We start from the raw sequence: 72,089 nt of genomic DNA, 5'->3' as shown, positions 1-72,089 counted from the left end.
TCTTTCCATCACCGGCTCTGTCTTCATGTGTATATTTTGTCCGCCGCATTTCTCAAAGGTCACCTGGAACGAATACACCTTAAATCAATGAAACCGAAAACGAATTGAATGCAGGTTACTGAGGACATGGCTTTCAGGAGCAGAAAATATCTGTAAGATTGGACAAAGATTTGTTTATAGCGGTGACAAACAACAATTGCATTTCTTGGAAACGCTTTTCAGTCTTAGGAACACAGCACAGACAAATAAAACATCTGAACACTATCTTTTTGTTCTTCTTAAAGACAATTTGAGAAACCACAACATTTGCATTCAAAGACGGGTGGATGCAAAAATCTCAATTCATGACAATCAGCATCCTGTATTTGCAGTTGGGACCTAGAGGGCGCATATGCAGGGATTTATTCTGTCTACACTGCCCGAGGCACAGATCAAACACACAATAAAGCCACTGTAAGAAAGCAGCAGAAAACATTCTAGGAAGGTATTAGAAATAGTCTTAACCCTGCTTTTGTTTTTCTGGCTCCACCTGTAAGAATCCTTAAAATTAAATTAAACTTTAAAAGTGTACTACAGAGACACTGACAACAATGATATGGAAATAATCATGCATTTGATTCAGTTCAGTACGAATAAATGAAATAAGAAGGTTTAAAGGTGTGCCAGAGAGATATTGTCAATAAAGATGTCTGAAAATAAACATACATTTGTTTCAGTTACATTCAGAAATAAATAAAATAAAGATACTTTTTTTTGTTTCAGTTCAGTCAAGATCAGTAAAAATATAATAACAACAATAAAAATACATAAACAAATACAAATAAAATAAAACCTTTAAAGGAGAGCCAGAAAGAAATTATTAATAAAGATGGTTGTGGCAAATATATTTTATATTCATTTCAGTTCAGTTCAATAAAATTGTGGTGTTTGGTAAAGCAATCATCACTAGTAATATTGCATTTAGTTAGTACTAATGACATGAACAGACACACTAAATTGTGAGTCATTGTTTCAGTTAAACCAGCAAGCAACCATAGCAACGAACTACAAACACTTTAAGCATTTTAGCAACTGTTTTTCTATGATGCTTTGATATGGGGGTTGAGGATAAAAGCTGTCTTGGCATGCATGTCATCTCTGGCTCTGAGGGTCAACAACTGCACTCAAAGCAAACATCTGGAGACATCTGCTTCCCTCAACTTTTTCATCATTCAAAATAAAATGGAAATCAGTGCCTTTAATGATGCCAACATGGACACAAAAAAAATAAAAAAATAAGACAGCTTATTGAACACTATGTATTTGCACATCTTCAGGCGCTTCGGCAGCAACAATCCTGTTTGCATTTCAGCTCCCAGAAGGAATATGTTTACATGTCTAAACCATTCATGACTGCATAATTGATAATGGAGCATCATCTCCTAAGGTCATCTACAGAAAAACGCAACATTCTCGCTCCACTCCTGATTCTTTATTATGGATATTCCCTGATTCCACCATTACCACAAATCAATGCTTTCTAACTCGCTTGTGTTCCTATGGCTGGAACAATGCGGCCATCCTAGACTCAATCTGAGCCAAGGAAACTGTATGTCCATCCATCATCTGATCTGGCAGTGTGAACGCAGCCTGATTTCCATAAACACACACAGACAGCTTCCATCTGGAGCCCTCGACTGGACGCCAAACCTTACGCTGCATAATTAATCTCAGGCCAAGTAAGGAGCCATTAGCAAACACATTGTATTTGCAGTGCAAAAACAACAGAAGAGAATGGATGTCTTAAGAGACTTTTTTTTTTATGTCTTCACAACCTGATGGAGAATCACTTGGCCAGTGTCCAGAACCCATCCTCCCCAGCGGTTCTCTTATCCATTGAGGCTCCATTAAAACCCCAGAGTGAGATAATCAAACCCCTGCCAGACACCAATTAACATGCATTCAGCCCTGTGGCGCTGGGTGTCCAAACAAACTCTCACATTTGACTAGAAGTTAATAGTCTCATTAAATAAGCCCAACTCCCCATCGGTTCTGAGACACTTGAGCTGTGGAAAATAATGCAATCAGCTTAATGCAATAATATGACTATTTACAAAGGCATTCTTCTAAGTTGCAAATAATTATTCCAGCAATTGACACTAAATAGTTGTGGTAAAACTTTACAAAGAGGCTTGAATCATCAACTTAAATTTCAGAGAATCGTTGAAGTAGGTCAATAGTAGGGGGAGTGAATGTACAGCGCTCTCTATCACATTCAGTACCATGACTGAGGTGAGATCCTTGAGCAAGGGACCGATCACCCAACTGCTCCCCGGGTGCACTTGGATGGGTTTCATGCAGAGCACAAATTCTGAGCATTAGACAGAATACTTGGCCACATGTTACTTAACCCACTCATTAAAATACATATAAATTAACATTTATATCATAAACGAACATGGAAATTACAAATGAAAAACATTATCTATTTATAAATTAAAATTAACCTAGATTAAGAAATACCATAACAAATGTCCACTGAGAGTTTTTGATACGAAATGCATTAATCTGCGAAATTATGAAATGCATTAAATGCATTAAGCTTCACCGTTAAAACATGTTACGTTTTCACACTTTGTTAAAAAAATACATGATACTAGACTAAACTAAAATTTAGACTTAAAAAAAAAAAAACAATTATGAGTAATTTAGAGTTCTTAACAAAAAACTAAAATACAAATCCTAAAATAAAATACCAAGACATAACCAATAGCAGTTCATTTCCACAAGTCAATACATAAAATAAAATATGACGAAATATAATAAAATGCAATTAAATACATAATATATTGCAGTTAAATCCCACAAGTAAAATTAGATCGAGCTCATATTAATACTGAAACATATTGCACTCTAAATAGAGGTTATTTATTTACATCTATGAAGTGGAACCAGTTTGTAGGTGCACACTGAATTCTGAATTCCAACCAAACAAGCCAAACTCTGCCATCAAACAGATGACTATTGTGACGTGATTCTTTATAGAGTAGCCAATTTAAAAATATTAGGAACAAGAAAGAGGTGGACATGACAGGGAGTGTCTCAGCAGGTGGAGGCTTGGAGGTCAGACGTGAAGGAGTGATCTGTATGGCAGGTGTTCAGTACCGAGGGTCACTGGGGTACAATCCCCACCATCCTGAAGCTTAACAGCAGTAATTCATCACCAGAGGGACCGCAACAAAGCTGTGACACACTCAACTGACCTAAATCTTCCAAGTAATTTATCTTTTAAAACTCCCTGGTCTGAGAGGGCAAGGAGGTTCTTTGTGCTTCTTATCATGACCCCAAACATCATTACTCAAAGCTACATTGCTCTCATAGTGGAACAAAGCAGGACATTTTTACCAAAGCTGGTCAATGTCACTGATCGCCGATGTCACTGTCACCTACTTTCATCCAGATATGTATCGTTCCACTTTTCATTCTACAACTTTAAAGCATCTGTGCTAATGTAACATTCAAATGCTGAGGACTTCAGCTCATTTAAGTCTAGCTTTGAGGCCATATGCATGCTAACGCACTTCTAAAAGGTGAACTTTTACAGCAGTTTCTTTTCCAGCAAATATATTGATAACTCTACCCATTAAAATACTCTGAATGAGAACATTGCCAGTAAACATTATCAATCCATTGTACACTTTGTCATCTGAGGTTAGTGATAATAATAATGATAAAAAATAAAAAAAAATAAAAAACTGACAAGTTTTTCAATATGTGCACTCACTAGATCCTGTTAAGGTTGCATACATCAACATATGGAGGAAACATGTCTCAAAGTAAAATATAAAAATAAAATGAAATAAAATTCATATGAGTGTCTAAGTGGTATCTCAGAATCAATTAGCTATTCATTTCCCCCACACATAAAACACATGCATTAGGAGCTCAACATGGAATAAAGAGCCTTGATATATGTGCATAACTAATTTATTTTATTATCCCACCCTCAAAATTTCCCAATAAATGCTTTGGAGAACCACACTGCAGCTCTGCATCCTTAATGTGCTCAATAAACTGCTCTTTGAAGGAAAGCGATTACATCTGAAACTGTATCAGGAGCTGGATCACATGAGCTTCACTTCCTGCACTCATACTGGTAATCGTCAAATCTAATTACTGTGCATTAGTATAAAGTTTATCTCTTACTTTAGTCACCTCAATCATAACCTCACTGGTGCTTTGTCGCTGCAAATCACTGTCAGTATGAACAACCCTTTAATAGTTTTGACTTTCTTCCTCAGGATATCCTTTACTTCCAAGTGGAATAGTTCGGAAAAATGCAAACAATTCCCGAAAGCATCATCCATCTAAACCCACCATGAATAAATGCACAAAGTGTCACACAAAGCTACTGCATCCAATCACAACTCACAACAGAACCAGCTATTGACATTCCAAACAAATCAGACACTTCGACGTGTGCCGATTTCCACGAGGTTTAAGCATTAGTCTCTGATGGAAATGGTCACCTGATAGATGTAGAGGTGAGGGAAGGAATTTACATGAGTTTTCTCTGTGCTACAGGACATTTCAAGAGGAGAGCGGACAAGGCCATGGTTAATTTCCAGTGGCTTCCTGCCCAACACATCTGGCTTTGATAAACAGCTGGCTAATGGGGGCTTAAAGAGGATTTTTTTGGGGTGGGAGATGTGGGGGTCGGGACTGATATGAGCTGACTGCAAAGTTTGGCCCACAAACCTAATCTTTAGAAATCGCTGGTTTCTGAGGCCTTTACCTCTTTTCTGTGCAACTGGGTCCAGTTGAGCTGGCGGTTCTCTAGTGTATTCATTATAATGCTATTAAACTGACCTCAGCTCTCGGATGCATTAGAATGAGGTCGATCATTTAGTGTTTGGACACACACAGCTGCTTATTTAGTTAGTACAGAAGCTACATATCATTAGCTCAACTGAAAGATTAAATCACAAGAGCAATAATATACATGTAATAATGTTTTATACAGTGCCAACCACTAATATTGGCAGTGATATATTTACAGTGATTGTACTGCGCTTGCTGTTTCTTTAGTATCAAAAATAAAATGTATGTTCAAGAAATCTTGGTAACGTTTTTTTTCATTAACTTCGTTTATTAATTCAAAGTCAAGTCAAGTCAAATTTTAAGTCAGTTTAATATAATTTAATTTTTAATTATGAGTTTAGCCAATTTGATTATTCTTAAAAATTTAAGGCAGAAACTGAACTTTTTTAAGCTGAAGTAGTTGATTTTTTTAGTTCATGCAAATGAGCACAAAAGAGCACATTCCACTTAATACTCTATTTCATAAATAATTTTTTTTACCTTTTCATTTTACCATCAGCCATTTAAAAAAAAAGTAACTAAAAACGAACAATCTGCCATCATAACTAGATGCCAATTACATGCAATCTGATGAGATAATTTTGCATAATAATGCTTGAAAAACTAATTATTGAATATATGCTATTTAAAAAAAAAAAAGACTTCATAGTACAGTGTATACTTATATTTAATAATAAGCTAGTATTCTATTCTGACAATGCCAATTTCAGCAAATACCTTCTGCAAAAGTTACACAAATATATGATTCAGATAATTAATTTAAAGAATTACATTTTTTAATAATTATAATAATAATACATTTTAAATTAAATGATTTATACCTATTTTAACTGTAATGGACAGCATGCCACAAATGCATATACAGTATACATGAATTGCAACTAACCACGAGTAACTGAAAAACTACTTATCGTCTCTGGTCAGCATCACATCTCACCACTAGCTTCTTCTTTCCAGCCCTGCTCTGGCTGCTCTTATCATCTGCACATATCACTCCATTAGCTGCTCTAAAGCTAACATTTTCCCAGATGAGCTCTTTATATATAGATTCCAGTCCTTCTTACAAGGTTCCTCTTCTTATACCTGCAGAAAAACCAGAGAAAAGTGGATTATTTGGTACCTTAGTGCTCAGACACGAGCCTGAAAACAATATTTTCAATTATCTTTTTTTTCTTGCACACAATCTGTTGGGAGTTCTTCCACCAAGGTCAAGCTGGATCAAGATTCATCCATTAAAATCTCAGATTGTATGCTGGCAGACCACATACAGTCTGTCTGATGCATACTGTAGACAAAACTGAAACGGTTTTGTAAAATTTCTCATCTTCAATCCGATTGGCTGGATTTATGCAATTTTGCAGGATTTTATTGAACTGTTGGGAAACAAAATGACATTTACAAGTTACCAGGCTGCTGCATGGAATACATCTTATGATTATTATTAAGTCACTTATGATTATCATAGAAAATAAATCATCTCTACATTGGTAAAAACAATATAATTACAGTACTTTCAATGGTAGTCTATGGAGTACTGAACCAGAATAAACATTAAACAGCAGCAAGATGTAAACATTATTATAAGTGTTAACATGAGACAAGTATAAGAAAATGGCTTACTTACCTTGTCTGTGCAAAAATTATATCCACATTTTCAACTCAGGATCATGGAAAGCTGATAAACCCTGTAACATTCACACAATACACAAATAAACCAGAGAGACAGTGTGCATGGAGCAAACTATAGGAATTAAAGCTGCAAGTCAGCAATGTACAATGTATGTTTATTTTATTTTTATATTTGAATATTGGCCTGTTGTTAACCAAAACTGTAGGTGACTCTAGACCAGAATGAGCTGTTAAATGGACCAGACTTTATGGCAATAGAAGTCTAGTTCTGCAAGACTGCCTTGATTCATTCTCTCAGACTTTATCATGTCTTGAGAACTGAAAAGGAAACAGGATGCTTATTAGACAGGCATCATCAGTGCAAAGCAGCATCTGATAGCGGCTATCTCTCTCTATCTCCCCCTGTAATGGGAGAAACAGCAGTCTGAGACTAATGATGTGAAAACCCTCTCTTCATGAAGTAATGCACTGCGCTGCCATTACCATGACAGAGAACAGCCCCGTTTGGACAGAAAGAACCCGACAAACGAAAACTGATGAAAAATTGAAATGTTTAAAATTATGGAAAGGTGTAAAAACAAAGAAAGATATTTATATTTATATTTTATTTATTTGTATAAAAATGTACCATTGTAGTCGCACAGCATACAACAGCACATATGGATTTAATTAACAGCAATGCAAGAAACATTAGAGAGAGTTCATTATATATCTTACACTGACTGTCATCCAAAAATGTAGTTTCTGTGATGTGAATAATTTAAGGCTGAGAACATCTCCTTCCTTTCGGGCACTTAGCAGTTTCCTGTCAGAGGTTTCACAGGGTCATCACTGTTAAAACACTTCATTAGCAGAAGACTCTGTATCTCCTTCAACAGAGCTCAGGCTGACAGACTCTTGATCTTGTTTGACAGAGGGCAGCCTCGCTGACATCACTCTGACATCACTTCCTACTCCTTCTGTGTGCAGAAAAACATCTTCAACTGTGGGAAAACAGATGAGTCAACATTTGAATAGTGGCAGGTGAAACAACAGGTTTATAACAATGCAAAAACATGTACAATATATGGATTATATAACTTATTTGGGGTAAAGTTTAGGGCGTTTTTGAATGAAATAAATATTTATATATAATATATATGTGTGTGTATGTGTGTGTCATATGTATGAATATATGTCAGATGTAAACAGTATATATATTGTGTAAATATACATTAATTTATACATTTTATATATCTATTAAAAAAATTATACTTGCATATTAAGTTCTTTAGTAAATATAAGTCATATTTTGGAAAGAACACATTCCAAATGCTGCATTTGCAAAAAAATATAAAAAAATAATAATGTGACACTTCAATGCAGTTAAGTCCTATTAAGCCCAAATAATGAAGGCTTTGAATTGGACCGTGAACTCATCATTAGAACACACTGGCATCAGCTGCTTATTAGGATGTTTTTTTATAACGGTCACACTGGCCTGGCGGTGACACACTTACACACACACAAACAAACATTCATCAGTCATTTCCTCTGCAGGCAGAATGCAGAGGCTGGGTGGGCATTTACCCAGATCAATGGGGCGTGTAGGGGAGGAAGTGTGAGTGAACAGAGACCCTCTAGGGACCACCAGGCACACACTGATGGAGATCAGTAGGGAGCTGCGATTCAGGCTCACACACACATACAAAAGAGGAAGATGCTCTTTCCTGTGTGTTTTCTCAAGCTGTTCGACAATTGTCACTGGGGAGGAAAATCAAGCATGGCATAAGGGGATATGTTCTACACAACAGAGTTTCTTACTTTCTTAGTCAAGCTTTCTTGCTCTGTTGTACCTTTAAAACAAATGTGTTAACATATTATATATGGACTATATTAATATATTTGTTATTATTTAAAATTACGTTTCCTAATACTACTTTCACATACTCTTGTTTCACATTTTCACAATTATCTGTCAAGAATGAGAATTTAAGACATGTTTTAGTAGCATATATATGTGTGTGTTTACATGTCATATGTCAAATGTGTTATTCTAAACAATATATATTTATATTATTATATTCATATTTAAATTATATGTATTTTATCTTTGTCATTTTTTTTAATTTTTTTTTTACAATTTTATCTTTAATAAATCATTGCATTTTAATTTATCTACATACCGAAAATATTTTTTAAGCCTTTTGCATACTTTTGGCTACAGACAAGAGGCTGAAATAAAAAAAGATTTTAAAATATATTTAAAATGTCTAATACATTTTTATGACACACAAACATGCATCCTACATACAAATGAACAAAAACATTTTTATTGTGGTTCATAATATCATTACCTTTTTGTTGTTATGACCAGATTGCATGAAGGCCGTTTTTATAGCTTAGTATATATAAACATTGTGGAGGAAGCATGCTGAAGTACATCTATATAGTAAAAAAAAGGAAAAGAAAGAAAAGATTACGATGTTTTCCATGGAATGTCTCCTTTAAAAATTCCTTCCAGTATGCTTTGATCCACAAGACATCAATTTGAACTGCAAAACATTAGGAGACCTAAAGAGATTTTCTTTTTACATGAACCTCTCCCAAAATTTCCCTCCTAAATGTTGAGCTTCATTGGCTTGGACAGACTTAACAGCCTGCACATGGTTTTACTGGAGTTTGTTCAAAGCAAACTGACACAATCCGATTCATTCAATAGATTAATAAAAGCCACTTCGCGCCCAACACCCAATCACATACAACATGAATATAAAACCCCTTCAGATCTAAACTTTTGATATGGATCAAGTATAATGACAAGACCATGTGGTGATGCACTTTCACATGGAAAATATGGATTCATAATTTGGAGTATGAATTGTATATTGTTTATTTCTAGGACTGGCAAAATAACCTGAACAAGACAATAAAAAGTCAACAAGCATATATATATATATATATAAAACACAATATAGACTTTTTAAAGAACGTTCATCATATTTAAATTCTTTTGAAGCCATACAACAGCTTTGTGTAAGGAAAAGACTAAAATGTAATTTGTTATTTACAGATAACCTTGCTCAACAAACATGGCCAGCATTCACTGCGCGGCAAAAAGCAGCTTGGACATTTTGATATGAACATCCAACGCTATCTCACGACCAATTTGTACGTATTTTACGAGGTGGCTTATTCGTACGAATTTGTAAGACCTCACTCGTACGATTTTATACGATTTGTCTAAACCCCAGTGATGGTTAGGTTTAGGGGCGGGGTTAGGTGTAGGTCATTCGTACAAATTCATAGGAATTGTGCAACTCGTAAAATACGTACGATTTGGCAACAATCGTATGAATTTGTACGAGTGTGGTCATACGAATTTGTACGAATAAGTCACCTTGTGATAAATGTACGAATTGCGTGAGATCGGGTTGGAACATCTATTTTTGTGTTTAGAAATTTTGAAAAACATGACGGACTGCTTTATTTTTGGATGAACTGTCCCTTTAAGATGTTGTGAAGTGTCTGAAACTCATTCACATTTGATGTGATGACCTTCATCTTGTACTGTAATGAGAAAGAGGACTGAATAAGTAATGTTATTTCACACAAATATTCAAAGGTTTGCATGCTGTAGTGTGTCTTTATGGCCGTCTGCAGTGAACACAGCCTCTGTGGAGCAGATGGGCCAGGTTTGGCACAGATTCTAGTTGGAAAACCCTGTGGCCTACAAACACTACAGACTGACAACAACACCCCAGGGTGGAGGAAAAGAGAAAATAAAGGCAGTGAAAGGGAAAGAATGAAAACAGAGGAATTGATAGATGAAGAGAGTGGGAGTTTATCCGCCAACATAAACAAAAACTAAGTACATGTAAGCCACTCAGAGCTATTCAGACCCAAGTGAGCGCGATAGTGGATGTCATGAATCAGTAAATAGCATTCAATGAACACCTACTTTTTTTTATAAGCCCTCAAAGAAAATCTAAAAGACTACAGAGACATCAGCGTATTGGGAAAGTCTCGGATTGGTACAATATCGTTGAACAGATATCTTTACAAATCTTCACAAACAACTATGTTCTTTAAACACATAACCTCAAGAAGATAAAAATGTCTTCTAGCGACATTTACATAACTGTTCTCTGTGGCTGGGAGTTTAAAATGGTTTGAGACCAAGCAAATCAAATAATACATTTGCCTAAAATGTTTGCATATCCTTTGAGAATTTAGGGTTGGAACAAAAATCAAACCATCACAACAATGGGATAATTGTCTTACTTCAACGCTGACTTTTTGAATGGTGCTGTTGGTCACTGGGATGTCTTTTTGAAATATTTTCTAAGATCTGGGTGTTCCAAGGGTCATATGGGGACATGATTAAAAAAAGAGAAGTTTTTAAAGGAGAAGTTCACCCAAAAATGAAAGCTGAAAGTAAAGGTTCTTTATTGACATCTACAGTTCCATGGAGAACATTGAGCATCCATGGATCCTTTCCATTCTACAAAATGTTCTTTATAGTGAAAAAGGTCCTTTAGATTATTAAAATGTTCTTCACACTAAGAAAAAATTTTATTTTAAGAAATGTTCACTGAAAAGTACACTGAGGACCAAATAAAAAAGATGAAACCTGGAAGACACAAAAAAGTTTAAACTCAAAATCTGTCTCTTTGGTTTCAGTAAGATAAAGAGCCGATACTTAACTCCATTAAGGCTGGTGTTTCCTTTCAAAATACAAACACCATAATTTCACCAAATTTTGATACTTGCTCAAGACATCTCAGTATGCCATGTCTCTTCAAGGATCTAATTACTCCTCGCATGTTAATGACAGGAAAAAGATGACAAACCTTTTACAAACTGGGCATCTTATTCAAGAAAAAAAAAACATGCAGTCAAGCAGGTTTGAAATGACATGGGGTGAGTAAATGACAACAGAACATACATTTTTGGGTGAACTCTCCCTTTAAATCTCAAGGGAGTGCCAGAACTCACAGAGGAGAGATTGGTATCTGTTTTTGCAGAGGACCAGGTGGTAAGGTCAAACCTTCTCCGTCAGTGCTGCTTTAAAATATCACACTATAGACAATGAAAACTCATCTGAAAGAAAAGAACTACTGCATGAGCTTCAGAGATAGTGAAAGTAGCCAGGTGCTGCAGCAGAGATCCAGAGAAGAGCAAAACAGACAGATAGAGGTGATAAAAGGGGCAAAATCTGAAGCAGTCTTTCTGCAGGAATGGAGTATTGGGAAAAAATGACTCATAAGTGTACAGTATGTTCAATGTCTGAATGTATTAAAGTTTCAAACCTCCTCTAAGAAGACACCTGCAAACACTTAACAGCATTCTCACCCCCATTTGAAGCTCTCGGGATGGACAGATAAGTCAAACTCCTCCCTCTCCTGACCTCTTAAATCTACTCTACTTTACTTTGTCTCTCCACTGCTCTCCTCTGACTGCTCGGACGTTTGGGAGTGTCAAGAATGAAGCCGTCTGGCAGTGTTTTATAAAGCCTCTGGAAAGGTTTCTGTGCTGTACTGTGTGCATAACTCAACAATTACAACAAGAAAATAATTTAAATAAGAGCCAATGTGATAAAATGAAACAAATTACAATAATACATATGAAAGCAGTCAAGACATACCAAACTATTTACACTACCTTTCTTGTTGTCTACACCAGCAATGATTCATGTGTCACATGGAAGTCTCCTCAGCTGTGGTAACTCTGGGGAAGAAAATGAAATCGCAAAGCTGGCACAAAAGCTGCAGGGGCAGAGTTTTCTCTGGCAAAGCTCTTGTATGGTTTTAGATTAATAAATTCTGAATATTATAATGAATAGTCATTTGTATTATAATTATGTTATAATAGAATGTATTACATTTGAATGAAAGATTATGACATGTCTTCTTTTAAGAAATACATATATACAGATAACTGTAGTTTGAAAGTAAATGGTCAATTTTGATTGCAATAACTGCACCAAAGAGGGGCTCCTCGGCAAATGTCTTCATTTGCATAATAAAATTGAATGTGTTTTTGTGTTTTGGGTAGAAAACTCAAACCCACTGGCTCTCCTTCAGCATGAGGGGAGAACATCACATGAGCACAGTTGGGCTAGTGCTACAAAATCACACACAAGACTACACTCATACCCTCCACTCAGTTCCCCTAAAGGCATAACAAGTTTAATAACTAAACATGTTTTAAAACCCAAACTTACAGGACTGCACTGTAAAGCATAAAACAAGAAGACAGTGCATGGGGATATTTTAGGAAAATGCTGTGTGAAATGTTTTTTATCCTCAAGCAAGGAACACAATGATCTTGTGAATTAAAATCACAACCTATTTCATCCATGAAAATGGCAGAACAGCATAACACAAACAAATAACTTCAAAATGGTTTCTTTTTTTAAATCAAAACAGAGCAGAAATAGCATTAAAAGAGGTACAAACAAATTACTATATACTATATATTTCCAACTGAATTGACGTCTAACTGAACTGGAACTTAATCTGGAAATCCAAGATTAATGACGGGACATGACAAAGAATAAATACAAAGATAAGGCTGTTCATGACCCGACTGGGGTCGAACCAAATGAGACAGATGATGTTCTTTAATGTAAAGGAAGTGCTGACTACAGTGCTACAGTGTTAACAGCACTTAGCATTCCTTTAGCTTTATGTGTTTTCTTAGAGTGACATCACAGTATCGTTCCCATGCTTTAAGATCAATCATTTTAAGGTATGCAGGTTTAAAACAAGATAAATATCATACAAGGCTAAGAAACAGGGTGCGTGTTTAAAGAGTCGGCTATGTGTTCTTTCATCAAACGCACACACATGAATCACTGTGTCAAAGCCAGACAAATGGTCCATAAATTAATTATACTTAATCTTCCCTGCCTCATTTCTGTGGAATATAGCCAAAGGGTTGATCCTTGGGATAAATGTCAGGTCAGATTTGATTTATAGGGATATTTTCCACAGGTGGAGACCTCCTGACATATCCCCGCTGAGCTGCAAGCCTCCGTTCATGAGGCCAGGTGGAGCTGGGGTCGTCCTCGGAGCATTTAAAATCCCATCAAACTTCCTATCCCCTAAAGACAGATTAAGTCAATCAAAGCCTTCAATGGCTCTTAACTAATCCTTTTCTTTGAGCTTGTTGAAGCATTGTGTTGCAAAGTGCCGCCCACCACCCATCTCCACTTTTCCATCAGTCCCGACCTCAGAAACAAGAACAGCGTTGAATACAGAGAGTGCTAATTGAGTGTCAAGAGGTTATGACCTTTGAATAGGTGTCCACGTGACCCCACCCCACACCCCAGAGAGGGTACTATGGCCTGGATTGGGATGGGCTTCGGGTATAGTTGGAAACTGGGGTCCTCTTGGCAGATCTCTTGATAAAGAGTTCTAGCAGCAGGGTTCGGTTGAGTTTGGGGGGAATCTGCATTCGGCCAGAGGAGCTTTCATCCCCCTCAATTGGTTCATCCATTGAGGGTGGCTTGGGGTGATGGGAGGGCCATTCAATGCTCCTTTCTTCTGGATCTGCTGGAGAGGTTGGAGCACAGAGCTGGGCTTAGATAGCAGGCAGGACTCCCATGTGGAGAAGCCTGGCCGTAACCTCACACACAGGGGTCAAGGAGCCGAGAGGAGATAGGGTCAGATGGGCCAATGCTCAGAGTCGAAGATAGAGAGAGAGAGAGAGAGAGAGTGAAAGAGAAAGAGAATAGAGAAAGATCTTATCCATCTTCATTCTGAGAAACCTCCCCCGTTTTCCCTCCAAGGCTTCTTTAAAAGCATTGTACACTGTATCAGAGCATCACAAAGACAAGGCCAGTGTTTAAAACAACTGTAGGTCATCAAAATCCTTTAAATGTCACGTTGGCCTATGGGTGAATTTCATGAAACCTTGTCAGTAGCATAAATGGATCGTATTTCTCCCAAAAAAAAAAAAAAAAAAAATCCTAAAAATACAATGAAGATTGCAGAAAATGTGTCAGGTGATCATAGAAGTTTCTAATGGGTGCAATGGCAAAAATAAATGATTTTGTGTTGTGAAATTATTTTCATGATGATTAAAATCATTTCCTCTTAAGATTGCATTACGATCCTGTAAAACAAAAACAAACAAAAAAACAAAACAAAAAAACATATCGCATTACTGTGATAAAAAAAAAACATAAAATATAAATTAGAGAAAATAAATTCACAGTAATCACAGTAATGAAAATAGCTAAAAGTAACAGATATAAAACTAAGGTAAATAAATAAAATAAAAGCGGCAAACGGCATTTACCTGAACTTGTAATCTGACTATATTACATTGTGCTTAACGATCTTTAGAAGATTTAATATAATACTTGCCACCATCTGCTGGATCGATTATATTAGCCCAGCGTAACTGTAGGGGATAAAGAACTGTAACATAAATCTTCTCAAATACTCTACACCACAGAAGGACAACTAAACTTGGCTAGATAGAGATTTGAGTCAGCTTTCTGGCAACACTGCATTATAATATATTAACACAACTTTTTCTACCAGAAATTATGCATTTCACAATCTTTCAAAAGCATGCCTTATTAAAGCTATAGACAGTGAACTGATGTGGACACTCATTTGGACTGATGGTTATTTTTATATTAGTAGGTTATTTGTCCCAAGAGAATCCCAGGTACCTTCAGAGACCCAGTCTTAAAAAATGACTGAGAATAAAACAAGACCTCATATGGACCAGTTTCAAAGCAGGTCAAACAGCAAGGTAAAATAACTAAGAAATCATCTCTGCTCCCAAAAGAGCTTGGCCAGGTTTGCCTTTCTCTCGCCAAACTCTGATTTAATGAGGTTTCCTTTAACACAAAAGAAAACAACAGATGCTTTTTTTTTCACTCAGTCTATCAATGGTTACGTCTAGAATACTAAATTAAGCCCTATTTTTAAACAACTCTGACAATACTACAATTGGCTAAAGAAAATATGCAACAAACAGCCTTTATATATTGAACTAAAAATTATTTCATAATTTAGCAAAGTGGCTGTAATGGTATAATAGCATGTTTAAATAGTATAATGATAGTAATTTGAATGTATAATGACAAATTAAGTTTGGTGGTAAGCTTTATTTCTCATCATGAGCTATTCTTAAAATGTTCCTAACTATAGTCCTATTTCCACAAACACACATGCGATATAACTCAGCACTCAGGTTAAAAAGGGTCAGATAATTTTTTTTTCCTGCACTAAGGTCCATGTGTGCTATTCAAATTCTTTTCTCTTTTTCTTCACCAAAAACAGTCATAATTCATTTTTACGTTTTCATACATTTCATGGTGGTATGTGCTGTATTGCCTTAATTAAAAACGATCATTATATTGTTATTTAAACCATTATATTCTTAAAGTCCCCATGAAATCAAGATGAAAGTTTTTTGGGGTGTTAGTCAGTATGTTAATCTTAAGGTTATCTATACGCCAGTGAGCTTTAAAACAGTGACAAAATTTGGAATTAGAAGATTTAATAATTCAAAGCTTGCAGTTCGTCACTTCCACCAAAACGGATCAATTACTTTTTTGACATCACGTCCTACTTCAGCTTTTTAACAAATTTCTGACCAATCAAATGCTCTCTAGAATCTTAAGCTCCCGCCCCTGCACTATAAACAGACACTGAAGCTGCGGCTGAGATCAGTCACTTGTTCACAGTGTAGTATTTCCTGTACAGTGAATGGTATACTATGTAGGCGACAGGGAATGCTTCAGAGAGTGTAAATATGCTTTCTATTGCGGCAAATGAGGTCTGGTTTCACATTGTGTCATGCAAACTGCATCTGATCTGGATTTTGTCTCTGGTCCAGAGACGTGATCGCAAGGCACTTCATGGGACCTTCAAGTTCAATTTAGTTTCAAATTAAATTTTACAGGATCTTGTAAAAAGTATAAATCTGATGCACCAATGAAAATAAAGTTACTTTTGAATTAACAAAAAATAAAAATTTAAACCAAGGAGCAAAAATTGTCCATTTGAAAATTACACTGAATGGTGTAGGATTTATTGGAAAAAAATAATTTTCTACTGTTAAATTAAAATTTTCGTGACCATATTCCCACCTCTTCCTAGCCTGACTACGTCAGACTTCCTACTTCCGCTCAATTTCATTTCTGTACTCAGTCTGATACAGCGTCAGAGCTTTCTGTTTGCCACCGGTCTGAAAACAGCCGGGCCAATCAACGAGCAGAGGGCGGGCTGAGAGCCGTGACGTAGATGCTAAGCGCCGAGTTTTAAATTGTAGGTTAGAGAATTCGAAAACCGAAACGAACGTGGAAATGGGAAACGAGACACGGGATGCAATTCGCTCTGTTATGGAGAACATTCAACTCTTTTTCAAACTGAAGCCAGAACAAGAAGAGTTTTTAACAACAGGTTTACAGTGGAATGCATGATGCCTGTGCTTCGATGCGGCTGTACAGGCGCATAACATACGTCATAACTAAACGTATCTGATTGGCTTACGGGTAACCAATGATTTTAAACTTTAGACAAGCGCCCCCTAGCGAGAGAGAAAACACTTCTCTATTATGCCATTCCAGACTCTGTCTAAGAAGCAAAGTGAAGTAGCAGAGTCTGGTATTACCAGGCTAACCTCTTCCTAAACCAAATTGAGCAGGCATTTTTGCTTCTGTGCCTTTAAAGCTGCAGTAGGTAACTTTTGTAAAAATATATTTTTACATATTTGTTAAACCTGTCATTATGTCCTGACAGTAGAATATGAGACAGATAATCTGTGAAAAAATCAAGCTCCTCTGGCTCCTCCCAGTGGTCCTATTGCCATTTGCAGAAACTCCATCGCTCCCGGTTAGAAACAACCAATCAGAGCTGCGGTCTGTAACTTTGTTTGTGTTCAAAATGTAGAAAAATGTATATAATAAGCGAGTACACCATGAATCCATTTTCCAAACCATGTTTTTAGCTTGTCCTGAATCACTAGGGTGCACCTATAATAAGTGTTTATATTCAGACTATTTTAGATTGCTTCGGGGGTACCGCGGCGGAGTAGCCCAGTACCTTTGTGATTCTTCATAGACATAAACAGAGAGAAGTAGTTCCGGCTACAATGTTCTTCCGCAAGACGCAAGCAGTTCTGTTTATTAACCGCTAGAGCGTCAAAAGTTACCGACTGCAGCTTTAAGTCAAAGTGAATGTATGAAATCAATTTACTGTATGCAACTAGCTGCAATACATTGACTCTTTCTGAGTGATATTTTTTTCAGTACATCCTACTTCATTTTGTGTGTGTGTGTGTGTGTGTGTGTGTTATTTTCAAATGGGATTTTTTTGCATTATTTATTATAACATTTTTTTAGCCATTTTGTTTTCATGGTGCATCAAACTCATACTTTTTTATAAGATCACGTAAAATGAAACCTTTCATGATATGATCTCTTTAAATATCCCAAAGGACCATTTAGAAACTCTCTCATGGCTTGCACTGAGTCAGATAAACATAATTTAGAGCAAAAATATGAGAAATCCCATAAAGCTTCTTTTAAAGATTTTTGATCATCCACACACTCTCTTGATGTGTCTGCCAGCTGTTCGTTAGATCTGTGTTCTCATACAGTGCATTTCCACAGACCGATTCAACTCAGTAATGGTGGCCTGAAATCAAGCAGACTTCTCGAGGTCACATGGCATTTTACCTGTAAACTATTTACCATCTGTCCAACCAGCAAAGCATTATATTGGTTTTGCACACCTTCAGATCTGGTCATTAACAGGCATGCCTTTGAAAAGTAAGCTGTCATCTCCAATCAAGCCGTTTCAGTCTGGAACACTTCTCTGTTGAAGGCAGCCGAGTGTATCGCAGGTATGTGGGGTCCTCAGCAGTCTCTGAGGGGTGTCGGGTGCGCCTGTGGGCGAGCAGCCTGGACTCTCAGCCATCTGTGGATAGGACAGCATCTCTCTATAGAGCCAAAATTATCTGGAATGAGGAGGAGTGACAGAAAGTCATCTATGTGTGATAGAAACGTACTGTATTGCTGGCAAACGCACACACGGTTCTGTTGCAATGCATGATGGGACATCCTTGTAGGAGAGAAACCTTATGGCTGGTAAAGGTTAAGAATGAGCAGATATATTGTTTGCTGGCAGCACTTGGATGCGATCCTGAGATCTGTGTTGGAGCAGCATGCTCATGTGACAGCACTGATAGATGCAAGATGCTGGACTGGTCGTAGGGAATCAAGTGTGAGCCAGGTTGTTCACAGGACACTGGGGTCCATTCCAGTATACCCGCAGGGAGGAGAGGAGAGATTGAAGAAGAAGAGGAAGAGAGAGGTTGACAGGTTGGCAGTGAGAGCAGATCTGACAGGAAACAGATGACTGAGAGAGAGCCTCATGACTGGCTCTAGCAGCAAAAACTCACCTATGAAAGCCTTGTCAAAGTGGTGAAACAAATGAATAAACCAGCATAAAATACAATAAGCAAACAATTACAGCATTAAGCAGAAAGCAATGTGAAGAAAAATGCCTTATTGCTTATATATATATATATATATATATTCATCTCTACAATGACTGTTTTCTTTTCAAATACTAACTAAAATTGAATATAAATACAAAAATTATAAACAAATCAAATATTAGCGTACATATATACATATATTACACAAGCAAGTATCATGTACAATAACACTTTTACATATATGTAAAAAAAAAAATTAATACATTGTATTTACCATGACAATCGTAAATCGTAATAGTATCTAGAAAAATACACTTTTATCATGATGATGTCACAGGTTTATGTACATCATATATTTTCAGAGCAAACTCCAATTAGACTTCAGAGCCAGAAGTGTCCACCACAAACTGTTTTTCTCCACCTAAATCTCATCCAAAATACTATTCATCTTTGCATCCTCCAACAGCAGGATTACTTAGAAGCCTGTAGTTTCCTGTAAAGTGGCGTGCCTCATACAGGACGACACAAATTTGTCCATCTGCTCAGACAGGACAACTGTAGCTTCCACTCAGCCCAACATCAAACACAATCCCAGGCTGTACCCCACAAAACCTCAGCGCACTGTAACAAGAGCGCTCCCATGAAAGCCTGCTCTTCCACCTGTGAAAGCAGAGACAGGGCCTTCTGCCGTGTGGCTTAGTGCCTCTGCCTGGCTCGGCTGATCAAAGCGGCCCTGCTCCAGTGATGAGCCCCCCTCTTCACTCCGTCTGGCAGATGAGGAGTCAGGGGTGAAGAGGTGGTGACTATTGGAGCGCACAGCCGCACTCAAACCCGGTTCGTTTTCAAAAGTCTATCCCTCTCATCTCCACTCATCCATCTGTGAGGGGAACTTTATCTCTAGACCTGATCTCACACTTGACAGGATGAGACGGGCTGCACGATACGCCTGCTGCAACATCACCCAAAGCAAAGAAAGAGTGAGCGTTTCCAGCCTGTCAAGGAAAATGTAAGTTTTTTTATTTTGATTGATTATTTTTTTTACAAAATGTATACAACAGTTTATGGCAATGGCTAAAAGCTGCCATTAGTAAGAAAAACAATGAATGAGTTCGAACAGGTTTCCTAAACACTGTCTCATTTGCAATTGGTCTGATAAACAGATAATCTGCAAGAGGGTTTGGGAAATGATGGGAAAGATGGGCAAAAATTGGAAAATTACATTCAATTACAAAGAGTATATACATTGCAAATATTAATATAAACAATAAGAATATTATAAGAAATAAGATATAAGACATATTTAAGCAATTAATTGTATTTATTTTTTATTTAGCAAAGAAGCATAAGCATAACATTAAAAAGTATTACAAAATATTTCCTTTTCAAATAAATGCTGTTCATATTCATATTTCTTTTGCAAAATCTTACAGATCCCAAACTTTTAAACAGTAGTGTATAATACTCAAAAACATTTATATATATAAAAAATAATATAGCAAATAATAATAATAATAATAATAATAATAATAATAATAATAATTAATATTAAATTAAAAAATATCAATAAATCAGGATTTCAGATGTGGTACAACAATAAAATATGAAACTACTGTATTTTGCCAGAAACTATTGTTCTAGAAAGCATAAGAGTCTGCAATATGACACATTTATGGCTAGTGATAAACACCATTTACCGGAACTGTTCATGCATTTCTGGGCTGCACTTGGCCAGTTGGCTTCAGTGGAAGAGGACTGTTGTAACTGGGGCATGACAAGGAACTTCAAATATGCAGGGTCCTGAACAGACACAATAAAATGATATGAGTGGCCTGAGTGAGCAGGGTGGAATGTCTGCTGCTGCGGAGTCCTTCTGCAGCTGTTCAGAGACACAGACATGTCAGTACAGCTGGACAGACTGACATCAGTTTCCCAAGCCTTCCTCAGATTACACTGAACAACTGGACCAGGGTTTTATTCTTAACTAGACATAAACAATTTCCCTGACAGGCATTTGGAACACTGATAAACATACTACAGAAGAAGAAACTCTTAGCGTGCAATGAAATAAAGACAAATCTTGATTCGTTTTCCACATCTTGAAATCTTGAAGTTCTGAAGCTTTTTTTCCAAGAGTTATTCAGTTGTGCGGTTGAAAGATATTGCCATATGAGTCACTGATTTGTCCGGAATTCATTCTGTCCAATTTGGCAACACTGCTACAGAAAACACAGTCTGCTACAGAAAACACACTCTTTTCTCTGAAGTTCAGACTCAAGCATCCATCCATCCATCCATCCAAGATTTGTAAAACACTTTTTGAAACTTTCAAACAAGACTTTATCAAGTCAAAATTCAAAGTTTGTTTTGACAATTCTTGCTTTCAAACTTTAAAACGTAAAAAAAAAAACACACAAACAAAAACAAAAATTCACACAAAATTCAAAGTCAATGAATTGTAAATATGTTTAAAATGCATTATAAATTCAAACTTCAAGTAAGTGTTATTATACTCCCTCTTTGCAAACGTATGGATGCTCTGTGACTAATGTAATTTTACTGTGAACCATTTCAACATCTAATACCCCATTGCAAAATCCCTGTAACTGAGCAGTAATGAAGCCATAAAAGTGCTCAGCTTTGTCCGCTGAACCCTGAGATGGTTGTGTTACGGCCGCTGTGACTCTGCAGGCTGGCGAGCCATAACTGTGACGTGAAATAGCATCTGCAGCATCTGCAGGTCAGGGGATGGGAAAACTTGATGAAGCATGGCGTTAAACATGAACTTGGCTAGACGAGTCACTGTCAATTAACTGCAGATAAGTAAGTGTCATGATGCAAAGGCTTTGTGTGGGGAAAAAATGATATTTTAATAGAAAAAATTATGTAAAGACTTAGCTAATTGAAAGTTACCATACATTTTATTTAACAGGAGAAAAGTTAAACTGGAAAAGTTATGGATTTTGGAAGTATGCATTACAATTTACAACTTATGGTGACATTTTCTTAATTAGTTTTTTCCCCCTTCTTTTTTGAAAGACGTTAATACTTTTATTCAGCAAGGATGCATTAAATTGTTTAAAAGTGACAGGAAAGTTGCAATAAAAAATTAATAAAATGCAGCACAACTGTTTTCAAGACAATAATAGTAATAGTAAGTAATGTTTCTTAAGCACCAAATCAGCATATTATAACGATTTCTGACATATCATGTGATCATTTTTTCTTGGCAGCTTTGTCTCGTCCTCCATGACGTCTCTATTAAACTACAAAGTGTACAAAAATGAAATCCAGCGTTTGGCTTGGTTGAACAATGCCTCCTAAAGTACAGCTGCTCTTAAATGACAGCATCTTTTTATTCTTAAACAGAGGAGTTGACTTTCAGTGTTCAGGTCAAAATTGTCACATAAAACTGTGTAGGAAAGAGCATATCAAAAACCAGTAAACATCACTCTGAGATGCTGTTCTTTTTGTCAGTATTTGTGTGGGAAATGTGAAGTCGACTAGTCACGTGACTACAAATACAGAGCAAATAAACACAGAGTAAATCCAGATAAGCCTGCAGCCCTCGTTTGTTTTATTTAGAGCAAGATGTTTTCTCCTGCCATTTTCAGTGTTGTTGTAAGTAAAAGGCCAGTGGTCAACCCTTCTCACAGTCATAGAGATCAACACGCGAGCGTTAAGGTTCACAGAAATGACATTTCTGGACCAGACGGGTCTTATTTGCAGCAGAGGGCCGCGTTCAAAAGCTTTCCTGTCATTATGGTCTTGTTCTATTCATTCATCTCTGCATTGAGGGGTTCTGGGTGACTGCAAAACTGAGACCGGCTGTCTTCACTTCAGCTCTTCAGGCTTGTTTATGTAGCATGTTATTCCAGAGCTCTTGGACCATGAGTTTATGCAGAGTACTGCAGGGGGATGGGTCGGTGCGTGTCATCCTAAGGACAAAGAGAGAATCCAACTTTCGCGCTGGTTTGTTATTCTTTCACTGGGTTTGATTGTTATTCCTTAACTTCCTGCTTTAATAGAAAAACATTGCAAAAGCCTAGCATCAATTCAAGGCCTGTTTGAGGCTGGGGTTTTTAAAAGCTAATAAGCTGTCGACAGCACTTAACAGCTGCCACAGATGAACACACCTCATTTATGGCAAATGTTTATATATAATTTAAACTTTTCAGTCAATTAAGTTCTCATTTCGTGTGGCGCCTTTTTCTTTTCTATAGTGTCAAGGCCAAACAACACCACTTTTAATAGACCTATGATGACGCAAAACTGTACACACACATACAAATACGTTATAAATGATCGGCTATCAGCCAACGGGTGAGTTGTTTAAACAAACGCACTCAAGTTGTCGTTCTTTCGCCACAAACCTGAGAGCAGACATCGGGTAAATGCTCTCATCTCATCTCTGTTTAAAGCAGCCACCCCGTGAGGAGACGTGCGATGAGATGTGAAAAGCGGAGACAGCGTCTCAGTGTGTGTACTCTTTCTGTTAGACTGCTGTATGAAGAGGAAACACGCCACACAGCAAGCTCAAACTGAAACAAAAATGATTTAATTCATCCTATATACAAACACTTATTACACAGTATTCTGTGGTTGTTAATTTTGTTTTGGGGTCAAATATTTTCTGAATATACCTTAGTCCTTGGCAACCTCTACTAGTAAAAACTAAGCATGCTTTAAGTGCAAAAGTGACTATATAAGTGCAGAAAATATCAACATTCTCACACCAATCAGAATAAGCCCATTAAAATGAGAAAAGAAACACTAGCTCACGGTGACTTCATCGAAGCGTGATTATTCCTGCATGCTTTGCCTAACATCAAGCTCAAATCCGCAGCAAAATTCTGCACTACATTCATGCAAGTCACATAGTAGTTAAAACACAGTATTCTATTATCATTTGGCGCATGTTTACTTTGCCTACCCACACATAGCTGTATTTATGTTAACGTTATAGTGAAGAACTGGACATGATGGATGAAGAAAGAGAGCTCACACAGAGCTGGGGCTTAACACAGCTCTCCTGGAAAGCACCGGCTTCTTGAATGATATTTTGATCCCAGTAAAAACAGAACAGCCGAGCAGCTTGGAAACAGTTTATCTGCATAGCCCTCGAGATGCAGGCTGTGTTTGTGTGTGTGTGTGTGCCCTCACCCACTTCCTGTGCTCCATAGAGGGGCCAATATTTCACACACAAGAGCCTAGTGTTCAACGGATGTCCACTTTCACCTCAGGATAGAGATTCTTTTATGGGTTGTGCAACTTTCCATTTCCGTGCATCTCTTTGAAAACACACCACAAAAATGGACAAAAACAATGTATTTTCACATTTGTTTTTGTTAAATAAAATGCAATACAAAAATGTATATTTTAGAATGCTACAAGTGTACTTATACATTATAATTAAATATGATAGTAAAAGTTTAAAATGATAAAAGATGGATTTTCATTTTAATATTTACCATACATACTAATTAAAAAAGACTAACTTCAAGCGAGCATTAGATTTGCAAAGATTAGAATCTAAATCTAAGAATAGTGAAAATAAACAACTATTTATAAAAATAATAATTAAAAAAGCAAACAAACATGTGAAAACTAGAGCAAATACATCATAAAGGAGGAACATGAGCCTGATTTTAGAAAAATCACAGAAACTTGAGGATGTTTTAACTAAGTAACCACAAGGCAACCACCAGAGCATCTTAGAAACCACGTGGCAACCACTCAAAACACCTTAGCAACTATATACAGATGCCCATGCAACCGCCAAAAAACTTAATGTATAACGTAATGTATAATCAATGGTTTATTAATTACTGAATGATTAAAGATAATATTTAAATGCAATAAGTGAACTAACACTTCACATCAAAGTATGAAACATGGTTTTCAATTTAAGACCGACTAATTACATTTAAGAGTGTTACTTGTTTTGAAAGATTACATTTAAGCGAGCATTAAATGATGGCAAAAATCTAAAAGCAAGGGAAAATAAGACAAGGGAAAACACGAACATTGTGCCAGCCAGTTTTCACTCTCGTTTTTTAGAAAATTTTAGTTCTATATAAATTAATCATTGGTATATTATGTAATGATAAAAAAATATTAGCATAGTGTAAAATACACATGAAATGTGGCAAACAAATGAAATGGCAGCGGAGTCAAATTATATAAACACCAATTATGAAGACTCCATCTGCCATATCCTCAAGGAGTTTCACCAAGCACCATTATATAAGCATCTTTAAATCTCTTTTCCCCATCAGTGTCATGGGTACAAGCTGAACTGGGATGCTTGAACAGAGCAGCCATTCTCTAATAGTCAAATAGAGAGATAGTCATCAAAAGAGAGCAGCTGTATAACCAGAGGAAGCTACTCAGGTCATGTCTGAAGCAATCTGGCTGTACAGTACCACACTATGCCTTTTATCAGACAACACAATTGGCCCATCTGTAGATCTTGGCTACAGCTGTGACTAAAAGGCTTTAATGTTATGTACTTACAGTATAGAATTGCAGTGTGAAGACTTTCATTGCGGTCACCTCCTTTATAAACTCACAAGCGGTTGCTTGTGTGAGCATTGATGAGAATGTGATATAAAAGATCTAACAGAGAGGCTTTTGTCAAGGTATATGGGTTGTGTATTGTAATTACCTTTATGACCAGAACAAAATATCAGCGTGACGTCTGCTTTAAAGAAACCTAAAAATGATTGTTGTTGCAAATCTGACGTCCTTTCAACTGTGGGACACAAAAGAACATATTTTGAAGATGTTTTTGCCCTTTTAATGGAAGTCAGTGCTTTCCAAAACAACATGGAACCACATTGGCCTTCCTAATATGGACAAAAAAACTTTTTCAAAATATCTTCTGTGTTTTAAACGACTTGAGGGTGAGTGAATAAACGAATTTTTTATTAAAAGTGAACTATCCCTTTAAATGCACACCAAACAAGGGCTCTCAAATGGATGCATGCATGCACATGTGGACATACGCAATGTCCAGGCAATTTGCAAACTAAGTGCAGGCACTCAAACACAGGTGCACCTCCGGTCTTTCTGTTGTTTCACTGATGCATCAAATTACACACTGAGAAAAGAAAGGGAAAACCCTCGGAGCGAATGTAATGACACAGAACGAGCTGACGTTCAAACACTAATCACATCCATTCACCCGTCAGCACACACTGGCTCTCATCACACACTGATCACATGCGACAGGCGGCACTGAAACAGAGCGCTTGGACAAACTAAATGTCAGATACATGGGACACAGCAGAAAAATGGAACTAATAGATGAGAGGGGAACAGAAATGAGAAACGAATAAATGAAGGGGTGAAATGGCAGTGGGAAGAAGGAGGGATGCAGAACACAGAATAAAAAAAATAGGAAAAGGCTAATTTTCAAGGTTTACTTGAATGTCACTCAGCATTGGGGCTTATTGTACACATGCATACATATAAAATTAATTTTTGTTAATTATAATTAGAACTAAAAGGAAAATTGGCCAATACTTGAAAAGTTATACTGAAAAGCCAGGAACTTCGTAGGTTGCACAAGCCTTAGTTATCATTCAAAATTGATATAGATAGAACGACAGAACAATAGGCAAGGCAAGTTTATTTATATATCACATTTCGTACACAATGGTAATTCAAAGTGCTTTACATAAAAGAAAGTAAAACAATAATGAAGAAAAATGATAACAAGAATAAAACAAGCAATTTAAAAACTTTTACAATTATTAAAATATTTACTTATTTAAAATGAATTTAAAACAGAAATAAAAATAAAAAATGATGATAGATAGATAGATAGATAGATAGATAGATAGATAGAATGACAGAATGACAGAACGATAGATAGATAGATAGATAGATAGATAGATAGATAGATAGATAGATAGATAGATAGATAGAATGGCAGAACAACAGAATGATAGATAGATAGATAGATAGATAGATAGATAGATAGATAGATAGATAGATAGATAGAACGACAGAACGATAGATAGATAGATAGATAGATAGATAGATAGATAGATAGATAGATAGATAGATAGATAGATTCACCACTGGGAAATAAGAGCATCAATTTAGGAAAGAGGGAACACTGGCAGCTGTGGAGACAGAGGTGTGTTTTTTTGTGAGCACACTGGGGTAAATCGTTTAGGACGTGCACTGGAGTTCACAATGTTCTCTTATATAAGACTTAATAAAAAACACTGGGGAGAGAGAGCGCTTTCTCAACATGGATTTCATTCCGTCTAATCTGCAGCTCTGTCCTGCCTCTGCACACACACAGACACTCATCTCTCTGTCATGGTCCTGTTCACTTATAGTGTTGGTCAAAGTTTCTCGCATCTAGAACCATTAAGAGTTACATGTTTATGTGTTTATGGTTGTGGCATCATAACTATGACAGTTTGTTTTGCATAAATGTATGTATGCAGACACTCAACCAGTCCATATGGGATGCAGGCATTTATCCAAGCTTGTCCTACTTGTTCAGCCCAGCCTTCAAACTAAATGATGAACATGCCATCTCAGCGGCTGCTGTCATAAAGATATTTGTCTTCTGTTGTGCCCCTTCACACCGGACTGAAGTTTAAAAAGCTGACTCCAGCATCTCTGGACCCCTGATGTCCAGACATGAGGATACACAATCAGACACAAGTGGACAATCAGGCTCTGACAAGGACAAAAGAACAATGCAGACAGTGTTGCCCTATAGGTACACTGCCATCTAAAGGCTGCAAATCAAACTGCACAATTTTTAATGAAGAGTGGTTGAGCTACAGTATAGTCTTACAGAAAGCATTTTGACAAAAAACTAGAAAAGGTAAAAAAAAAAAAAAAAATAAAGTAAAAAAAAAAAAATGATCACAGACTAAAATTAAATTGGAGTTTTGGGTCAGTCAGCAAACACCTAGTGACCACCTAGAACATCCTAGCCACCATTTAACCCTTAACTTTTACTCATTTAACAGGCACCTGGATTAGCAGCCCGTTTAAAGACCCCGGGAAACAGTTTGACTAGTTTCAGTTTTTTTAGCGACTTTTAGGAGCACACAAACTTTTTTCAGACCTCCCTTGACTCTACACATTAAGTACTGTGTGTGTACATGTACTTGTACCTGGTTCCTCTTTTTCTTGGTACTGCCTCACCAGGATTGGTGCAGGTCTGTGAACCGCCTGTGACATCTGGGAACTCTAAATAAAAAAAAAAGAGAGGAGATGAGATGAGACAAGAACAATAGCGGAGGACAGGGACACTGTATGCAGAGGGATTATTTCAGTCTCCCTCATTCGGGGGGGAAAATCCCCACACATGGGTGACCTACAGAGAATTCTGGGTTAATGAGGATCTTAGGAGTTTCCACACACTACTAAAGAGACCGCTTTGTTTTTGCGATAAAGAGAAGAGTAGGGACAAAGGTCATGCCTGAGCAGATATCACTAAATACTGCATAGAAAACCGGCACTCACATACCACTTTAATAAGTTATAACTTTTAAATAAGTTCATATGTTCACCCAGAAATGGAAATTCTGTCATCATTAGAGGTGGGCAGATCGATAATAATATCGATAATATCGATACCAATGTTGGTATCGGTATTGATCGATACCAACGGGAAAATATCGATACTTAAGTTTCAGTTTCTCTCGTTTTGCGACCTGGCCGTGTTTGTCAAAATGCTGCTGCTGTCACAGAGCAGAGCAAGCTCTTAAGAGTGCTGCTCGTGCTCGACACTGCTCTCCGCCCCCTCTCCTGTGTTGTACCGTCACATGGCTCACCACTAGCGCTACCACCGGCAGTCAGGCGCGCGCACGCTCAGCCGCGCATATCTAACAGCAGTCAGTCAGAGGCGGAGAGAAAGAGGAGCGTTGTATGGCTTTATTTTCAGGCCGATCTACCCTTTTTGTGTTAGCTGTGAAAGTGATACTAGTTTCTATATTTAAACTTCACCTAGATGTGCACCAGACTTAATTATTTTTATTATTTTATCAATAGCTGATTCTCCAAGAGCAGTGGATATTACAAGGCGCCTATCAGAAATGATTGTGAAGGAGCTGCAGCCTCTTTCCATAGTGGAAGTTGTCGGCTTCAGGAATTTTGTATAAGGAGAATTTGTTTTACATTGTGAAGTAAAACGTTGTGACTTTAAGAAAAAAAATCCTTAAAAGAAGTGCACTAAAGAGGAGAAACATTTTTTTATTAACATGCTACTTGAAAAGAGAATTTGTATTTTGTAACTTTGTTTATTTAAATAAATCCGAAGTAACCAAAAGTTGTTTCTAAACAAAAGCTTTTGTAGTACTGATTAATAACCCAAAATGCAAATCACAACAACAAATTAAAAGTCATGAAAATTCATTTAGATTTAGGTTGAAGACGCATCCACCTTAATTATTAAAAAGTATCGGTATTGGTATCGATATCGGCGATACTGGCCCTGTATTTACTTGGTATCGGATCGATACCAAATCTAGCGGTATCGCACACCTCTAGTCATCATTTACTCACCCTCAAGTTGTTCCAAACCTGTTGAACACAAAAGAAGATATTTTTTCAAATGTTGGTAACCAAACACCTGCTGGTTCCCATTGACTGATGGATAATTTAATGATGACAAAAGTTTCATTTTTGGGTGAACTATCCCTTTAAGCAATCGCAGAAGAGCAATACTGGGTCTCAGTATGTCTGAAAGTTAAAAGTCCCTGTACTGTTGGATTAATATAAACATTCTGGAATGTTGCTCAGCCAATCAGATTTGAGGGGCAGAACCAGCGACTGTATAAAAGCAGTCATCTCATACATATATGAATAGAATAAAATCTAAAACATACAAACCTATAAAAATACAAACAATATTTAGCTGAGAATATTTAGCAGCTTTTGAACCTGAGGGTGCAAAAAAATCTAAATACTGACAAAATTGCCTTTGAATTTTGTACAAATTAAAATTCTTAATTCTTAGTAATGCATATTACTAATTAAAAATTAAGTTTTAATATATTTATGGTAGGAAATTTACTAAATATCTTCATGGAACATGATCTTTACTTAATATCCTAATGATTTTTGGAATAAAAGGAAAACTAATAAATTTGACCCATACAAGTTTTTTTTTTTTTTTTTGACTGGTTTTGTGGTTATTGAAACATATTTTTAATAAATAATTATAGAATTTTGTCACTGTCAATTCATCAATATAATATGTATACAAAGTACATATTTCTGGGGTCAGATGTAAAAAAATAAATAAAATAAAATACTTTTACACAGGAAGGAATCAAGTGACAGTAAACAGTTTTACATTTTTAAAAAAGGTTTCCATCTCAACAAATACTTTCTATTCATTAAAGAATGCAGGAAAAACTATATCCCAGTTTTTAAATAAATTACATTTTAAAATACATTTAAAGAGAAAAGTTGTTTTGCGTTGCAATAATATTTCACAATATTACTTTTTTTTTTTTTACTGTATTTTGATTAAATAAATGCAACACTGATGTGCATAAAGACTTTTGATTAATATATATTAATCAAAGTTTCATCACATTTTTAATCATTAGACAATCAACTACCCTTTATAATAAATGTCTGTGGTTTCAATAGTAATCTTTCATTGACAAGCAATGACTTTCTCTGTGAAATATAGATGCAGTTTGATAGCAGTAACATGTTAACACATTCAACAATGGTCTCGGCAGGCTGAACGTGATGCTTCAAGCAGCTTAGATTTTTTCCCTGTTATATGGACTGTATTGCAGTTGAGAAGGAAGCAAAATAGCATTCACTTCTTGCTTCGTCAAGGATGAACTCTTGTCCGTGCTGCTGGGGTGTGTGTTTTTTCTTTGGCAACACTAGTCTCTAACCAATACTTGCGCTCTTTTTACTGTGAGCAGAGTAATCTTGGCTTAGAGTAAATATTGGTTTAGGCCAACACAGGAAGAGGTTTGGATTCAACACAGGCGTTCTGTTGCCTGGGACTCATAATTTACATGTACCGTCCACACACTTTTGGACAGAAGCTCTGAGTACACTTAACATCTAACTGCAAACATTTCAAAGGCAGATTGGTGTTTTCCAAAACATCTCTGCTTAATAACATTTACTGACTTACAAAAAAAATAAATTCAGTGTGGTTTTGGACAGTCCAAACTGTGACATTTCACTTTTGAAACACGATACAAAACTAATATTGACTCCAAATAAGCCCAACACAGGTTTTATTCATAAACTAAAATTCAGCGTTTCAAGTCTGAACATGATATGAAACTAATATTTACTCCAAAATAAGCTCAACAAAGATTTTACTCTTCGCTAGAATCCCCCCATAAACCTTTGTGAGATGTACTGCATTTAGAGCAAGAGATAGTTAGACACAGCCCAAAATAAATATTAAAATACATTTATGAGTCTTTAGGTTGCAAATCGTAACCATAAATATAATGCAATAAATATTAGAGATTATACATATTTAATTTATAATGTGATGATGATGATAATTATAAGATTATAACCCCCTTCTTGATGTGCTATCTTCTGCTTAACTAAATATAATAATAACTGTGAATGATTTGATATTCCCTAATAATATTAAGAATAGTAACAATTATTATTATTATAACTATTATTATTAATGCCGAACTGATATGTAGTAATCATTTTATTTATTTATTTTGCTTTTCAATGCAATACCAAGTAAATAACTAATAAATAACCATAAAATTCCATCAATAATAATGGAAATTGTTTATTACTGATGGAATTCATTGCATTTAAGATCACAAATAAAATAACTATTGATGACTTCTGCATCTTAGTTTCCAGCATTAAATAAAAACCATTATTAGTCGATCTCTACTTTAGATTCATTTGTAACTTCAGCAGAAGGATGCACATTGCGAAGGGAATTAGTGGGGCGAGCACAGCGTCTCTGCGGTTGTGTTTGGACGCTGTTCACAGGCTGTGTAAGAGGACGCTCAGAGTGATTCCCTGATGAAGTATCCAGAGCGCCTTCCTTCCCCTGTGTCAGCCTCAGCTCGCTCTTTCACACACAGAATCTGAAGCAAAAACAACTTCATTCCCTGTGTCCAAATATCACCGGTAATGTGAGACATGCCCCATTAGAGATGACCCACAGAGGGCCAGTTACACTGCCAAAGCCATACAGGAAGAGGACGTGGCCACCCAAATGGCTGCAGGAGTTGATGGGCAAAAAGAGAGATTGATGGCGACAGGAAAAACAATATAAAAAAGTGAAATGACGTGTATGTGTTTGTAATACATAGAAACCTTTAACATATCACACTGGCTTAACTGTTATTGCTTAAGGCAAGTGACGTAAAAAAGGCTATAAATTCTGAGTCAAGTTGACTATTGTAAAAGTGCAGTCTATGCATGTTGATTGCCTGAGTGATGTTTTGATGAGTGTGTGGTGAGATCTCAGCGGTCCTGAGCTGTGTGTATCTCTGCTGATCCATGAGTGAGTTTCCAGTCAGCACAATCTCTGACCCTCACTGACCTCTCCACTGCTCTCCTCCTCCCATCATCTCTGAGAAAGAGAGATCAATTATCACGTGATCATCTGTCCTTTTTTTAAACAGCCTCTAGCACCACCTACTGGATAAGAGCAGAAATAGCAATCTGTCCATAAGACGTAAACTAGTGTTTGCAGGAAGCTGAGAGAAAATTTATATACAATTCACGAGTTCACCCTTACATCTAATCTGAAGGCAAATAGTAGGCATATTTTGGCGTGCTGTCCTGGGGGAGGGGTCCGGGCCCGGAGCATAGCCCGAACCCAAATAACTCCCCCTATCCCAATTTGGGATAAATAGATTAGAAGTGAGGAGTTGGGGTGGAGGAGGGTTGCCGAAAAACTGTCGTGGGACAGGAGGTAGGAAGACTGGATATATATACGCGTGCGTGCTATAAGATGATTAGCTAAACGAGATGCACCTGTACCAAATTGGATGATTATCTGATCGTGCTTCTCCCGAACTTTGTTAATAAAACCACATTTCACGAGTTCACCCTTACATCTAATCTGAAGGCAAATAGTAGGCATATTTTGGCGTGCTGTCCTGGGGGAGGGGTCCGGGCCCGGAGCATAGCCCGAACCCAAATAACTCCCCAAAAGAAGCTTAAAGCCATAGGACAGCAGCCAGAGAGATAAAATTTAGTTGCCCCCCAAAATATGCGTGTTGGGAAGAAAATGCAGAGCGACCTGGAGAGCCCGTGCAGTGTTCGACGAGAGCTGTGGCTCGCAACGTCTTACCAGCGAGCCCTACATGCCGCTTATGGGAGGAGCACAATGCCAGATATCAAGAAATGAGGGACTCTTGCTGCCTCCGAAGGGAGCTGCGGCTCTGCTGCACCGGAAGGGAGAGTCCCTCTTGCGGCTGAGTACGAGGCGCGGTTTGTTGCATCTGATGGAGGGCTCTCACTGCGACTGAAGGGAGCCAGCGACTGTATCCCATCGGGAGGGAGATCCCTGGCCGCCATAGAGTATGCAACATAACTCGGACGGGGGGTTCACACTGCGAACGAAGGGAGCCGTGGGTCTGCTGCACCAGAAGGGAGAGCCCCGTCAGATGCTAAATAGGCAATGAGATTCGAGCCGCGGTTTGGCGCGTCGGATGAAGGGCTCCTAATGCAACCGAAGGGAGCCAGCGGCTGTACCCCATCGGGAGGGAGATCCCTAGCCATCGTGGAGCATGCAACATAACTCAGATGGGGGGTTCACACTGCGACCGAAGGGAGCTGTGGGTCTGCTGCACCGGAAGAGGAGCCCTAGTCCGATGCTGAGAAGGCAAAGAGACGCGACTGTTGGAGGGACTCCCGCTGCATCCGAAGGGAGCTGCGGCTCTGCTGCACCGGAAGGGGGAGTCCCCCATTGCGGGTTTATGGAGGCACGGTTTTTTGCCTCTGAGGGTTCTCCCAGCCTCCGTAGGGGGTACGCAACTCTGCAGCAGGAGTGCTGCCCCGGAGGGGAGAGCCCTGATTGACGCTAACTAGAATACGACTGTTGGAGGGACTTTTGCTGCGTCCGAAGGGAGCTGCGGCTCTGCTGCACCGGAAAGGCGAGTCCCCCTTGCGAAGCGAGGCATGGCTTGATGCGTCTGATGGAGGGCTCTCACTGCGACCGAAGGGAGCCAGCAGCTCTATTCCCCCGGGAGGGAGAACCCTATCCGCCCTTGAGCATGCAACATAACTCAGACGGGGGGTTCACCCTGCGACCGAAGGGAGCCGTGGGTCTGCTGCACCGGAAGGGAGAGCCCCATCAGATGCAGAATAGGCAAGAAGATTCGAGGAACGGTTTGATGCATCGGATGGAGGGCTCCTGCTGCGACCGAAGGGAGCCAGCGGCTGTGTTCCCCCGGGAGGGAGATCCCGGTCCGCCCTTGAGCATGCAACATAACTCAGACGGGGGGTTCACCCTGCGACCGAAGGGAGCCGTGGGTCTGCTGCACCGGTAGGGGAGCCCCGTCCGATACGGAGTAGGCAAGAAAACGCGACTGATGGAGGGACTCTCGCTGCGTCCGAAGGGAGCTGCGGCTCTGCTGCACCGGAAGGGAGAGTCCCCCTTGCGACTGTATAAGCGGCTTAATTTGATGCATCGGATGGAGGGCTGTCACAACGACCGAAGGGGGCCTGTGGCTCTGCTGCACCGGGAGGGATACCCCCATCTGCCGCTGAGCGCGCAGCGCAACTCAATGACAGATGAAAGGCTCACACTGCGACCGAAGGGAGCCACTGCCCAGCTGCACCGGAAGGGAGAGCCCTGTCCGATGCTGAAATAGGCAAGGAGATTGTAACGATGGCTGGAGGGCCCTTACTTTGGCCGAAGAAACGATAACTGAGAGGCTTCTATTATTCAAGTACACAACATGATTTAAGGAGGAATATATAAATTTTTTTTTTTTTTTTTTTTTTTTTTTAAATGTCTGATGAACAACAACCGAGGGCATCTATCGGATTATGTGAGAGGCCCCTTTTGAGCTGCTTAAGATTAGGGCTGAAACGATTCCTCGAGTAACGCGATTACAAAAAATGATGTAGGCAAATTCCTCTGCTTCGAAGCCTCTTTTAATTTATTCTAAATCTCACGTCGGGTTCTTTCGCAATGAATTTTTTTTTTTTTTTTTTTTTTTTGAATGAATTAATCAAAATAGGTAATTGCACTTACATCCGATTCACGAATTAATATCTCTAAATATTAAGACGGAACAGTGTTTAAATGTAAATCCTGCATGTTCTGTGTGTCTCTGTTAATGAATGGAGCAGGAGCGCGACTTCCTTTTTCACACACACACTGAAGCGCGCATTACTCTCACGGTAATTTCTGCGTCTGCTGTCTCACTAAATGAGGACTTGAACACATGAACAACATCTCCAGAACTGCTCTGACAGTCAGTTCATGAGCATTTGACTTTAAGTAAAACTAGCGTCACATCACATACACAGAACTGAAAAGGTACGTCAACCCGACTAAATAAAGGTCCGGGGTCCTGACATTTTATCCTACCCATCAGATTTACTGTGCATGCGCACATCAGTATAATTAAGCAACAACACATTTTGTTACTCGATTAATTTTTTTTTTTTTTTTTTTTTTTTATACCAGAGTCGTTGATGAAATGAGGGTCCATCGTGAATTTAGATTGGGCGTTCCGGAGTTAGACAAAAGCGAGCCTGATGAGGTTGAATTGGAGAATGGACATAAAATATATATTTTTATTTATTTATTTATTTATTTATTTATTTTTGAGGCTCTTGCGGCAGCGAGAATTGCGGCAGTAGGGAAGGATGGAAAGGGCTCCTGCGGGAGCAGACACTGCTATGGCAGTGGTGAAATATAGGTAGAGGCTCCTGCGGGAGCAGACACTGCTGCGGCAGTGGTGAAATATAGGTAGAGGCTCCTGCGGGAGCAGACACTGCTGCGGCAGTGGTGAAATATAGGTAGAGGCTCCTGCGGAAGCGGAGACTGCTGCGGCAGTGAGGAAAAAACAGAAAAGGCTCCTGCAGGAGCGGACAATACTGCGGCGGTGGGGAGATATAGAGAAGGCTCCTGCGGGAGCGGACAATGCTGCGGCGGTGGGGAGATACAGAGAAAGCTCCTGCGGAAGGATGGCTGAAGTGAGGATTGACCATTACAGATAGATAGGGCATGTTAGGAGAGTTAGCTATGGTAGATTAGGAGTTTTAGTGAAAGGGGATGAGCTGGCGTTAGAGGGGTTGGCTGAAGAGGGTTCGAGATAGATATATAAATAAATGAAATAATCGGCCTGACCAATAATAGGTCTTGGTACCCTCTGCCTTCTGGCAAATCTGGAGCTGGAGGCCACTGAACAGAAAAATGGTTAGTAGCATGAGGGAGCGGAAGAGTTGAGGGCGCGTTTACGAATGGAGGCGGCCTCACGTTTGCTTCAGCTGCTGTAGCTGTGGGTCGTGGGAAGGGGCTGGGGTGTGTGATGTCTTGAAGAACCTGTGTAGCCTGCACTGCTAGCAGAAGTAACAGGATGGAAATACTGAGATGTGCAGGCCCGTGTTGCAAGTAAAAGTAGCTTCATGCTTGCTTTGGCTGCTGTAGTTGTTGGCTGATTTGACAATTGCTCAAACCTTGTCTGAATTAATACAGTCCTGTTGGAAAAGCATCTTTTCCTCTTGTTTTGGCCTTCGGGCCCTTTTAAACAGCCTCCGGAGCAGATAAATTTGGGATGCTGTTTTCCTGTTGTAGTATGGACTGTGAAAATAGAGGCTTTGAAACAATGTAGCATGTTTAGTTTTATAAACCATTGTACCAATAGACATGTCTATAGCAGTAACGTTAATTGCAGTAATTCAAATTCAAGCCATTTCTAAAGACATTTACTTTGCATGCTTTTCATATAACAGTCCTAAAAAGACGATAGAAAATTTACTCACACTTGTTGTTCTGCAGCCAAACACGAGGCAGTAGCGTGAAAAATTCTGAATAATCATGCCAGTAAATGGTGAAATATGTCCCTAAATAATTGATCCTGCCGGAATAATTGCATGAAACTTATGTCTGTATCATCTCAGTGAGGTTTAAACATGCACAGTAAAGCAAATGTAATGTCTTTAGACATTTCGGTGTGGATGACAACTCTGCAAAAAGCCTTTGCTTCGTGGTTAAAAAGTGGCATCGTCATCGGACAGAGTTAAGTCATAACGCCGTTTAACAAATTTTGGCGTCTTCATAAGCGCATTCTATATATAACGTCTATTTAAATTGTTCAGATGAGCAAATCACGAGGTTTTCTTGCATGATTAGCATTTTAATTGTTTGGTCAGACGGTTCATATATTGATCTATATATTCACGTTCATAAATCGGGGATTAAACGTGGAATTTATCTTTTGTATGCTAAATATGTAAACAATATGTGCACAGTACCTATAACTGCGCTTTACATTTTGCAAGATTGACATGCTAAATGGCTAACTGACCCGGTTTACTCTCATCTTAACAAAATTGATAAGAGTTCCTTGCGTTTACGAACGACATGTATCTGTTTAATCAACTCGACATGTATACCGGTTTAGTCCTTTCGTTCACGAATGAGAGCTCTCGATCTCTGAGACTCATATGAAACTCGCTCATTGTGGATGACAACTCTGAAAAATTCTTCATGAATGAGTGTAAACCGAGAACGATTCGTTCGCCTAGAAGATTCATTCGAAAAAACGATTCTTTCACGAACGACATGCCACTACAACAACGCACGGTCTTCGCCGCTAGTGGAGGCAGCATCGAACTGCGCCACGGCTGAAAAAGCGAGAGAGGTTTACTGCGGGGAGAACTGGAGCACGGCTGCGATCCAGCATTATAATAGAGCCCGGTCCTGGCGAGAAAATCGTGTTGCCGAGTGAGGCGAGCTCAAGGATTTGCACGAGCTTTTGGCCACAACGTGTGGCTTGGCGAGAAGAGCAGCTGACCGATGACGCTTGTTGGTGTTCGGCGGATATGCCGAAAAACTGTCGTGGGACAGGAGGTAGGAAGACTGGATATATATACGCGTGCGTGCTATAAGATGATTAGCTAAACGAGATGCACCTGTACCAAATTGGATGATTATCTGATCGTGCTTCTCCCGAACTTTGTTAATAAAACCACATTTGTTGCTATAATAATTAAAAAGAACAATAATTACAATACTTTTATAAAACATTGACAGCAATTACTTAGTTTTTTCTTCATGTTTAAAAAGAAAATATTTGTGATGTACAATGTGTTGTTTAACAATTATAATGAATTCTATCACTGTATGAGGTTTTTTCTACACTTCCACAATCCAAAATGAAATGGAAATACTGATCAGATTTAGCAGTTTTCGCGATCCTAATCATCACAGATGATTGTTATATCAGCTGTCTCCCCAGTTCTCTTTGGGATTGGACCTCTAAACTCTGGCTGAAATCTCAAACCCCAAGCTGAAATTGTCAGTTCATGTTTAACCACGACAGTCTTATTATTTCATTCCACTTTTCGCTTAATAAATTACCATATCTTGGACTCCATGCAGGGAACTGTTCAGGCTGGTCATCACATTAGACAGAAGGACTCCTTCCTCATCCATTTTGTCCTTAGAGGGCAGCTGCTTCTGCAGCCAGTGTGGTTTTGGATCAGTCTGGCTGTGTGAGTGTGTGTTGGACCGATCGTGTACTTCTGACTGCCTCCATCTGGCTTTGAGTGAGCCGCAGCTCTCCCTGAGATGTGTGTCTGGCTGGCATCTGTGTCTCCGTGACTGTCTCACTATAGAACTAGAGTAACTCTCTTCTGTGTAGTGCAAGGAAGAGAAGGATTCGAGGGGGGCAGAAGGAGGAGGTTCCTGGCTCACAGGAGGAAGAGGAGGTGAGGAAGTCTTGGGTTTGGAGGGGAGAGGTGGAAATGAATGGATGACTGATTCTTCCTCATCACTCTCTTGGGCTACTGACGTTACACTGCGTGTGTGAGAAAAGGACAGCGTTAGTGAGTGAAACGCTTAGCAAAGGCACATGTTCCTCCATGTCTACACTGACATAGAAGCAAAACATTACTAACCATTGACCATGTAAAATGAAAACAGTCATTTACATGTAAAAGTCTTAAAGGTGAAGTAGCAGCAACAGCTTTTACTTCTTAGATTCAGAGAGAGGATAGAAAACAGTCATGAAATACTAAATTACAACTGCTTCCTACTAATCAAAATATGTCAGTAATGTAAGGCACAAAAATAATTTTAATGTTAATGTCCACCTACTACAGAAAATGGTCCTAATAAAATTTGACATATCAGACATGAGCTATGTAAGATTTTTTTTTAAATAAAATAAGGTAATGTGAAGGTCCTGTTTACATATTTGAATTATATAAAAAGTTGACATCATGTATTTACTGTTGTTAACAGCAGGTGGCACTGTGGGCCTATATATCACATCCTCACAAACGTCATTACTAGAACTACTCTATATTTAGAGACACAAATACTACCTATTTTCTACTACTAACAGAAAGTAAGTAAAAAAAATAAACACTTTCTCTACTGACAGCTCAAACATAATTCTACCAATGCTTGAATGATAGCTTTTAATACCGCCCCTTGCTTCTCTACACAAATAAAATGAATAGTGCATGTGTTATTTACCTTGGCTTAATATTTTTAATGCAAGAATAAAGCAGAATGAAACAACAATATTTAGACGTACACTGATGCTGAAGGCTGTTTCTGCCTCTCGCTGTGCGGTTCTTCCTCCTCCAGGGGGAGCTCTGGTCCTCCCCACGGGTGGTTCTGCAGGCTGGCTGAATCTGGGCTCTGATTGGCTGGAGGAGGTGAGGGTGTGGCCATCGTGGTGTGGGTGGGATTGGTCTGGTAGCCGGTGTGCCCACAGGAAACCTATCTGGACCTGAAACAAATGCAGGATGTTTGAAGCGATGTCTGTAAACACTTTTACAGATAGATGATGATTGATTCGGTATGTTCATTAAAATTACTGTCAGACTTGATAAAGCAGATCCCTGATGGTTTTCATTGGAAGAAAAAGCTGAAGAGAGACGCTTGAAAAGATCAGGGGTTCTGACAGCAGCTCTGTCGAGTCTGGCTCAGGAGTGGATGCTGGTGTTGGTACTGTAGACACCAGCTGCAATATTAGCACAATATTACCACATTTAGAGTAGTAAAAGTATTATCATCATCATGGATGAATGAGAGTGTTTAGATGCCAGCACCTGTGTTTAGACAGGGGCATCGGGCACTATCTGCATCTCTCTCTGTCCCAGCATTACTGCAGCGGTTTCAGCCAGCACTTCATTTACACACTGTCTTATGAGCTCAGAGTCCACTGGTACCCCTGTGTCCACACACACCTGAAGCCCACTAAACCCTGCGGCCTCCACTCCCACACAAACACACAGAGAGAGAATCAGCTGGTGTATGAGGGACATGGTTTGCCATCTTTTGTTAACAAGATTACAGTAAAAAGTAAATAAAAGCGTACAGCTAAAGGTTTTTTTTTTTCACTTCTTGTCCTCTGACAGGGCTAATGAATGATTATTGAGCTAGCATGATTTTTTTTTATTACATAACTTTATGGCCCTGATAAATGCTTACTAAATAATTATTTTTACCACAGTTTTACTGACAAAGAAATGCAATGTGTTTTGAGCAAAAGGACACATCCCTGGATTCAAACCTGGATCTAAAACCGCTAGGCCACAGGTCTGACCTATCACCACTTTCAACAAGGTCATTGCTATTGTTTAATATCAAAATTCACATCCATTTAAAGAGCTCAACCTTTAATGTGCATCCAAAAAATAACAACGCATGCACTTAATACCTGCACATCTGGCATTCCCACAACATTCAGAAGTTTTCCCATGATGCTCTTCTGGCAAGTTGAGTTTGCCAGCAAAGTAATTTTAAATAACCAATTTGATATCCACTTTACCTCTCATCCAGCCTACTCTTGAATTCTCGCACCCGTAAGCATTTTGGGCCGGTGGTATTAAAAAACTAATATACAGAACTGACATTCTTGGCAGGGGCCACGTTTCCTTTTGTTTGCGTTTAAACACATATACAGTTCCTCTACAGGAGGAAGAGTCCAGTCAGTCTGGGAATATGCTGACAACAGTTTGCTGCGAGCCTCCTCTGCAAATTTGATACATCATTGATCTTCCTATTAAATGAAAGCGAGAATTAATGAGGCAGGACCTCCTCGCCGACTGAGCAGAAGTGACGCGAAGGAGATGGAAGGATCGAGCGGAGGAGGAGTAGAGAGGATGAGCACAAGCAATCGTGTTTTAATGAGGAAATACAATCTTGATGCGTGCTGACACTCTTGACAAATGCACTGCTCTCATTCATAAACACTATGAATCAAAATGATGAGCTTATAGATTGGAACCTGGTGCAGCTCGACCATTCTTGCTGGTTTATGTCATGCATTATTTGATTTTGAACATTGACCAGACACACTTGTAAATTGGTGATGATGTATGATGGTTAAACCGCAGACAGACAAACTTCATAGCTACTAAACTGGGAGCTTTCAAATATGTTTAACGCCAAATTCATAGAGTTTAAAATAAGACAAAGTCTCATTGTGAGGCCTAAAGTCACAATTATAAACATAGAAATAAACCATTCTCAGCAATGCCTGATGTCACACTATTCTCTGTCTCTGATTGGCTGGCTGCTGGATCAGTCTGGACGGGCTGAGGGAATATTCCAGTGATCATTCTGGCCATGAGCTGTTGCTCCAACCTAAGAGAGGGATGAAAACACATTATGCTATGCTATGTTATGCTATGATGATGAAAACATGATATTAGCAATCCAACCAATCAATACTTCGACTGATGAAACAAAAAATATAACCAAATTTAGGTCTGAACATTCAATTAGTAAGCAAAAAGTCAATTAGTAGATCCAATGCTTTATCTAAAGTGACTTACAAAACATACATTTCAAATGGGAGATAAGTGCTCAATAAGGCTACATTTATTTGATAAAATACAGTAATATTGTAAAAAAAAAAAAAAAAATCTCATTCAAATCTAATTTATTCCTATGATGCAAAGCAGAATTTTTTTTGCATCATTACTCCAGTCTTCAGTGTCACACATTTTCCTTTAGAAATCATTCTAACATGATGATTTGAAACATTTCCTATTATTATTCATGTTGAAAAGAGTTGTGCTGCCTAATATTTTGGTGTAAACCATGACATATTTGTTGTTGTATCTGTGCAGCAGATGACATCTGCACAGATAGTGGAGTCTCACCAATCTGCTAGCCTGTTCTCCAGGGTTTCTCTCTGCCGGATGGTGCTCGGTCAGAGGGGTGCACTGGGAAGGCTGTGGAGGAAACGCCAGGCCGTGATACCGAGCAGCTGGAGGAGACGGCTGCCCGTTGAGCTCCATAGGAGAGTCTGGAAGTACACTGTTTGTTTCCTGAATTCAGAGTCTCAGCGATTTTATGATATATATACTAAAACATATGGCTTTCTGGGAGACTTACTGACAATCCATTACAGCAAAAATATCCCTGACAGCTTACTGGATCAGACATTGCATTTTCAACACAAATGACAGCAAATAAAAGCGTACACCGTGTGCTGTGCGGTAATGACAAACATATGTTAGTCTGTGTGCAGTTTCACAGCGGTCATTACAGTCTTAACAGAAAGGGTGGCTGGAGAGAAAGGGGGATGTTTGTCTTGTATAATTCCATCTCTGGATCCGCAAGCCAGCTTTCAACATTTCGGTCATTGGTTTGGATAATGTTCAGATTCCTTTGGCCAGGACTCAGGGAGGTCTGTGTAAGGAGCGATTAGCTCACTTCCAGTGGCCGGCCGCCAGAGGAAAAAGAGAGAGAAATGCATTCTGCCAGTCGGGCGCTGAGCCCGTTTGAAGTTTATGGTTCCATCAGAACTGACCGAGCCAAAGCTGAGGCACTGGAGACTTAGAGGAATGACATTTTAGGAGCTGGCGATGATCCGTGCCTGCAGTCCAAGAGAGAGAGAGAGCTTGTTCATCAGGGTCTAGACTTAAGTAGCTGTGGCCTTTATTTGATCACTGGGAACACTACAAGTGTGCCGAACACATGCCAGTCCTCGAAAAACTGCTTAACTATATGCAGCGCGCTTGAATTTTTTATTGCTTGCAGTGTTTGGAAAATGTTTGTGTTTCTGGATTCATAATTTCAATCTTAATTGCCATTTGAACAATTACAGAGTCAAAATAAAAAGAGTCAGAAGGACTTTTTATAGTCACACTACTGCCAGGAGACACAAGACACTAGATTTTGACATAATCTGAAGTAAATAGGAGTAATGTTTGCTCATGAAAAGCTCTCTTGCTGGGGTATTCTGGCAGGTTGCAAGTCTTTTCGATATTTCTGATCTCTACATATAGCGTAGCTCAGGTCCCTCCTTCAGTGCAAGATGTTTTTTCAACCTTTGTGTCATCCTCCAGGTAAAAAACACTTATTTAACAAGACACATCTGTAGCACAAATGGTGCAAGATAATGTTCAATACTAAGTGCTAGTGTACGGGTTTGTTCAAATCTCGAACTTTAAGTATGAGCACTAATAATCAGTGATGCTTGCCTTTATACAATAACATAGAGCAGTGGTTTAAAACCAGGGGGCTGCAAGATGACTTCAAATTATTTCAAATAAGACAAAACCAGCTTTAAAATAAGCTTAAATAGATATTCAAGATGACAAATCAAGACGTAAAATGACAATATTTATTTTAATTTGCTCTGTCAGCAATTGTAGTTGTTAGTCTTGGAAAATCTAGATCTAGAAATTTTTTGGGAATTTTTATGTCAAGCTCAAAAATATTTCATCAGGTAGAAACTCCTGAGAAATTGCTAACTGTGATTAAAAACGATTTATTTATTAAAATCTCAATCACAAACGACTGAAAAAATCATGTAAAGTCATTACTTCTAAAGACAGTGAACACTGGAAAACATTCAGTATTCATTAATAATGAATATCACTTGAACTGAATATGGTCTTGGACAATATTCATTAGTCACAAACACTGAGGGCCACTGACATAGAGCCTCCAGTTTTTACCAAGTATAAGTATTAAGCAAAAATGCACATAAGCATTTTCTCACTTTTTTTTTTTTTTATCAAAGTATCTCTGAGGAAAACCTCACAAAATCCAACCACTCAAATTCTAATGCCAAATATCTAAGAAAAATGAACATTTCTGGCTCATTGCTGCAAATGTAATGTTTCTGCCATCACAAAAACCCCTGTTAACCAGAGGCTTCATCTGTGGATGATGTTCCCTTACAGACCAGAAGGGGGCACTGTGGAACAGCTCATGTGATTTGGAGCGCAAGCCCCCTCCATAATTCCTTATTCTCATTATAAAAACTATTTTTCCCAGTGCCTTCCATAAAAGCCTGTGAGAACAGCACAGATTTGCCTGCCTCCACCTCCCGCCTAATGACTGCTTTGCTATTTTGGTGTTAACTGACGCCTTGCCCTTGTACGACCGAGCGACAGAATCGGCCTAATGCCCAATACGCCTGGCGTCCTGTGCTTCTTGTTAGCGATAAATATAAGGGGCTTATGTCTCTGTGTGTATGCTTGAGCGAGCCGTGATGTGAGCAGAATTCCTGAACGGAACAAAGACTGATATCGGCAATACAGCACCAAACCCCCACGATATCAATTCACTGAAAGGCCAATTTAGCCGTGTGTATTGTAATTAGATTTTTTCCCAACCCATGAATGATATTTTAAACTCTCATTCATTCTCTGATCTTCGTTAATTAAAGAAAACGTTATTCTCCTTCACCCTCTGGCTCAGAAAATCTCATTATTGGAGCACTCAGCCATTGATGGCCAATATTTCTGTGTAGGAGAAGACGTGGAGAATGGGCATTTGTAGCTGGGTCAAAATGCAAATGGAAATGAAGTAGGAAACCGGGGATGATACCCTCAGGGTGGACACCAGGTTGTGAAATGACCTTTACATTACGAGTGAGTGTGTGGGTTGAAATGTGCTTTTAATTGAATGTACCTGGCTGATGTCGGCTTCAGCTGAGAAACTGGTTCTGGGAAAGATATTTTCCTCCTGATCTTCACCAGGATGCAGTTCTTCGGCGGCCTGGGAGGCAATGATACGGAGACAGAGGTCAGGAAGCAATGCAGTGTCTGGAAATGACAAAATTCGTCAATGGCTGGGGAGATTAGAAAGTTGTACGTGTATGAGTTAATAAGGATAATAATGACAGGCTGAGACATATCTGATACTTGACCACAAAGTAGGTTAGAGTGGATTTAAAGTCACCACGAAATGGAAATTCATCCGTTATAGATCATAATGTTATTGATCAAATTTACTCGGATGTACGTCAGTACTAAAGAAAATATGTTGTTTTCTTTAAAGTTGTCATGAAATGAAAGTACAGTTCCCTCAAAAATAAAAATTCTATCATCACCCGCAGGCTTTTCTATGAGACCTTTGAGAAATGACAGAAGAATTACAGTCCAGATAAAGCTATCGAATGACCACGCACAAATCATGGGGATTACTTTCATGGTGCCAGTATGGTGTTTTTTTGGACCTTGACAGCCCACAATCATTTTAGGCTTCCATTTGTATGGAAAAGAGGAGCATGAACATTCTTCAAAACATCTCCTTTTGTGCTCCACTGAAGAAAGAGAGTCATACAAGTTTGGGATGAGGGTATGAAAATGTTAACAGAAATTGTCCTTTATAAGTGAACTACTGTAAAAAAAAATTATAACAATAATTCCTTCATGTCCTAAAATAGCTTGAATGAATCCTCAAACGGCAGTGGTCGCAGACATGACACTGATCACACACACACACACACACACACACAATGAAACCCTGTCTCATCAACCGATGTGATTTTCTCTGATCTTACAAGAGACATTCAAGGGTGTCCTTACAGGGTATCCTTACAAATATTCAATGAATCATTCAGTGCAAGGACAAAAACTGCAACTGTTTAAGAGGTGTGTGTGTGTGTGTGTGCTCTTGTTTTTGTGACGTATCAGGACACAACTCTGTATAATGACATGGGTATGACACAGGTATTACAAGGAGAGGGTGACTTATGAGGATATAACCCATGTCTCCACTTTTCAAAACGCTTATAAATCATACAGAATGAGTTTTTTTTTTGAGAAAGTATGCACAAAATGCACAAAGTTTCCTGTGAGGGTTAGGTTTAGGGGTAGGGTTGGTGTAGGGCCATAGAATATACAGTTTGTACAGTATAAAAACCATTATGCCTATGGGATGAACCCACTTTTCACAAAAACAAGTGTGTGTGTGTGCGTGCATGTGCGAGAGAGAAAATCACGCATCAGTTTTCCAGGTCTTTGTCTCATGCAGCTCAGCCTCGTCTCCATGGTAACAGTGAGAGTTGGTCTGATCATGTGAATGAGAGTACAAGAGTGCTGAGTACAAGATACAGATAGCGTTATAAACCATGTTTCTATTGAAATGTCCTGCTAACGATAAAAAAGTGAAACAACATACCCTGAAACAACATATAGAACTACCAAATTTAGCTACAAGTGTGAGTGCATCATATAATAATTGCTGTTAATAGAATTCATCGTCTGTTTGGATAAGTCTTTAATTAATTTTTTCCGAAAATTTCTGACATATGCACATAAACTGACAATCACCTCTGATAAGCTACTGCAAAATATTATAGAAACTTTTTTTTTAATGTAAAGTTGCTTTGCAATGATTTGTACCATAAAAATATAATACAAATAAACTTGAATTGAATAAACTTTCGTAACCAATATAATTTATAGAGTTGAATTATATGGTTTTATCCTGGAGAGTCAATGAAGAAATTTTTGTTGCATCCAATTATTACACAACTCCTTGAGATACTTGTTTCTGAATGGACAATCAAAACATTGTTTTTTTTGTTTTGGTTTGGTCTGAATATCGTTACACCCCTATCTTTAACATTAAAATAGAAATTTTATTGTAACAATATTTCACAGTATATATATATATATATATATATATATATATATAAATCTGTATTTTAGTCACATAAATGCAGCCTTAGTGAACATAAGAAGCTTCTAATTTTTCAACAACAAAAAAATTATGATCCTAAAATTTGTAATGTAGCTGTGCTAGTTTAACGGTTTAATGTCTCTCATAGAAAAAATATAATATAATATAATATAATATAATATAATATAATATAATATAATATAATATAATATAATATAATATATGACTTTAGAGGGCTTGAAATACTGTGCATGAATCCACTTTTATTATATTTTTATGGTGCTTTTTGGGTCCTTCACAGTCCCTGTCCTTATTCACATTTCGTGTCCCACATATAAAATAAAGTCCTACAGGTTTGGAAGGACATGAGGGTGAGTAAATGATAGAATTGTATTAAATTGTTTGGTGAACTATTAATTTATGTCTGTAAGGTCTACAATAATCATTCTACCACAATATTTTCTCAAAGAACAACATTGGGTTCTGTAAAAATATGAAGCAGTGGTGACTGCAATGCACTCGAAAAGTTTACAAAGAACACGAACACTGTGAGACTTAGTCATGTTTAATTCCCTCTGTTTGACAGGCCTCAGGCCTGGTGGGAGTAATGTGTATGATTCAAAGTGTGTCGGTAGGATCTGTAGGTTTGTGTGTCTGTCCTTGCCCGTGTCTTTGTGTAGAATCTGGGGTCTGCCAGTCTGATGAGTCATGGGCATTAACTGGGTACAGACAGAGTGCTGAACGCAGCCATGTTGAGCTGGCAGACCAGAACACATCCATCCATCCATCCATCCATCCATCTATCATTCAAATTTGAATTGCAATTAATTCTCAATTCATTTCTGAATTATGCACAACCCTGTACACACAAGCTATATTAAACATGATAGTTTATTTCCTTACAATATTCTAAAAACAGTCTAAAGCTTTATTAACATTTTTTTAAATAAAAACATATATTTATGTATATAGAAATGCATTAAGTTTTAAAATGTGTTCATTTTTATTTTAAAATTATATTTTTGATGTGATTAATTGTGAACTCAACCTCAATGCACAGTCAGAAGGAAACCACAAATTAATTTCACAGATTCTAGTCTGAATATAGATGCGTATCTATGCTTACTTCCAGAGAGCTGTAACGACTGCTCTGATGCTAACATCAGCAGGCAGACCACAGAGAGGCTTTGTCCTCCCAGACGCTTGCTCAGAATCTGCTAACGAACCCACAGAAAAGCAACGGAGCTGCATCTGTTGCCTAGCAACCAGATGTGAATGGCTGAGGTTGGGATTGGAGGAGTACGAGTACGAGCGGAAAACGTTGCCGGCAAAAGCCCCCCCTGAAACATTATACATTCAGCTCCATACACACACGCAAACGCATACACCTCATCCATCTTCATCCGCTCGGGCAGGTTCTGAGAGCACAAACGCAAAAGCATGCATGGCTTGGCAAAAATCAATGGCAGTTCGATGAGAAATGCAAAACTGGAACAAAACCGACCCTTATAGCAGTACAACACACTGGAGCACAGCCAACATCTAATGGCATAATATCCATCCAAGGCCAGCTGGTGTATGAACACACACAAGCAAATGTGCATGTTACATGACGTATTTTCTGGATGTATGATAAAACTAAAGGTCAGCAGAAGTATTAGCCATTGCTTTAACTGAGACTGAAATATGGAGAAGTGCTACTAAGGCCAACAGAACTTTTTCATTTTCAAATATTAAGGTTGGGTTTAACATAGGTTGAAGGTGGAGGAAGGATGGTTTCGGCTGGAATCAGGGACATACACCGAGCACGCTCAATGTTCACACCAACCTGGACCTGCAAACAAACACAAATCTATTTTATTAAAAACAGCATGTTGAACAATACACATTGAGCTTGCAATAGGAAAGTGAAAATCTGACTCACAAAATATATATTTGTTGTATTATATGATTTTTGCACATATGACATTTCATTGTGGGCAGAGTGGTTCAGCATCATGCAACAAACATACAGTACACTATCATCCAATAGTCTGTGGTTGGTGAGATTTTTTATTGTTTGAAAGAAGTCTCTTATGCTCACCAAGCTTTAAAAATGTATTATTTATTTGTTTATTTTAAAATGCATTTAAATTAAATTAAATTATACTGCATTTATTTTCATTTTAAAATTAAATTAATTCTTAGTATATATCGGGGCCTCATCATTCACTCTGGGCTTCCCTACAGAGATACATGGAGAAGTGGTTGATTGTCTGGAAAAGTGACAAAAAAGTTATAGTTTTTCTTAAAACATGCATTTACATTGCATCATGAAATGCATTTCAGAAAGTACTGGCATGTAAAAAATACGTTGCATTGCCTGAAGTCAGGGGTCTCCAAACTCTTGGAAGGCCAGTGTCTTTCAGAGTTTAGCGCCAGCTTGTCTCAACACATCTGCCTGCATGGTTCTAGTATGCCTAATAATACCATGATTAGCTGGTTCAGGTGTGTTTTATTAAGGTTGGAGCTAAAATCTGCAGGAAAACAGACATCCCAGACAGAATTTTGACACCTATGCCTGATGTGCTCTTGTGCATCACTTTTTTTTTTTTGTGCACAATTTACTTTAAATAGAATTATCTACTAAATGACTGCTTATTTACTTACCTACAGACTCAAAAATGAAAAAAGTCACCTTTTTATTCAGGCATTGAGGGCACGTGAACATGTCTGCAGAGTGAAATATTATTAGAACAACTAGAAGTGACATTAAACACAAAATCTCCATCAGCCTTTTTTCCACTGGATGTGTGAGTACACAGGGAATAAACTCTGGCATCTTAAACGCGCCTCTGCCAAACCTCTAAAGTCTGCACATCCATCGTCCTGATGCAGTGTAGATAACATCGACACGCTGTTTACAGGCAAGGGCACAACGTGACCCTAATACTCACGCAAGAGGGATATTAAAGACAGACGCACTCCTGCAGATGGAGCCCACACACACACACCTACTCATTACTTCATCTCTCAACACACAACAGAGCGATTGCAAAGGACATCCACGGTACTTTAAAGTGCTGTGTCAGCCCAAAACACACATTTGCACACATCTGGCTGAACAGGATGCCAACATGTTTGGCATCTGTTCTGCAGGGTGGCCGTGAGACGATCAGGTTCAGCCAGAGTGCTGTAGAGAGGGTTTGCATCATCCCCGTTTGCAGGAAGGCATGTTATAGACACACATGCCCCATTACATAGACGTGAGTCTGGCCTCGGCACATTAAAGGTGAACGAGGAGGCTGGCATTAGCATAAATCTGCTGCGAGCTCCAAAATCTGTTTTTCCCAGCCTTCCATGCAAAGCAGGGGAAACGTTAGCTTTACGATTTCCATAATGTTGCTGAAGGGCATCCAAACAGTGGCTCGGGAGCAAGAAGCACTGACTCATCTGGAATGCACAAATACTTCTGATAGCAAACATGTGGGTTCTGCTGAAGGAAAGCTTGAAAAGAGGCATTTGTATTCCAGAACCTCAAGAGAGTGTGTGCTCTGAAATGTGAAACCAGATCGGACTGATTAGCACAGTGATGGACAGTAAGGGATGCTATTATGGGCTATTCACAAACCAGAGAAGCCACAAGGCGTGCAAGGAAACAAAGACCCGAATGAAGGGACAGAATTCACAGCCTATAAACTGCTTGGGAAAACATCCAAGAACATGTAAATCACTGACTTTCCCGGATCTGAGGACACTGCAGCAGAAGACCGGGGAAAGAAGATGGAGAGAGCGATGATGAGATGATTCAAACTAAATAAATGAACTTAAATATGTGCGCACACCCTCCCGCTTCTGCAACCACATCAATTTAAAGCAACAAATGAAGTCACATCTTCACCACTGGGGCTAATACCAGAGCAATTCCGTCGACAATCAATAAAGTATAGGAATTCACCTCAGAGCCAAAGCATCTCCATTACTTTTTTTATTTTTTTTAATCAAAAATACATTTGGAGAAGAAAAGAAAAAGATGGTTCATTATACAGGGTTGTGCATAATTCAGAAATGAATAGAGAATTAATTGCAATTCAAATTTGAATGAAAGGAAGGAATTAAACTGATGGATGGACGGACGGACGGACGGATAGAATGATAGATAGATAGATGGATAGATAGATAGAACAAGGGATGGATGGATGGATAGACAGACGGACGGAATGACGGATGGAAAGAGATAATGATAGATAGAACAACAGTTAAATCAAAGCTAGAACAATGGATGGATGGACTGATGAATGGATAGACAGAATGATGATGATGGATGGATGAACAGAAAGACAGACAACAATAAACAGATGGATAGATATAGACAGAACAACCCTGTTAAAAAAGAAAAAGTATCATAAATACATTTAGGATTGATTTTAAAGTACTTTTACTCGTATATAAGTCACTAAATGACCTAGGACTGAAATATATTATAGATATGTTCTCTGAATATAAATCTAACAGCACTCAGATCATTAGGATGGAGTCAGTTAGAAATACCAAGGGTTCACACAAAACAAGGGGAGTCCTCCTTTAGGGACTATGCCACCCACAGCTGGAATCAGCTTCCAGAAGAGATCAGATGTGCTAAAACACTAGTCACATTTAAATCTAGACTCAAAACTCATCGGTTTAGCTGTGCATTTATAGAATGAGAACTCTGTGCGATGTCCAAACCGATTGCACTGTATTTTACGTATTCACTGTATTTTAGGTAAAATAATTTTTTATTTTTAACTGTTTTAAATTCCGATGAATTGAGTACATTTTTAAATAATTTCCAAAGTTTTAAGATTGCTTGTTTTTATTTTTGTATTATTGTTCTTCATGACTATTTTGCTTTCTTTTGTGTTAAGCACTTTGAATTACCATTGTGTATGAAAAGTGCTATATAAATAAACTTGCCTTGCCATAAAAGTTCCTGAATTAGACTGAAAATCGGAATGCTGCTGTAAACTGTATAAACTCTGACTTCTCTTGATCGCTGCTGTAATGATTTGACTGTCACTTTCTACTCTCGGAGTGCAGAACTTGTTAAGCAGATTTGCGGAGAGCTCCTGCTGTCGTTTGCGTGTAACGGAAACTCGGGGGCCGTCTGTGGATGAGCCGCGCTGAACATCTGCAGCAGATGAAAGGCTCTCTCACCATTCCCATGGGGCGCTCCGCAATTCCCACTGCTGTTCCCGGAGTCACGGAAGAGAGGGAAATTAAGCCAGCTCTAATCTACAGCCCCCCAGAGACCCAGTCTGAGCCTTGGCGAGTCAATCCAATCCATCCTGGCCCGATCTGGACTCTCTCCTTCACAGATACTAATATAGAAGTGGCTGGGAGGTTTCTAATGAGAGTCTGGAACTTTCCCGCTTGGGTTTCATTCACACATTCAGTGTGACGGGAAATAGAACAGCCACACGGATGACACTGGTCTAGTTAGTAGGTTGTCATATACTCTAAGTCTAAGGGTCCGCACTTCTTGTCACTTCAGGAACAATTCTGCAGTAGCTGTCTGTTTCAGACACATGCACTAACATCAGTGTTACATAAATGTGAAAAAAGGCCAATGTTTAATTCTAATATTTTAAAAACATTACAACAGCACAGTAGCTGCAGTTATTCCTTAGAAGAATTCCAATAATGCATCTAGTAGTGAAAAGAAACTTCAGTATGACCATGAAGGGAGTTCAGTGTCTACGACAGCGATCAGGGCCACTGCATTGCAGATGCGATTAGTGAGTCTTTGTACACTCTAGCGTAGCTCGGACCAGAGGTCAGTCCAGCATACAGGCAATAGCCCACAAAATGCCCACCTGCCTTTTCAAACATTACTAGGCCATTTTCTGCTAGTTCATTTCATTCGTAATACCCTGAGTCACAATTTGGGAAACATCTGAATACTGTAAACAGTTTTAATAAAATAACGACAGCAATTCAGCTGTTAGCAAGCTAATGCTAATCGTTTTGGTGCCAGGAGGTCATAATCCTCAAAAGGAAGAGGGGACAGGATATAAGTAACTAATCAACTCATGATATGAACGCTTTCAAGAATATTTCAATTGGCTATTTGCAATTACTGCTCTAAAAAGTGCCCTTGTAAAGCATGACGGTGTTTTCATTCATACGGCTGTTCAGGCTAATAAACAGAATTACCTCCAACCGCACAAGGTCGGACCTGAGACGAAGCTCGCAGTGATTGGAAGTGGGAAAATGAGAGTGTAATAGAAAGGCATTAAAAGTCCCTGACAGACAGTGTAGTGATTAAACGAGAGCGGCATAGGAAGGCTTTTAACGAGTGGAGAGGCAGCCGTAATTAAGAGCTAAACTCACACCGCTGAAATGTCTGCCTAATTAAGTCCATTCTTTAATGCTGGCGTGTGCTCAGAGCCAGCCGGAGGAGAGGCGCTTTATGACTGCAGCATGTGGAGGCTGTCGCAACCATTCATGCAGTGTCAGACGTCTTTGTTTCAGAAGTCAGAGGTTTACATGGCGTCATCAATTGTGTGTGTATTTTAAGGATTTTTTGGCATCACAGACAAAATCCTGATGCAAAATCATAAGGTCATATACAACTCCCATTACATCCAATTTAGCTGCACCCCTGCAGTATATAAGAAAAGGCATAGCAATGAATAGGGCTGCATGATTATTTGAAATGCAACCAAAATTGCGATTTGGCATAGTGTAATTATCAAATCACAAAGGCTGCGATTTTATCAAATAAATATGATACTCTCTGCATCTGCTCTGAGTCTGGGTCATGCATTTGAGAACACAGCATGCCCCAACCATCTTCCCATACTTGTGATGAAAATCGTTTATCACCAAAAGAGAAGCATAAAGGGCTTTCTGCGGTTTTTCATCAAAATAAAGGTTCAAAGGTTAAACATCTGAAAATGAAGTTAAGACTAAATATTTTATTAGTGAAATTAAGTATTATGATGTTATTTTTCTTCTTATTATATATATATAGATATATTGTTTTTATTTAGCAATAATTACATTTTTGTTTAATGATAATAATGATGATCATGATGATGATGATGGTTATTATTATTATTTAGCCATATTGACATTTAATCACAAAATTTACAAACACAGCAAATATGCATTTTAAACATTTATTTTTATTTATTTTTTTTTATGAGAAAAATCACAATTCGATTTTTTTCTAATCATGCAGACCTAGCAGTGATTCTGAGTGATTGCTACTCTTACTAATGGTGGCTTACCTAAAGGTATCAGGCTGCTGCGGTTGGGCAGGATCAGTGGAGCTGAACAGGAAATGGAGCTCAGAGACTGAAGACTGACGGCAGGACCATCATCCACAAACTGACTAGTTTGGGTTTTAGATGACTTCATCTTCACCCCTGTTTGAGAGAATGAAAAGGGAGGGACAAGTAACATTCAAGAACATGTACAGAAAATGCAAAAATAGGGGAGGTCTGTTGTTTTTTTCTTTTTTTTACGAGTTGCTAGGCAGTACATCCAAACAAATTCCCCTATAAAAAATATAGTTCTATAATGTAACAAAACATAAAAGAAAAGAATGACTTAATCATTTCTAACTGAGGACCTTTCCCTCACCTTTGACAGTCTACTAATTTAGGTCGTTGCATATTAGATTTTGGTGTGGGGGAGTTTAATCGAAGGTAAGGGTTTTTTTAAGTGTTCGTCGATGGCCATCATAAAGGGCTTTTCCATATGATACTCCTGATCATCCAGAGATTTTATCCCAACCGTCTGAGCCTGAAAGAATAATGTACACCCCATCAAGTTTTAGCAAACATGGCATTTTATACTGTGAAACATTATACTGTATGCATGGTAAACATGGCACAATATACTATGGTACAGAACACTCTATAGTGTATATAGTATATAACTATCTATAGTTAAAAAGGTAAACTATATTATGAATTACATTGATGGTAAACATAGTAAAATATATAATGTTATCCAACATCTATGGTATAACAATTACTTCATGTTTTAGAAAGAAGCCACTTCCATTCACCAAAGCTGCATTTATTAGAACAAAATTACAGTAAAAACAACAACAACAACAAAACAATATCATGACATTTTATTACAGTTTAAAATAACGGGTTTCACAACCACAAACACTCATATCTACAGTATGTTTGAAAAGTAGAAAATGATAACTTCGCTTATGTAAAGTGAGGTATTGCCATATGGATTTCATCTAGTTTCATCTAAAGCTCATGACAAACCTGAGAGTGTCTCCAGCAAAATAACACTCAACCTTTTGTAAGCAATTAAATGCTTGAACGGCCTCCACACACAGTAACCTTCAGATAACCACTGGAAGTGTTGCTAGGTTAGAAACATCCACACAAACACCAGGCAACATGGACGGCCATTAACAGGACCAGGCTTGTGCCAAACACAGATAACACAGGCCTGCCTCTCGTCTTCTCGCTCTTTATATTTAGCAAATTAGTGTCCTGGCAACATATGGGTACTCAAAGCGGCTCATTTAGAGGAAATGCCACTGAGACACAGAGATGTATTGAGCTACAGTGTTTACATCCAGATGGGCCATATTGGGAGTGTTGTGAGCTTGTCAGGTCACGGTGCTAAGTCAACAACACATACAGGAATAAACACTGCAAACAAACAGGTTAGCAGATCCTACAGTTCACATCAGTTTCAATAGAACAGACAGATGATTTGGACCACAGCCAAATAGCCAATTATAAAGCTCTAGTGTATTATAATCATAATCTACTGCCTACATAGGCAGCATCCAAACCAAAATGAGGCCTCATACAGCAAGTCTGTTTTTTTTTGTTTTTTTTTTTTACTTTTTAATGCCATGATCTTATATTTTTATTGTTCTTATATTCTTATTTTTATATGGTATCAGCAAATAATAGCTGTCTGTTGTAAAGCTGAAAGGAATTCAACAATTTATTATTATATTTAATAATAAATATGCTTAAATTTAAGTGATTATGACAATCTGGTTTATTTCTAATGTTCATGTTTTAGCTAACAATAGTGAAAGTGACATGACATTCAGCCAAGTATGGTGACCCATACTCAGAAATCGTGCTCTGCATTTACCCCATCCGAAGTGCGTGCGTGCGTACACACACACACACACACGGAGCAGTGTGCAGCGGCGCCCAAGGAGCAGTTGGGGGTTCAATGCCTTGCTCAAAGGCACCCAAGTCGTGGTATTGAGGGTGGAGAAAACTGTACATGCACTCCACCACCTACAATTCCTGCCGGCCCGAGACTCGAACTCACAACCCTTCAATATATACACACACACACACACATATATAATCTGTCTCTCTGTCTGTCTATCTATCATTTAATACTTCTATTCTAGTTAATCGCAATAATTAATTGTTAATAATAAATTGAAAATTAAATATACAGTAGATTCTTAGATGCATGCATGCATAGTAAATTAAAAGCAAAAAAATCTAATAAATAAATAAATGTTTTATGTATTAAATAATACATACATACATTTATTGGAACTATATTTATCTTATGTCTTAAGTGTATTTTTTTTCTATCCACTATTAGAGCGATATGTTTTAACCAAATAAAAATCATGGTTCATTGCATTTAATTTTTTCCCAATAGTGTTCCTAAACCATACATTTTGTGTATTTGTTTTTCCTTCAAATTTTCCACAGACATCCTAAATCCCTTACAAGCAACATTTTTAAACATGCTTTGTCAAGTAAAACAGTCTGAAGACACTGCCATCTTTTAGAGGGGCAGATGTGGTCTAATGGTTAGAGAGCCAGACTAGTTACCAGAAGGTTGAGTCGCGGTGCGAGCAGGAGTTGTAGGTGGGAGGGAGTGAATGAAAAGCTCTCTCTTCCACCCTCAGTACCCATGACTGAAGTCCCTTGAGCAAGGCACTGAACCCCCAGTTACTCCCCGGGTGCTGGATCTATAACTGACCACTGCTCCAGGTGTGTGTTCACGGTGTGTTTACTTCACACTGCTGTATGTGTGCACCTGGATGGGTTAAATGCAGAGCACCAGTTCTGAGTATGGGTAACCATACTTGGCAAATGTCACGACTTTTTCTTTTTTCTTCCATCCATCAGCGCTGTGGATAAATTTTGAATTTGATCAAAATGAGGTATCTTATTTCACAGCCTACTATCTGGAGTAGTCAGGAGTATGATGTCTATGTAGGCAGCTCATTAGGTATTAAAACAGATCATCAGAGGAGTTTACTGTTCATCGTTTGAACACATTTGGCACTGCATTAGATAACACTGATATAATCCAGCTCACGACTCTGGCTTCCCTTCAGGTCTGCTTCTGACAGACAGAGCGGGTTGTTTGCAGTGTGCCAGTGTGTTTGCTGCTTGCGCTCTAACTGAGCCTCTCAGAGAGGTTTTCTTATCTGCTGCAGAGGTTTCACTTCCCCCTCTTCCTCTCGGACCAGCCACACGTCCGCTCCTGCTCCCCTGGCCCTGCTGCACCACTTTAGAGACTGCAGCATCGCTCCTCTCCACAATCCTCATCCTGCCAAGACAAAGAGAAGGAGAAAGAGACAGATGACCTTGTGGTCAGAAACACTTGAATGTGTGCTCAGTGGATTGTGCATTGTAATATAAGCTAAAAAAAAAAAAAGCAAAAACGTTCGAAGTGTTATGTGGTGAGTTTTTGGTCCGTTTTATTGTCTGCCAGGGAAATGATCACAAACGATAATTGGAAAAGTAATAGCAGACCTCTGTTCAATGCCAAGCATTATCAAAGGCAGAAAGCACTAATGACTATTCAAATATTTTCTCTTTTAAAACAGTATTTTGGAGAACAAAGAATATGAACAGACTGTGCAGAAACACCAGATTGTATTTGAAGGCTGAAAAAGAAACTAAATCTTTCAGTTCAACTCACCTGAATCTCCTTGCTGAGTGTATTGATCCAGGCATCAACTGTCTTCTTTATCCTCTGCTCTTCACGGACGTCTCTACAGGACGAGACACATGACAGGCCGTCAACGTCTTCAAAGACATGACAGAAAAACACTATTCATCTATAAAATCGAGCAACAGAGCTACTTTTTCTGATGGGAAACCTTGGTGTGCTGCTGCAGACACGTTTACTCATTCTAGTGCTTTCAGGGTCAATTTTCAGCTACTTTTAGAGATGAATTTACAGTACCTCAAGCTGTGAATTTCATTTAGTATTTGGAAGGGAATGAATCAACATGAATCTTCAATCATGAATTGCTAAATAAAGTCAAGCTAAATGAAGAGAATTTAAATGGATTGATGGTGTGCAGTTCATTCAAAAAGGCTGGGTTTATTTTAATAATTTGTTTATTTAGTTATAAAAAAATTAATTAATACTTTTATTTAACAAGAATGCACTAATATGCTCAAAAGTGATAACAAAAATATTTATTTTACAAAACATTTCTATTTCAAATAAGTGCTGTCCTTTTAACTTTCTATTAATAAAAAAATTCTACAAAATTTTTTTTCTCTCAAAACGTGAACAAAAAGTGTGCATCCAACGATCAACCATAAGATTAATTTCTACATCTTCTAAATTAACTGAATGGAAACCAGATTTGCCTTATTTGCATATAATGCCATAAACAGGGACAAAAACAAACACAGTTAGCCAGACTTCGGTTAGCATGCTTTTTCTTATTTTCATATCCCGAATGTCTGAGATTCCCAATCCCAATGAAGGAAGCCATCTGCAGGCAGAGCTTATCTAAATGTGGCATATTGTGTTTAAAGACGCAACAGTCTTCCAGCGTTTCTCCGCTGCACACATTATGCTAATGCCCTGCTGTCTATTGGTCTGTTAGCCCAACTCTGCATCACTTATTTCACTGTATAAATCATAGAGATGAGGAGACGAGTGACAATCCCAGCATGCCGTCCAACTGCTGCTTTGAACCGACAAACAGCTCATGTATCTAATGCTTGCTTCCTTTTTCCTCTTTTCATCTTTGAATTTCTGTGCAGAGAGTTTATTAGAGCTGAAAAACGAAGCCTGTGCTTAAGTGGGTTTGTGTTTAAGGGCACACTAGAGTTCATGCTACGTCAAAAATAAAATAAAATTAATAAACAGTGTTCCTGTGGGTGTGGGTTCAATTCCCAGGGAACACACCTACAGGTAAAAAATAAAAATGTATTGCCTGAATGCACTGTATGCATCTAAACTGTCTGTTAAATGCATAAATGTAAATAAATAAAAACACATTGCAAATCCAATGAAGAGATTTTATAAGAACCTAAAGGAAAAATGAAAGGATTTATGAACAACAACAATAACTAATAAGACTACTGAAAGCTAGAATATGTGTGTGTGTGTGTGTGTGTGTTTCTGTGTAAAATACAAATAAAACACACAATAATTAAATAACTGAATGTACAACAATAAGAATAACATAAGAATTGTTGTGGTTATTATTAATATTTATATTAAAATAGATATAAAACATAAAAAAAAATTTAAGACTAGAAAAAGATATTTAAAAAATAATAATTCAACTGTTTAAAAAAGTATCAAGACATAATAATAAGTATTATTACTAACAAACTTCCTTTTAAATAAAAATACACATAATATTAAAAGAAAAATGTTTTAAATAACTTAAAAATTAAAATAAATAAAAATTAAAAGTAGTGTAAAAATATATTCTAATATAATGATTTGAAAAAAGATAATAATTCTTATTCTTATTAACATTTTTATTAAAACAGATAAAAATATACAGAACATTATTAGAAATTTTAAAAAAAGATGATTAAACAAAGATAAGATTTATTAAATAATAATTATTATTATTATTATTATTTATATGAAATGATAATAAAACAAAAAAATGTTTAATAACTTAACTAGAAATAAACATGTGTGTTTGTATATATATATATATATATATATATATATATATATATATATATATATATATATATATATATATATATATGGTAGAAAGTGGCACAGCAGTGCAGATTCTGCCTGGGCTGAGACCTACAACAGCTGGCCATGGCAACAAAAAAAGCACAAGAGAATGAAGCTCTACTGATCTTTACCCAACATCCAATGGACCCTGTCCACAAACATACACACAAACAGTTAGCCATAAAAAAACAAAGGACATAAGGACTCACTGATCCACGGACACACACAGCTGCCCGCAGAATCTCACAAGCCGCTCTCGACACAAACCGGCTCTCAGATGAAGGCCCTGGCTGCCCATAAAAGCCCTGTCACAGAGCCGATGCCTCCTGAGTGTCTACCATGTGATGGATTTACCTAATCAGATGATGCTCGAAGACACTTGTGATTCCAATTGGAGCACAATTGATTCAAGAGGCGAGAATGACCTTCAATTAACCTCTTTAGACTACCTGCCATTTTCTTCACTGTTCTTCAACTGAGCCCCTGTAAACTCCTTATTATCCAGTAAATTTAGGCTTCTCGGTAGGAGAAAAAGTGGAAAATGAGCCTTAAAGACTATTTAGCACCTTGCTTTATTCACATTCTCTCCACAAAAAAGTGATAAATTCACGAGAGATCTGGAGAGAATGAAATTAAAGCAAGTAAAAACTCTTGGAGGCTCCAGAAATTGATAAAAGAAGCCTCAATTACTGCTGATCGGCAAATATAAGAACAAGAATAGAATATTTAAAAATCAGGGTTGAGCATGCTTTTGCAACACAAATTTATAACCAATGGCAATTCAAATGATGATGACTGAATTTACATTTCTGGGTGAAATTTTTTTGTTTTTATATGACGGGTACTGTATTGCTAAAGTACAGCAAGATCAAAAGCAAGTAAAACAGAAGAGAAATGAGAAATACTCGACACAATATCAGGAGCGTAACAGTCTAGAAATCAGTGACTTCAGCAGACGTCAAACCCAAACACTTAATCCCTGATGAACAATAATAGCACATAATCTCTGAGGTTAATAACGGATGTAATTCTCAGGGTAATTACCAGAATCATCAAGTGCTCTTTGAGGAGCAGTTGACACAACTACCAATTACATAACTCGATAATAAGCCGGTCTTTTCATCAGAAAGTTATGATGCAAGTCGACGGGAAACTTGAATGTAATACAGGTCGAACTCAGAGCCTCAGCTACTAACGGAAAGGAGTCATAACTATTATGAGCCGAGAGACGGCAGGAAACATCAAGAAAGCCAGTTTCGAAAGCAGCGAGAGGAGTGATAAATCTCACTACTGACTCCAAAACCCGAAGTCTCCGCCATCTGTTGAATTATGCAACACCCTTCATGAGATTTTCAGCACATGGGATAATTACAATTACAAAGCCATTGAAACTCAAACTGAGAAAATATTGCCTTTACCCAAGTGTGAGGTGTAACTTTTTCGGAGGGGGGCCGTGGTGTATAATGAAGAAGAATAAAAAAACATCTGAAAGTTCCACATTTGCAAATTCCCTCATTAATATTTCATCACGATGGATGGCGGGAATAAAATCGAACTTCAGACTCGTTTTGCAGTGTCACTTCCTCAAATGAATGGATCCATCAAGCCCTGCATATAAAGCACGGCACGGGCGAAACCGGTGAACAGAGGAGAGCAGAACAGCATCTGGCACCTCAATCCCTGCGACCTTTCAGCAGAGGAAAAGATCAAAGCCATTAGAGCAGGGAGAGACATCCGCATCTATCAGCGAGTTTGTGTTTTCATGCACACGCCGGGCTGATTGCGCCTGCCATTTTGGAGACAATTAACATTGAGGCTGACATTTTGGTTGAGATGTTTGGATACTGAGACGGGTTTGAGAGGTGGGCTGTGGTGAAGCTTTCAGTGTAAAACAAAGGCACGATGTCAACAAAACAAACAGTCACAAAATAATTTCATGTAAATATTAAATACAGAACACATTCCACATCAGTGTTATGTATTCTATATTTAAAATGATATTAAAATATTAAAGGGTTAGTTCACCCAAAAATGAAAGTTAAATAAAAAAATGTATTTGATCTTTCAAGCAGTTTAATGGTGTTGCATTGCATCAATCCAAAAGAAGTTAAAAGCGCCCATCCATAAAAAAAAGTGAGGGTGAACAAAGGCCTCCTGTTGTGAATCGTCGCATTTTTGTAAGAAAAATAATCATATTCAAAACGTAATAATCACTTTTATCTAGCTTGCGCTCACGGTTGTAAAACGCAAGCAGTTCCGGGTGAATGACGTATGGAGGACAGCATTGCGCATGCACCGGTGATTCTCGTGAAAACCAATGTTTGTTTACAGGAACAAAGAAGCAAAGTTTCCTTACTTTAGCAGTTTATATTTATATCAAATCCTCGTTTCATACTTCTAATTAGCGACTGCTGCGCTTTCGCGTTTCTCACTTCTGGGCGGCGCATGGGCAAAGCTGACCTCATACCCATTTCCCAAGAACTGCTTCATTTACAACTGTGAGCACAAGCTAGATTCAAGTGATTATTACATTACACCCCTCTGAGTTCTAAAATATAATCATCATCATTATCAACAACAAACATTTCCATTATTATTATTAGCAAATGAGACAAAAGCAAAATTATGAGCAAATGCTACGGATTATACAATACCAATAGCAACAATGACAACCAATGTTGTTATTATAATTAGCACATGAAACTACCAAAAAAGTTATTATTATTGTTAAGGTTTAATTATTATAACTGTAACTGTATTTCATTAGCAATTTGCTATAATTATTAGCAAATTAGATATCCAAAATTGCTGATATTAAACTAGCATCAATTATTATTATCATTATTATTATTATTATTATTTATCTGTATTATTATTGTCATCAGTAACAACACTCATTGCTGTTGATAAAATAATAATAATAATAAACATTATTATAATCTATTAAAACAGAAAACCCGGGTTTCAAAAACTAATTTAAATTTGGAAACCAGGTTTTGTTCATGTCAGCTTGAATGTTGATGTTGTTAAAACAACAGGAGTCACAAATTAAACTTTCTACTAAATTTGTTACGTTGTTAATTTAATCTGGAATGATCAAAGTTGTACTAAATTATAAAAGAGGCTCACTATAGTGACCTCAGACTTTTGTAGCCCAGTGTGAATCGGTCGGCTGCTAATTGCAATATTTGTGCATCAAAAACGGTTTCCTGGGATCTTTCCAGCACTGAAATTGCAATGAGCCTGAGGTAAGAGTAGGAAGACTGCTGTCCATTCAGTTCTCACAGCCTCCGCTTCATATAACAGACAGCAGTCCTGGGGCGGCCTTCTCCATTTCAGTTTTTAAACTGCTGCTTTAGCACTCTGCTGTTGTCACGTCTCTATATCTCTGTATCTCTGGAAATGTGCATGATGTGGGCAGCGACTATGGCTCATGGGTGTATCACAAGCCATTAGCTGCTCTGTGCCTGAGGGATCTGGGGTAATGTCAAATTGAGAGCAGGCAGAATGGGAAGATTGAGTCTGACCTCCTGCTATAAAGCGTTACTCCTCTCTACATCCAAAAAAACATCCCTCTAACAGCTTCGTCTGGCTCTAAGCGTTGTGCGATTTAAAAGCTGCAAACAAAAAAGCGAACTATAATTCACTGTGACATAATCTGGAGGTGAGTCTGTACCGACGACACCATACTGTGACCGGGATTCACATCTGACTTGACTGACCTGAATATGAAAGTGGCATACCTAAACTAATTCCAATTAACAAATGAGTACAAAATATCAGAATTTGTGTGAAATGAGTGACACATTTTTATAGTTTCTTTTTTTTATTAGCTATTATAATTATAGGTTAATTTCACTTATTCATTTTGTCTTATTTGCTAATAATTTCAGTAATCATGATTGTTATTTTTATCAAGAACAACTACTATAATAATTATAATTATTTTTGTTAATTATTAAATGATTAATTATGAAACATTCTTATGATCAACACTACAACTACTACGAATAATAATAATAATTATCTATAATATAGATAATTTTAAAAGAGTTGGAATAAGAAAAAAATACAATGCATATCATTTTTTGGTCCTTTTTTCACATTTATCGGTTGCTCTGTGAAACTGTTGCATAAAAATTCTTCCAAAAATTACACTTTTAATTAAACTTTTCCATTAATTGTATTATGACTAGAACTGATGGACGACTCACATTAACAACAAAGAAGAAAAATGGTTGATGGAAAGGTGATTTTGAATCGTGAACACACTGCCTAAAGATTAATAGTTCATAAAAGCTATAATTGTGATAATCTTTGCAGAATGGCAAGCAGTCAAATTTGATTAAAACCCCACACGTTAATATAATATTCTGTGTGGAGTTTAATGCGATGCCAGAGCTATTAACCTCAGTCGGTAGCATGCCCTGCTCTCAGATGTGATGTTACAGGGGGAATATATTGAGATGGGGTGCCACTTTGGCAGCATCTGAGTAGAGGCCTCCACTGACAGATGCCAATCACGGTGATGGTTCCGTTTGGCTTAGCCCTTTCCTGCCTGGAGTGTGCTCTGAGGCCAGCTGTCAATCAAAATCGCATTCCGGTTCACCGCCTCAGCATAGCCAAACTTTCAGAAGCATGAAAACATGCAGAAGTTCACCAGCAGCGCTCTCAGAGGCACAGGGAAATTTGCTACAGCGCTACACTTCACAACTAGCAATTTGTTGTGCTGGATTTTCCCCTTGATGTTAACACCGATACTCAAGAGAAAAAAAAAAAAAAAAAGACAACCCCTTTACAGAGAAAGCACTGTGGCTGTACCAAGTTTCAGTGATGCTATCTGATCACTGTATTCTTATACTACAGTTTTTAAATGAAGTGGTAAAGAAAAATGAGGGGGGGGGGGGGTTGTGTACATACTGTGTTATACTATTGCACTTTTCTGTGCATGGACACATCATACCAGTTTTTCGACAGTGCCACTAACTGCGTGTGAAGCACCTCTCCATCTGTGGCTGTCAGAATGCTTTCCAGGTTTTCTTCCAGAACGTTCTTGCTCTGCCTGACCTGCCTCAGGACCAGTCCTGCATCCTCAAACATGGATGGAAACAATGGTAATCGCATCAACCCGCTCTGGGGGCTGTGAGAGAGGAGGAAAGATACTGAAAGATATTTGATGCATTTAAATGACTGTATATTATGAGGGGGAAAACAAACTGTCTTTGTAAGGGAGATGCTCCAGAGAATAAATATGATAAATATGTTTTATGGAATGCTGCTATGAGCCATTAGGGTGAGCACTGTTGTTTTTTTCTGAAAGGTATTCAGAAGCACTTTCAGGCCTCAGCAATCAGGAGTTTTTTTTGCTGACTGGCCAGTAGTTGAGATATTTATTTGCTTTGGCAATATTTTCATCTGTCTCACTACAAAACTGATTTTATTCTTCTTAAAAAGCAGACTGGTGACATATATATTATTTGTATATAAGGGATAATTTGTATTAAATGTTGTCAGGTTTTTGAAATACAGCATTAATTTGATGAAAAATAGTCAAAACTGAAATACAGTGAAATGTTGTTACTATTCAAAATAACTGTGTTCTATTTAAATATATTTTAAAATGCAAGTTATTTTCTGTGATGCAAAACTGAATTTTCTGCATCATTGCTACAGTCTTGAGAGTCACATGATCCTTCATAAATCATTCTTATATGCTGATATTATAATGCTGCACAAGCAACATTTCCCATATACTGCTAAATATGTTTTGTGGAAACAGTGATATGTATTGTTTAAGAATAGAAGTCAACAGAACAGCAATTATTTGAAATATAAATATTTTGTAATGTATTTACTGTCACTATTGATTAAATTAATGGATGCCTTTTGAATAAAACTATGAATAATTTTTTTAAAATGAGTTCAAGATCAAATACAGGTGACTGTTCCACTAGCCCAGTGTAAATCTCGCCTGAACTGCTGCATATTTCCCTGTAGTATACGTGTCACGTTCCTTCTCGGGAAGCACGAAGTGGGCAACCGAGGGTCCTTGGCTGTCTCTCCCTCTCATCCTCTCCTGAAAATAAATCTGTCGGAGAGCTCCATAAATCCATTCCATGGGCCGGCAGATGCTGCTCTGGCAGGCTCGCCTTGACGAGGGACTCTCTAAACTCAAACCTCTGCTCCTGTCAAACATTCAGCCGCTAGAATACTATTAATCAGGCGCTTCGATTGATTTTCTTACAGTAATACTTTCTGTTCTTATGATAAACTGAGCGTTATTAAGCAAAGGAGGGCATGGGGGCACATCCACAATATGTTTACAAGATCATCTGCAAAATCTATATATCTATCTATCTGCAAAGGGGTATGGAACACATACCCCTTTGCAGTTTTTTTACAACAGGGACTGCATTTTAACTTAAATATTTTTGTAACAAGAGACAATAAAAACAAATTTTTTAATTGAAACCACTTTCCTTTTAAAAAATATACTTGATTTTGAAAAGTCAACAAAATTTGTGACAACTTGACAAGCCAAACATGTCAGCTTCTGAGAGACATGTACTTTATTTAAGCCACAAAATAATAGTATAATGATCACCAAAAATAAAGCATTTAGAATGTCTCCAGCACGTATAACTACAAAAATCAAACATAATTCCCTCTTACGCACATTATAACGTCTGTCAAAAACTAGCTGGCTGTCGGTTGGAATATAAACATCGACATAACACACTCATGAGCATCAATTAACACACTAAATATTGGTTTGCTAGAAATAAATAACCATTACCTTATGATCAAATCCACATTATTTGAATATCACGTAATTGATGTCTGTCGAAAAATAACATGCACAATACATGGCAGTTTTTATAATACATGGCATATTAATGAGAAGTACGGGCAAGACAGTATACACATTTTCTGGAAAACCCACTACATGACTACATCATCGGATTCAGAGGAGGAGAAAACAGCAGCCTGAGTGGCTTCAACACGCTGTCTACATAACACGGACGGACGGATAGGTTGAAGTACATAGTGTGATCATTTTTATAGTTCAACATTTTAGTTCAACGCATAGAAACTGGAATCAAAATTGGTGGATGCAATTACTGACTCTGACAAAAAAAAAAAAAAAAAAAAACAGAAACAATCCTAAAAATGTTTTTGCCGTGGCTGCATTTGGGTGGGGTGCCGCACATTTTATTCTGAAGCCCAGGTGTAAACGAGTGATAACACTGATTTATCGGAGCAGTCTCTGAATAACAGCAGGGCTGAAATTGCAGGATACAAAAGGTACAATTGTGTCATTTTGTTGCTGTGGATAGAAACTGCACAGAAGAGAGGGCTCGTAAACCTGGAACTGCAGAGGATGTGGTTGCCATGGGAACCTACCATGGAGATGGGGGTTGTGGAAGGAGGCGGGGCCGTGGCGGAGGGGGCGAGATGCTGCTCCTGCTGTTCTGGGTCGACTTGGCATTCTGCACAGGAAACGCATCAGCAGTCTGGAAGGACAAGGACCGTAATGCAGTCCAGTCCCAAGGAGTCTAAGCTGCCAACTACAAAATGAAGTTTAGACTTCACATATATGCAAAGCATGCTGGTTAGTGAATAATTACATGAATCAGAGAAAAATAAATGTACTTGTATAATGCTTTTGTATTCATAAAATGGCCCAAAAATTATGGGATATTGCGAGCAGGCATTTAATAGTGTGCAATGTGAGTGACATTGCATTAAAACAGGTCAGACGGCAAGACTAGTGACTTGGCTGTCTCAGTTTGCAAGAGAGAGAGACAGCGGCCAAAGAGCATTCAAATCCTGCATCCTCAATTATATGCTAATGTGTCATTTGCTGTATGTTACATTATTCTGGGCTGATGGAATTTTTCAGTCGCAAAAGACGTGTCTGGAAACTCAATGGCTTATTGGCAGAGCGAGGGTGACAGTAATGGATGGAAACAGGCAGGGGCACATTTGGTAAGAACGAAGAGGCGCTGTAATTTATTAGTGTGGGAAGCAAAGGGAAGAAACAATTGGAAAAATTGGTGTCGGGTCAATGAGACATGAATGTCTCGGTTCCGTCTCTCGGCTTGATTTCATCAGTTGTTCCTCTTCAATTAGATTAACTCAATGCAGAGCTCAACACGTTGACTGTCATTGGGTCACTTTAAATTACCGGAAACCTTCTGATCAATGCCAAGAGTTGGACAGGGAGGTATGATCGTGTATATGTACACATATAGTGTGACAGTAGCCCACCAGTGGACATTTTATTATACCATTTATACCAGTAGACAGTCTATGTCACAGTCTTGATTTTTACTTATTATTGTGAAGCTGTTTTTGACCGTTTTGTCATTCATGTGTTATAAACAATCTTACTGTGTGGTTTGCATCGACTAGGGTTGTGCTGACAGACGAGTATCGACAATAGTTAGAGATATTACCTGTTGCTGATGCCTTTGATAATATCAAGATGATTGTAATTATAATATTTATTATTATAATTGTTATTATCAGGCTAGTATTTTTATCTAATTAATAATAGGGCTTATTTGTTCTGTTATATATTTTTTCTGTGTGTTTTACAGTGTTGCGCATTATAACCAAACACACATGATTCAGTTGAATTTAGGAATGCAACGGCCAATCAGAAGCGTCCAGATGAGTCACCGCTGAAACACCAGAGTTCTGTTGTTCAGTGCGCTCTCGCTGACTGAATTCTGCTCTCACGCAAATTCTCTCATCATAAACAATGAAGTGCAGATGTATGTGCGATGTAAGTTGAAGAGATTTATTCATCATACAGTGTAGATAGCTTCACTGATTTTAACGGAAGTGCATAAACTCGCTCTAGACTGAAGTAAGTGATGATGTTCTTTGATAATGTAAATATTCTTTGATCGTTTTCTGTAGCTTCTGTTTGAATAACTGGGGAAATGTAAGTTTATAATTAGTAACTTGCAAAGTTTCTTTTTTATTATCAAGTTAATACAATAATATTTTTTGAAATGATGCACTTCTTGGCTGGAAAGATATAAGTTGTAATTAATAGATCACACGAACATTAGGCTGCTTACAGCATTATCCCAGAGTTTGTTCACTCTCTGGCTATGAAACTAGGTAGGTAAATAATTGAATAAATGATCATAATAATATTGTGTATTGTGATGCTAGCTGATGATAGCATCTACCATGTTGTAAATTAAAAAGAGAATTAAACAATAAATCACATCATTATGAACCTTCCATTTTTAAAGCATAGGAATGGCAACAAATGTATTTAATGTATAAACACACACACACACAGTATAGATACACATTCATATGTATGTATGTTTGTATATCCATGATAAGACGGACGGACGGACGGACCGTGACGGACGGACGGACGGACGGACGGACGGACAGACAGACAGACAGACAGATAGATAGATAGATAGATAGATAGATAGATAGATAGATAGATAGATAATATAACAAAAGTTGATTATAAAATGTAAATGTGCAAAGCCACTTTTTAGCAATCGACCTGTTTGAGAATATCGACAGATTAGTAGATGCAATTAATGTTTTAATTGGTTTGGCCAATGCCACTGCAGAGATCCATTCTAGTAACTAAACCCAAAGCAGGACTATCAGAGTTCGAAGTGTGAAAGTCAGCATTGATTTCTAAAGCTCTCACCTGCAGTGGACTCTTCATCTCATTTTTAAGCTGCCCCAGATCCTGCATCAACTCACTGGCTCTTTGCAAAGCCAAGCTGGAACACGCCACATAATATGTTCTTCCTGGTTCTCCCATTCATTCTGTGGCTAAATATGAAAGCTGGTTCTTCAGATTGTACACTACCAACAGATGCTTTAGGTGGCGCCTGGCTTTTCCTGAAATAATAAAGACAGCAAAAGATAGAAAAAGTAGATTCATGCACAAAGTCACGTTCAGTATAATTTTTCAGCATGCTTGATCAAACTGGGAGGAAACATCCAAATCAAATGTGTGTGTAAATAATTTTATGAATTATTCTTATTTAATGATAAATAACCACGTTTTTTAACATTGCTCTGCGTAAATAATTTATAAAAACATTCGTACAAAACCTGTCACTTATGCAACAATTTAAGATTTTTTTCATTTTGCTTGTTTCAAAAGTGGATAATGTTAAAGCTAATAATACAATTAAATAACAAAACAATTAACAATTATAAATTTGCCGATTTCAAATTTAATGTTTATTTCACACAATATGTATTCTTATAAAGAGGGAAAAATATAATTCACACAAACCATAGCCTGTAAAAAAACATTAAAATGTATATAACAAAAATTCTACATCTTTTTTTTTTAGGTGTGCAAGGTATATTCTTTTGTTGTTTACACAATTTTTACTCAATTTACTCAATGAAAATTCCAAAATTCCAAATGTGGTATATATCTATTGACCATTTGAATTATATGGGAGCTGCCACAAAAAAACAACTGGATATCAGGCGTTTATCTCCAAATTCTAAATTTTCAACTTATTGCTTAAGCATTCAGCATACTATAACTGCACTGTGCATTACAATATGGAGTTCATCTAAAGGACGCTGAGGTCGTATACAAGTGATGTTCACATTATTCTTCTGAGGAGCCTGTTAATCTGCCCTCTGTGCACACTTCCCGCTGTCTGTCTGAACCGCTCAGTGTTTACACCACATTTCACATGAGAAGTATCGGGCGTAAAACCCCAATCAGTTCAAACTGAAGTTGAAATATCTATTTATACTGGCACGTCAGTGCACTGTAATGAAGGGGCCTGAGGGTCCTCAGCTGAAGGGGTTTATCGGGTTCCAGCCAAGGGCTTTTAGTCTGGACTGTTTTCACAGTCTTGGGTTGCCAGCTCATCTAACATTACTGTGAAGGCCATTTCTCCGACACTGCGGTGCTTGTCTAATGTTGCAGCAATTAATCACCCTGAGACGGGTTCAGTTTGCCAAGATCATGCTAACCAATTTTACAAAAGACACTTTTTAGGCAAATCACACCTACTTTCCTTGACATGCTGGGAGCAAAAGAGGTTATTTAAACAGGACGTTAAAATCTGTTCACTAAATGAGCTGCTGCACGTTTGCAAATCTTATGAGGTGAATCACCAAAACATGCTCAAGTCATATTTCACCTCAGAATAAAAAGGAAAAATACATAAATTTTTTTTGCATAAATAAAACATGTCTGCATTTATGACCAATAAGATTTCTTTGGACTATAAGCCAGTTAGCACGTTCCCTCAAATGTTCCATACACTGAAGGCAAAAAAATGTGTGACATGAAAATCACAGCCAATAATAAGATGGGGCTGTAGAAATAATACCCATACCAATCATTTACAACAATAATGACTACAATATACAATACACACACACATACAGGCTTTTTTTTAAAGCCACAGAGAGAAAGGAAACCTGTCGTGTGAGAATGCATACCGAGGCAAATAAAATGCTGAGCTTCATCACCCACTTTAGACAGAGAAGCTGTTGGCACAACAAAGAGAAGGAAATTTAGACAAGGAAGAGATGGCAAGGAAACACAAAGCGTGTTAAAAATGAGAACGAACGAGAAGGAAACTGGAAGAAGGAAGAAAAAGAAATGAGATACAGAGAGACAGAGAGATAGAGAGGGAGGGACAGAAACTGCTCCCAGAGCTGTGTTCAAAACAAAGGTCAGAACTGAAAGATAGACAGCTTCCAGTCTCAAGAGCTGGGCACATGGTGTGCAAAGACTGCCAGCCGTTCCATCTGAGATTTCTGAGGCTCTGCGGCACGAAACGGTTAACAAACAACTATGTGCTCACTCTCATCAACACTCCGACGTGCACAAAAATGTTCTCCGCTTCACACACAGAGAGCCATTCATTCTATCTGTGCACAAAGAACAGAAGGCAGAATAATCTCAATTATGCATCGCAGGCTCCGAGAGTGATTGAGAAAACTGTGCAGGATAGCAAGTTCAGTCTTGCCGTACATATGTGTATATATATATAGATAGTACAGTATTGTTCAAAATAATAGCAGTACAATGTGACTAACCAGAATAATCAAGGTTTTTAGTATATTTTTTATTGCT

General features: G+C 38.0%; 1 protein-coding gene and 1 long non-coding RNA gene across 7 annotated transcripts in view; both read right to left on the bottom strand.

The window, feature by feature from the left end:
- Positions 1-19,221: 19,221 nt before the first annotated feature.
- On the bottom strand, positions 19,222-48,660 carry LOC127933275 (protein TALPID3-like). 4 transcript variants are annotated; one of them, XR_008147479.1, is made up of 10 exons: positions 48,147-48,660; positions 45,023-45,109; positions 42,256-42,974; positions 40,195-41,734; positions 39,961-40,106; positions 39,675-39,872; positions 38,492-38,930; positions 28,086-28,161; positions 20,634-20,736; positions 19,222-19,931 (listed from the first exon to the last, which is right to left on the bottom strand). XR_008147479.1 is itself a non-coding variant. In XM_052530126.1 (9 exons), the coding sequence occupies exons 6-9, from the start codon at positions 39,812-39,814 to the stop codon at positions 20,678-20,680; spliced, it is 714 nt and encodes a 237-aa protein (XP_052386086.1). In that variant the 5' UTR covers positions 39,815-39,872; positions 39,961-40,106; positions 40,195-41,734; positions 42,256-42,974; positions 45,023-45,109; positions 48,147-48,660; the 3' UTR covers positions 20,549-20,677. The 4 variants fall into 4 exon arrangements, 3 of the variants coding, with proteins under 3 accessions (XP_052386086.1, XP_052386084.1, XP_052386085.1); XM_052530126.1 differs by lacking the exon at positions 19,222-19,931 and having other exon boundaries at positions 20,549-20,736; XM_052530124.1 differs by lacking the exons at positions 19,222-19,931; positions 20,634-20,736 and adding an exon at positions 26,927-27,587.
- Positions 48,661-55,036: 6,376 nt separating this feature from the next.
- LOC127933276 (uncharacterized) overlaps positions 55,037-72,089 on the bottom strand; it is a 45,497-nt gene continuing 28,444 nt past the window's right edge. For 2 of the 3 annotated variants that reach the window (XR_008147480.1, XR_008147482.1), the window contains 2 exons: positions 69,672-69,868; positions 66,534-67,542 (listed from right to left, as the gene is read on the bottom strand). This is a non-coding gene — a long non-coding RNA (uncharacterized LOC127933276). Of the gene's footprint in view, positions 57,569-57,943; positions 58,017-66,533; positions 67,543-69,671; positions 69,869-72,089 lie in introns of those variants that run through there. The other variant, XR_008147481.1, reaches the window with a different exon arrangement.

The sequence above is a fragment of the Carassius gibelio genome, chromosome A17, assembly GCF_023724105.1.
Source record: "Carassius gibelio isolate Cgi1373 ecotype wild population from Czech Republic chromosome A17, carGib1.2-hapl.c, whole genome shotgun sequence".
NCBI classification, from domain to species: domain Eukaryota; kingdom Metazoa; phylum Chordata; class Actinopteri; order Cypriniformes; family Cyprinidae; genus Carassius; species Carassius gibelio.
The sequence above is the reverse complement of the archived record's forward strand: the minus strand, read 5'-3'. Positions and strand labels throughout refer to the sequence as shown.

What these genes read in the sequence shown, in the direction of transcription:
- LOC127933275 (XM_052530124.1), bottom strand. Translation starts at nt 39,814, where the DNA reads ATGGCCACACCCTCACCTCCTCCAGCCAATCAGAGCCCAGATTCAGCC. An exon ending in TGCATGGAGTCCAAGATATG is followed by an intron (nt 28,162 to 38,491) that starts GTAATTTATTAA and finishes TTTTTTATTTAG; the next exon opens with AGTTCCCAGATGTCACAGGC. An exon ending in CCAAGAAAAAGAGGAACCAG is followed by an intron (nt 27,588 to 28,085) that starts GTACAAGTACAT and finishes TCTGGACATCAG; the next exon opens with GGGTCCAGAGATGCTGGAGT.